Genomic DNA, 72,089 nt, shown 5'->3' with positions numbered 1-72,089 from the left:
GAGAACAACGGACTAACTTCTATATGGGGGCATGTTTGTATGATACTGTCTGATGGGCCCTATATCTAAGCCTACCACAAGGTATGCTTAGATGCAGGGCCCCAGCAGACTGTAATCTTATACTGTATAAGATTACTGTCTTCTGGGGCACTGTATCTAAGCCTACCTTGTGGTAGGCTTAGATACATGGTCTAACAGACAGTATCACATATTGGCCCTGTATCTAAGCTTACCATGTGGTTATGGTAAGATGCTTAGATACAGGGCCCCAGCAGACTGTAATCTTATACAGTATAAGATTACTGTCTTCTGGGACCCTGTATCTAAGCCTGCCACATGTGTTACTAAAAGGTTTTTTTGTGTGTGTTTTGTTACAGGTTCGGTTGTTGGACTACGTCGGATTCAAGGACTACTTCGATGACACCTTTTTTTATTTTCAATAAAATGGTTAATGAGTGTTGTGTGTTTTTTTTAATTTCAATAAAATATATTTTTCTCTGTCCTTGTATTTTCTTTTAAACTTTTATTTCTACCGCTTCAGTAATGGCCACTGGCTGATTGACAGTGTCCATTACTGAGTCGGGGCTTAGTGTTAGCCGGTGCAGAGGCTAACACTAACCCCCCATTATTATACCGGTACCCACCACCACCACCAGGGGTGCCGGGAAGAGCCGGGTACAATCCAGTACACGACCATGTGTTGCGACGGTCAGGCACTGGGGCGGACGTAGGCTGGTATTGTTAGGCTGGGAAAGGCAAGAAACAGTGTCCCTTCCCACCCTGGTAATGCTAGGCTGCTGCTGCTGTGTTGTGTCTGGCTGGTTATGAAAAATGGTGGGGACCCCACATAATTATTATTTTTTTTAAATGGAAAAAATGACCCCCCCCCATTTTTCATAACCAGCTAAACACAACACAGCAGCGGCAGGCGGCATTACCATGGTTGAAAGGGCCACTATTTCTGGCCTTTCCCAGTCTAATAATACCAGCCTGCGGCCGCCCCAGTGCCCTACCTTCAGCGCAGATGGTCGGGTGATGGATCGTACTCTGCTCTTCCCGTCATCCCTGGTGAAGGTGGATACCGGGGTAATAATGGGGGTTAGTGTTATCCTCTGCACTGGATAACACTAAGCCCCGCCTTAGTAATGGACGTTGTCAATCAGCCAGCGGCCATGACTAAGGCGGTAGTAATAAAGTTTAAAAAAATACAAGGACATAGAAAAAATATTTTATTGAAATAAAAAAAAAACACATCTCTCCTTAACCATTTTATTGAGAATAAAAAAAGCCATCATCGAAGTAGTCCTCGAATCCGAAGTAGTCCAACATCCGAACCTGTAAAAAACACAAACACAAAAAAAATTTGTAACACATTACAAAGCAAAATAATTACATACATACATACACACACACACACACACACACACACACACACACACACACACACACTTTTTTTTTGGGGGGTGGACGTATGCTAGTACAAGGATACTTACTGCTGGGGCCCAGTATCTAAGTATATCATGTGTGATACTGTCTACTGAGACAATACATCCAATTTTATCCAGCAGTGTGCCTATAGGAGCCCTAGTCTTTTATATATATATATATATATTTATATATATATATATATATATATATATATATATATATATGCTATCTTTGATACGTAGCACTACTGTATGGGAGCACATAGGGAGGTATTACTGTGTTTGTACTCCCTTACAAAGTTGGTACTAAAGCTGATCCATAACTGTTTTCTTAACCCCTTAAGGACACAGCCTGTTTTGGCCTTCAGGACACTGCCGATTTTTTCAAATCTGACGTGTTACTTTATGTGGTAATAACTTGGGAATGCTTTTACCTAGACAAGCGATTCTGAGATTGTTTTCTCGTGACATATTGTACTTGATGTTAGTAAAAGCATTTGGTCGATAAATTCAGTATTTATTTGTGAAAAACACTAAAATTTCGAGAAAATTTGTAAAAATGTGCATTTTTCTTAATTTAAATGTATTTGCTTGTAAGACAGATAGTAGTACCGCACAAAAAAGTTACTAGTTAACATTTTCCATATGTCTACTTTATGTTTGCATCGTTTTTGAGCATCCTTTTATTTTTCTAGGACGTTACAAGGCTTAGAAATTTAGCAGCAATTTCTCACATTTTCAAGAAAATTTCAAAAGGCGATTTTTACAGGGCCAGTTCAGTTGTGAAGTGGCTTTGAGGACCTTATATATTAGAAAGTCCCCATAAACCACCCCATTTTAAAAAATGCACCCTTAAAGTATTCAAAACAGCATTCAAAAAGTTTCTTAACCCTTTAGGCGTTTCACAGGAATTAAAGCAAAATAGATGTGAAATTTACTAATTAAATATTTTTTTGCCAAAATTAGTTTGTAATAAAAACATTTAGTACCACAGAAGGTTTTAGCCAAGAATTGCAACTCCATATTTATTACCCTGATTCTACAGTTTTTAGAAATATACAATATGTGGCCCTAGTGTCCTCTTGGACTGAAACACGGACCTCAGAAGCAAAGGAGCACCTAGAGGATTTTGGGGCATCCTTTTTTTAGAATATATTTTAGGCACCATGTCAGGTTTGAAGAGGTCTTGTGGTGCCAAAACAGTGGAAAGCCCCCATAAGTGACCCCATTTTGGAAACTACACCCCTCAGGTTTTTTGCTAAATTTATTGGAAATAGTATGTAAAATTAAAATTCCACCTTTTTTCTGAAAAAAACTTCGAATTTTTAAATTTTTACAAGAAATAAAGGAGAAAAATAACCACAATGTTTGTAAAGCAATTTCTCCTGATTACGGCAATACCCTATATGTGGTAATAAACTGCTGTTTGGACCCACGGCAGAGCTCAGAAGGGAAACAGCGCCATTTGGATTTTGGAGCACATGTTTTGCTGGAATGATTTTCGGTGCCATGTCGCGTTTGCAACGTCCTGGAGGGACCAAAACAGTGGAAACCCCCCAAAAGTGACCCCATTTTGGAAACTACACCCCTCAAGGAATTTTTCTAGGGGAATAGTTAGCATTTTGACCACACAGATTTTTTGCTGACTTTAATGGAATTAGGCTGTGAAAATGAAATTTTTCTAATTAAATGTTTACATTTTTTATTTTTACAAGGCATAAAGGAGAAAAAGCCCCCCCATCATTTCAAAAGCAGTTTTTACAGATTATGGCAATATCCCATAAATGGTCATAAACTGCTGCTTGGACACACGGCAGGGGTCAAAAGGGAAGGAGAACCATTTGGAGCTTAAATTTAGCTGGAATGGTTTTCGGGTGCCATGTCACATTTGCCTGCGGGTCCAAAACAGTAGGAACCCCCCAAAAGTGACCCTATTTTGGAAACTACACCCCTTAAGGAATCTATCTAGTGGTATGGTGAGCATTTAGACCCCACTGGTCTTTTGCAAAATGTATTAAAATTAGGCCGTAAAAATGAATATCAGCGATTTTTCCATTAAAAAGTTGAATTTTTTCATTTTCACAAGTGACCCCATTTTGGAAACTACACCCCTCAAGGCATTTATAATTTGCCTGGACATATGACAGGGCTCAGAAGTGAAGAGCAACATCCGCATATGAGGCGTATTTTGGTGATTTTCACAGCATTGGCCCACAATTGCAGGGCTCTGAGGTAAAATAGCAAAACAAACCCCCAAGTAGCGACCCCTATTTTGGAAACGACACCCCTTGAGGCATTATAAGGGGTGTAGTGAGCATTTTGCCCCCACAGGTGTTTTTCCATCAGTAATTAATGCGCAGTGGATGGTGCAAAGTGAAAATTGCAATTTTCCGCTGATATGCCATTTTAGTGCGCAATATGTTGTGCCCAGTTTGTGCCAGCGAAGAGAAATATCTCATAAACTGCTAAGCTGGTTCCCACGGGTATGGCGATGCCATATATGTGGATGTAAACTGCTGTTTGGGCGCGCTGTAGGGTTCAGAAGGGAGGGAGCGGCATTTGGTTTTTGGAGCGCAGATTTTGCTTGGCAGTTGTTCTGTTTGGGTATTTTTGGGTATTTCAGTTTATAATGTGGGGGCATACATAATCTCTGCGGAGTGCATCAGGGCATAATAAGAGGGTATAATAATGCGGTAAATAAATAATAATTCAGAGATATGTGGCCGATGTTGCACTGATAAATGGGGCCATACGTTATCCGCTTTTGGACACTGTACATTATGTGTCGCTATATTCTGAGAGCCAGAACTTTTTTATTTTTCAGTCCAAAAAGCTGTGTAAGGGCTTGTTTTTTGCGGGACGGGTTGTAGTTTTTATTGGTTCTATTTTGGGGTACATGCGACATTATGATCACTTTTTATTCCATGTTGTGTGAGGGATGGTGATAAAAAAAATAGCGTGGAAAAATAATATTATTGTTTTATAGTTTGGGTCGTTACGGACGCGGCGATACCAAATATGTGTACTGTTTTTAAAATTTTCACTTTTTCCAATAATAAAAGGCTTATTATAGGAAAAAAGGCAGTGTTTGTTTTTATTAACTTGAAACTTTTATTTTTACACTTTTATGAAACTTTTTTATTAACTTTTTTCAACTTTTTTTTTCTCCCACTAGGGGACTTGAGGTCCTGCACCTCTGATCTTTACTCTAATGCATTGCTCTACCCACATAATGCAATGTAATAGAGCTGTCAGTCATTCACTGACAGCAAGCCTATTAGGTCCCGTCTGTGGGTGGGGCCTAATAGGCTATCGTACATGGCAGACCAGGAGGCCATTATTAGGCCTCCGGTTGCCATAGCAGCGATCGGATTTGTCACGATAACGTCGTGTCGATCGCTACAAACGACTAAGATGCCGCGGCATCTGAGGGGTTAATGGCAGGGATCGGAGCTAGCTCCGTTCCCTGCCATTACAGCACAGTGTCGGCTGTAACATACAGCTGACACCAGCGGCTGATGTCGCAGGCTCAGCTTCTGAGCCTGCGCCATCTTGAAATTGCGGCCGGGCGCCTTTTAGGCCCCACCTCTGGGCGGGACCTAGCAGGCTTCCATACTTGGCAGACGGGAGGCCATTGTTAGGCTTCCGATCTGCCGGAGCAGTCATCGGAACCCCGCGATTTCATTGCAGGGTTCTGATCTGCTTGTAAACCCCATAGATGCAGCTCTTGGATTTGAGGGCTGTATCTAAGGGGTTAATTGGATGGATCGGAGGCTAGCTCCGGTCCTGGCCTTGAAGCAGTGATAGCATTAAGCTATCACTGCTTTAAAACTGTGTCTGCAAACGTGTCTGCCAACACAGTGCCCTGTTAATGCTGTGACGTAATAGTCCGTCAGTTTGCGTTAACAGGACAACTCCTGTGACGGATTATTACATCACATAGCGGGAAGGGGTTAAAGGTCGCCTTTTTTGGGGGGGGGGGGTTGGTGTCCTGTAAGGGAGAGTATAGGGGGTATTGGTAGAGGCAGTTTATCAACATCATGTTTACCTCTAATTCCCCCAGGTACTGAAATACTCAAGCCTACAGATACCAGGTCTTCCGGAAATCACAACCTGGTAACAGGTACATCAAGATTCACACATCGCGGAAACTGCACTATCTGGATTCATTGGCCCATGACTTACATGTAAATGGTAAGTGATCCACGGTTACATCCTGCTGTCATTGTTTGATAAATTCTGCCGTTGTATGTATCTTGTTCTAGGGTTTCTTTGCCATTGATCACTAAAATATTGTTTATCTTTTGGTATTTTAAGGTGTTTCATTTAAAGTTAAAGGGGTTAGCCATCTTTTCAAAATTGATGGCCTATCCTTAATTATAGGTCCATTTTCAATCTCTGGTCTCCCAGAAATGTTTACATGCCAGGAGCCAGCTGAACTGGGGGGCTCCAAACAGTTGTACCACCAGAGATTGAAAATGGATGGCTTATTCTAAGGATAGGCCATCAATTTTGAAAGGACGGATAACCCCTTAAAATCTTAGCGGGATTTTTGTCAATTATATTTTGTATTTTGGTAGTCCTATGTTATAGGGTTTTGTCAGTGGTATAAATTCATATTCACTGTCTAGTTTGTGCCTTTATACCACGGCCGTTCGAGTTGCAGCGCAAAGGGGCCCACTAAGGCTCTGTCGCCCAAGGGCCCCCCTAAAACTGGAGCCGGCCCTGGTCATCAGTATATTATCAGTGCGGGTCCGACATCCGAACCCTGCACCAATCAGTCGCTCCGGTGGACTGCGAGCACCGGATGTTATTGCCCATTATGCGATGTACGAAGCCGGAAGCAGTTGTCTCCGTACGTAGCATAGCGGCCGTGCTGCAAAACTGCAGCTCTGCTCCTATTCACTTGAATTGTACTGCAGCTCGACCGCTATTCCGCAGCCGGAGACAACTGCTTCCAGCATGTACTGCCGATGCACGGAGGCAGCCAGAGTGGCTTAACGGTGCGGGGTCCAGATGTCGGACCCCCACAAATCATGTACTGATGATCTATCCGGTGGATAGGTCATCAGTTGTCTGGTAGTGGACAATCCCTTTAACGGTGTGAGTGGCATTATCTACAGGGTCTTTATCTACAGGGGGCTCTATTGGGCAATATCTACAGTGTACAACCAATCTCTATAACTATAGTTCCAAATATCAAATGATAACAAAATAAGAAGTTCAATATCTTTATTAATAATCCATTAGAAACAAGAACAGCTGTAAACAGACAATTAAAATCAACAGAGTAGTAGCACAATGGGGGACACAGCAGGTTTGATATATATGAATACACAATGACAAAAAAAGGGCAATTAAAAAATACAAATCTGAGGGTACAGCTGTAGCCTTTGTAAATTATAAAGAGTGTAATAAAATCTGTAAAAATGTAATAAAATTAGCAAAAATACAAAATGAAAGGCAGGTGGCCAAGGATAGTAAAACAAATCCCCAAAAATTCTTCAAGCATATAAATGCAAAAAAGCCAAGGTCTGAACATGTGGGACCCCTAGATAGTTGTAATGGGGAGTTGGTCACATGGGATCAAGAGAAGGCAGAGTTACTAAATGGGTTCTTCAGCTCTGTATATACAACAGAAGAAAGAGCAGCTGATGTAGCTGGTGCCAGTGCTGTTAATATACTGAATTGGATGAATGTTGATATGGTCCAAGCTAAATTAAATTAAATAAATGTGCACAAGGCGCCGGGACCAGATGGGTTACACCCTAGAATTCTTAAAGAGCTTGGTTCAGTTATTTCTGTCCCCCTTTTCATAATATTCAGAGATTCTCTAGTGACTGGTATAGGGCCAAGGGACTGGCGCAGGGCAAATGTGGTGCCTATTTTCAAAAAGGGCTCTACGTCTTCCCCGGGTAATTATAGATCAGTAAGCTTAACATCCATCGTGGGGAAAATGTTTGAGGGGCTATTGAGGGACTATATACAGGATTATGTGACAAAAAATTGTATTATAAGTGACAGCCTGCACGGTTTTAATAAGGACAGAAGCTGTCAAACCAACCTGAAACACAGAAATATAGGGCATGTCGTGAGTTTTACGCAGCGGACAACCGCTGCGTAAAAATCACGGACTGTCTGCACGGCCCCATAGACTAATATAGGTCCGTGCGAGGCGCGTGAAAATCACGTGCGTTGCACGGACATATATCACGTTCGTGTAAATTCAGCCTTACTGTGAGAACTGTGAATCCATGGAATAGTCTACCGCAGGAGCTGGTCACAGCAGGGACAGTAGATGGCTTTAACCCCTTCCCGCTCCTTGACGTACTATTAGTCATGGCAGCTGTATCGTTCGCGCTCCATGACGTAATAGTACGTCTCGGGAGTAACGGCCGTTTCGGCCGTCCTCCCGACACATACAGGAGCTGTGACGCTGCTGTCTTGTTCAGCAGCTGTCACAGCTCCTACAGCGGGGACCGATCGCTGTGTCCCCGCTGATTAACCCCTTAAAAGCCGCGTTCTATAGAGATCGCAGCTTTTTAGGGGTTAAGCTGCCATCGCCGGCCTGCTACGCGATAGCGGCCGGCGATGGTGACTATGGCAACCGGACACCAAACAATGGCGTCCGGCTATGCCATAGACGGAAGCCTAGTAGGTCCTGACAACGTCAGGACCCACTATGCTTGCTGTCAGTGAGTAGCTGACAGTTCTAATACACTGCACTACGCATGTAGTGCAGTGTATTAGAATAGCGATCAGGGCCTCCTGCCCTCATGTCCCCTAGTGGGACAAAGTAATAAAGTTAAAAAAAAGTTAAAAAAAGATGTGTAAAAATAAGAAAATAAAAGATTTAAAAGTAATAAAAGTAAAAATCCCCACTTTTCCCTTATCAGTCCTTTATTATTAATAAAAATATATAAACAAACAAATAAACTATACATAATTAGTATCGCCGCGTCCGTAACGGCCTGAACTACAAAATTATTTCATTATTCATCCCGCACGGTGAACGCCGTAAAATAAAATAATAATAAACCGTACCACAATCACAATTGTTTGGTCACTTCACGTCCCAAAAAATGGAATAAAAAAGAGATCAAAAAGTCGCATGTACCGGAAAATGGTACTGATCGAAACTACAGTTCGTTACGCAAAAAAATAAGTCCTCGCACGGCTTTATTGATTGAAAAATAAAAACGTTATGGCTCTTAGAATAAGGTAACACAAAAAGTGAATGATTGTTTACAAAACGTATTTTATTGTCCAAACGCCATAAGACATAAAAAAAAAACTATAAACATCTGGTATCGACGTAATCGTATCGCCCCGCAGAATAAAGTGACTATGTCATTTATAGCGCACGGTGAACGCTGTAAAAAAAAAAGAAAAGAAAAACAATAGTAGAATTGCTGTTTTTTAGTCACCACGCCACCTAAAAATAGAATAAAAACTGATCAAAAAGCCGCATGCACCCCAAGAAAACTACAATGGATTCCTCAAGGGGTCTAGTTTCCTAATTGGGGTCACTTTTGGGGGGTTCCCAATGTTTTGGCACCTCAAGACCTCTTCAAACCGGACATGGTGCCTAATAAAAAAGAGGCCTCAAAATCCACTAGGTGCACCTTTGCTTCTGAGGCCGGTGTTTCAGTCCATTACCGCACTAGGGCCACATGTGGGATATTTCTAAAAACTGCAGAATCTGGGCAATACGTATTAATTCGCGTTTCTCTGATAAATCCTTTTGTGTTATAAAAAAAATGGTATAAAGAGGATTTTCTGACAAAAAAAAAAATGTACATTTCACCTCTACTTTGCTCTAAATTTTTGTGAAACACCTAAAGGGTTCATAAACTTTCTAAATGCTGTTGTGAATACTTTGAGGGGTCTAGTTTCTAAAATGGGGTATTTCATAGGGGTTTCTAATATATGGGCCCCTCAAAGCAACTTCAGAACTGAACTGGAACCTAAAAAAATAAATAAATGAGGCAATACTTCGCTTCTTACATTATACTGATAATGAGCCGTGCCCACCCCGAGATGACCCCAGTTTTGACCGTTTGTATAAACGGAGACCCCTATTAGACCGTTCCAGTGCCCGGTTTTCCCAAGCATACACCCCCGAGAAGTGTATTTCTATTGATGAGTCCCTGGTACATTTTAAAGGGAGGGTTCAATTTCGCGAGTACCTGCCGGGTAAGAGGGCAAGGTATGGCGTGAAGATGTATAAGCTGTGAGAGTGAATCAGGGTATACCTACAGGTTTAGGATATATGAAGGAAAGGCCACCCCCAAACCAGACTGCATCCTGGACTACAATAGGTACATGGGAGGGATGAACTTGTAAGATCAAGCCCTGAAGCCCTACAGCGCTATGCGGTGTGGTATAAGAAGCTGGCCGTGCACATCATACAGATGGCTTTGTACAATGCGTACGTGCTATGTCGATGTGCAGGCCAGACGGGAACTTTCCTGGAATTTCAAGAGGTGATTATCAAGAACCTAATCTTTAGGGACCAAGAAGGGGGGGCACCCAGTACTTCTGGAAGCGAGGCCACACGCATCGTACCAGGGCAACACTTTCCAGGAGAAGTCCCCCAAACTGGCAAGAAGGGAAAAAGTCAAAAGAGGTGCAAAGTCTGCTATAAGAGGGGGATAAGGGATGACACAATATATCAATGTGACACATGTCCCGAATAACCAGAGCTCTGTATGAAAGAGTGTTTTAAAATTTATCATACATCCCTTGGTTTATAATTTACCCCAATTTTACTTACCCTGATGCACTCCACACAGCTTATCCCCCCTCGTCTTTCCCCTCTGAGCCCTGCTGTGTGTCCAGGCAGCTGATAACAGCCACATGTAGGGTATTGCCATACCCGGGAGAACCCACATTACAGTTTATGGGGTGTAGGTCTCCGGTCAAAATGCTCACTACACCTCTAGATGAATGCCTTAAGGGTGTAGTTTTTAAAACGGGGTCACTTCTTGCGGGTTTCAACTGTACTGGTACCTCAGGGGCTTCTGCATACATGACTTCGCACTAGAAAATCCCCAGTAGGCCAAATGGTGGTCCTTTCCTTCTGAGCCCTCCCATGGGCCCAAACGGCAGTTTATCACAACAAATGGGGTATTGCGGCACTCAGAACAAATTGCGCAACAGAATGGGGTATTTTGTTTCTTGTGAAAATAAGAAATTTTCAGCCAAAACTACATATTATTTGAAAAAAATAATTTTGTTTTCATTCCCAGCCCAATTCAAATAAGTTCTGTGAAAAAACTATGGGGTCAAAATGGTCACAACACCCATAAATGAATTCCTTGAGGGGTGTAGTTTCCAAAATGGGGTCATTTGTGGTTGGTTTCTATTGCTTTGATACCTCTGGGGCTCTGCAAATGCGACATGGCACCCGAAAACCAAACCAGCAAAATCTGTACTCCAAAGAACACACAGCGCTCCTTCCCTTCTGAGGCCTCCCATGGGCCCAAACGGCAGTTTATTGCCACAAATGGGGTATTTATGCACTCAGGAGAAATTGGGCAACAAAATTGAGTATTTTGTTTCCTGTGAAAATAAGAAATTTTGGTAAAAAATTACATCTTATTGGAAAAAATGTCATTTTTTTAATGTCACAGCCCAATTGAAATAGGTGCTGTGAAAAAACTGTGTGGTCAAAATGCTAACAACAACCATAAATGAATTCCTTGAGGGGTGTAGTTTCCAAAATGGGGTCACTTTTGGTGGGTTTCCATTGCTTTGATACCTCTGAGGCTCTGCAAATGCGACATGGCACCCGAAAACCAATCCAACAAAATCTGGACTCCAACAAACATATAGCGCTCCTTTCCTTCTGAGCCCTCCCATCGGCCCAAACGGCAGTTTATCACCACAAATGGGGTATTGCCACACTAAGGACAAATTGGGCAACAAAATGGGGTATTTTGTTCCCTGTGAAAATAAGAAATTTTGATCACAAATGACATTTTATTGGAAAAAAGTACATTTTTTTCATTTCACAGCTCAATTCAAATACGTGCTGTGAAAAAACATGTGGGACATTTCTAAAAACTGCAGAATCTGGACAATACATATTTAGTAGCGTTTCTCTGGTAAAACCTTCTGTGTTACAGAAAAAAAAATGAATACAATTGAAATTCTGCAAGAAAAATGAAATTTGCAAATTTCACCTCCACTTTGCTTTAATTCCTGTGAAATACCTGAAGGGTTAAAAAAACTTTCTAAATGCTGTTTTGAATACTTTGAGGGGTCTAGTTTTTAAAATGGGGTGTTTTATCAGGGTTTCTAATACATAGGCCCCACAAAGCCACTTCAGAACTCAAGAGGTACCTTAAAAAAAAGGCTTTTGAAATTTTCTTAAAAATATGAGAAATTGCAGTTTATGTTCTAAGCCTTGTAACGTCCAAGAAAAATAAAAGAATGTTCAAAAAACGATGCCAATCTAAAGTAGACATATGGGAAATGTGAACTAGTAACTATTTTGGGTGGTATAACCATCTGTTTTATAAGCAGATGCATTTAAATTCTCTCTCTAAATTTTGCAATTTTTCACCAATAAACACTGAATATATTGACCAAATTTTACCACGAACATGAAGCCCAATGTGTCACGAGAAAACAATCTCAGAATCGCTTGGGTAGGTTTAACCATTCCGACGTTATTACCACATAAAGTGAAATATGTCAGATTTGAAAAATGGGCTCTGAGCCTTAAGGCCAAAACTAGGCTGCGTCCTTAAGGGGTTAAAAAAGGCTTAGATAATTTCCTAGAACAAAAAAATATTAGCTCCTAAGTGTAGAAATTTTTCCCCTCCCTTTTCCCGTCCCTTGGTTGAACTTGATGAACATGTGTCTTTTTTCAGCCGTATTAACGATGTAACAATGCCAGGGAGCAGTATATACTGACACAAATACAAAAAAATATATATATACCCCAAATATTATAGTACAAAAAAGAAGAGTCAGATTTCGGCTATACACGTGTATATAATAATACTCCAAAATTAATCATCACTCACAAATGTGTGAGTTTTTAGGTAGGTCATAATAGGGTATGCACAATTAGTGTCAAATTTCCCACACAATATATATATATAATATATATACTAACTATGATTTGAAACCCCTATCTATGTAAGGCGTCTTTAACACTAGCGTTAGTATCAGTTATATGTCTCTTCCGTCAGTGGAAGAGAGGATCAAAACATTAAACGGAAAGCAACGGTTCCGTTAGAATTACCATTGATTTCAATGGTAATTCTTTTGTTTCAGTTGCTTTCCGTTTGTCTCCGTTTACTAGGTTTTCGTTTTGTTTGACAGAAGCAAAAGTGTCTGCAGAACTTTTGTTTCCAGGAAAAAATTTATTGTGACATACCTAAAAACGTACACCTTTTTGAGTGATGATTCATTTTGGAGTATTATTATATACACGTGTATAGCCTAAATCCTACTCTTCTTCTTTGTACTATAATATTTGGGATATATATCTATTTTTGTATTTGTGTCAGTATATACTGCTCCCAGGCATTGTATTTATACATATCAAACCTGCTGTGTCCCGCATTGTCCTAGTACCCTATTGATTTTAATTGTCTGTGTACAACTGTTCTTGTTTTTAATGGATTATTAATAAAGATATTGATATTCTCATTTTGTTATCCTTTGATTTTTAGATTGGTTGTATATTGAAGTAGTACCTAGTATCCATATCACATGTTACTACCGGGTATGTACCTTCTGTTATTTATAGGTTGTCAATATCTAAAGGTGGCTCTATTTACAGGGGGCACTGTGTGTGTGCGTTTGTGGGACAGAGTGTTTTGGTGCTATTATATTCTTGGTGTAGTGTTTGGCAACATGAGAATTTTATCTTAATTTATGGGTGCGGAAATGTTTGAAAAGTGCCGCTCAGATTTCTTCAGCTTTTCAAACTGCAGAAATGGGCCGTGGCCAGGAGAAGTCATCATAGAGGTCTGGACCGGATGGAGAAGATAAGAGAAAACGGCTAGAATCTGAGACGTCGTCACCTGTGAGTCACTCAATGTAAATGTTTATTCTAACTTTAATCAGTACTGTAGTCACTGTTAAATCTGCAGCGAGATGATGTGTGGTAAGATTGTTTTTTGTGAAGCAGCATCTCCCAGGTTGTGTTGTATATATGTACTGAGCTTTGTTCTGCTGATGTATATATGTACTGAGCTTGGTTCTGGTGCTGTAGACAGTGAAGGAAATAAGTATTTGATCCCTTGCTGATTTTGTAAGTTTGCCCACTGTCAAAGACATGAACAGTCTAGCATTTTTAGGCTAGGTTAATTTTACCAGTGAGAGATAGATTATGTAAAAAAAAAAAAAGAAAATCACATTGTCAAAATTATATATATTTATTTGCATTGTGCACAGAGAAATAAGTATTTGATCCCTTTGGCAAACAAAAACAAACTTGGTGGCAAAACCCTTGTTGGCAAGCACAGCAGTCAGACGTTTTTTGTAGTTGATGATGAGGTTTGCACACATGTTAGATGGAATTTTGGCCCACTCCTCTTTGCAGATCATCTGTAAATCATTAAGATTTCGAGGCTGTCGCTTGGCAACTCGGATCTTCAGCTCCCTCCATAAGTTTTTGATGGGATTAAGGTCTGGAGACTGGCTAGGCCACTCCATGACCTAAATGTGCTTCTTTTTGAGCCACTCCTTTGTTGCCTTGGCTGTATGTTTCGGGTCATTGTCGTGCTGGAAGACCCAGCCACGAGCCATTTTTAATGTCCTGGTGGAGAGGAGGTTGTCACTCAGGATTTGACGGTACATGGCTCCATCCATTCTCCCATTGATGCGGTGAAGTAGTCCTGTGCCCTTAGCAGAGAAACACCCCCAAAACATAATGTTTCCACCTCCATGCTTGACAGTGGGGACGGTGTTCTTTGGGTCATAGGCAGCATTTCTCTTCCTCCAAACACGGCGAGTTGAGTTAATGCCAAATAGCTCAATTTTAGTCTCATCTGACCACAGCACCTTCTCCCAATCACTCTCAGAATCATCCAGATGTTCATTTGAAAACTTCAGACGGGCCTGTACATGTGCCTTCTTGAGCAGGGGGACCTTGCGGGCACTGCAGGATTTTAATCCATTACGGCGTAATGTGTTACCAATGTTTTTCTTGGTGACTGTGGTCCCAGCCGCCTTGAGATCATTAACAAGTTCCCCCCGTGTAGTTTTCGGCTGAGCTCTCACCTTCCTCAGGATCAAGGATACCCCACGAGGTGAGATTTTGCATGGAGCCCCGGATCGATGTCGATTGACAGTCATTTTGTATGTCTTCCATTTTCTTACTATTGCACCAACAGTTGTCTCTTTCTCACCCAGCGTCTTACTTATGGTTTTGTAGCCCATTCCAGCCCTGTGCAGGTCTATGATCTTGTCCCTGACATCCTTAGAAAGCTCTTTGGTCTTGCCCATGTTGTAGAGGTTAGAGTCAGACTGATTAATTGAGTCTGTGGACAGGAGTCTTTTATACAGGTGACCATTTAAGACAGCTGTCTTTAATGCAGGCACCAAGTTGATTTGGAGCGTGTAACTGGTCTGGAGGAGGCTGAACTCTTAATGGTTGGTAGGGGATCAAATACTTATTTCTCTGTGCACAATGCAAATAAATATATATAATTTTGACTATGTGATTTTTTTTTAAATATAATCTATCTCTCACTGGTTAAAGTAACCTAGCCTAAAAATTCTAGACTGTTCATGTCTTTGACAGTGGGCAAACTTACAAAATCAGCAAGCGATCAAATACTTATTTCCTTCACTGTATGTACGTACCTAATAAAAAAAAAATAACATAATTACTTACCTATCCCCGTTCCCACGACGGTGGGGGATGCTTCTCCTCCTCTGCACTATCCCGTGAGTGACTCGGTGCAGACAGGCGCGATGACGTCACTACATCGCGCCTGCCTGCGCCGAGCCGCTCACAGCATAGTGAATGCTGGAGCGAGGCTCCATCATGCAACCCAATTGAATCTGCATCCTGCGGATGCAGGTTCAGTTGGAAACAGGACCAGCGAGGTCCACAGCGGCAGTTTTAGCGCTAGAGCGCTATTTATGTGCGGTTCGGGCGGCCATGGGCCCCCTGGGAGCCTCGGGCCCGGGGCGGCCCCCCGAACCACCCATATGATAATCCGCCATTGGTTTGTACAGTACTGCAGAATATCTTGACGCCATATAAGCAACAGAAAATAAACATTTGTTAATGGTAATATCCTGTGTTACCTGCCTCCAGGTTTATATTTCCAACAAGCATAAGAAAAATTAGAGATCCAATGGGCACAATCACTGCATAGTAAACATTGCTAGCTGATAAAATATTTATTTGACAAATAAAAAAGCATACAAAGCTTTTCGAGATAGATCCAACCTCTTGTCCAGGTACATTTTTTTTTATCCCTGTTTCCATTTATGTGAGGTCTCTATAGGAAGAGCTCGGCAGGCGGGTGCAGCAATCACGGATATTTGAAATATATGCTTCTCGGCAGTGGCTTGGCAGCCGAGGGACATGGCCACTTGATTTCTGAGCTCCGCCACTGCAACAGCTATTTATACAGTACGGCCCTTCTTATCTCACCACTTGGATCTCTGAGGATGCTAACTTACCAGATAATGACTAGATGCAAGAGATGCCTTAAACAAACTGGAAAGGCAAACTGGAGTTTTACTTCGATAAAGACAGAAACGGAGATGGCGTGGACTCTAGTGCTACCTCCCGCTCACATGCCTCCAGCCCGGGAAATCCACCATCTCCGCACTCATCCTGCTCCTCTCCTGGAAGAGGCTGCAAAACAAAGAGGACTCACAGAATATCCATCCTGTCCTTGTCCCAGGCTCCAGATACAGCCCTCTTCGCCATCTTTACCGTCAGTGAGCCCTGCAAAGCAAAGACTCATCCAGAACCTGTCTCTTCCGGAGATGGAGGTAACAGACAATGATATTCCTACTCTCCCTAGCATACCGATATCGGTTACAAAGGCCTTTGACAATATACATACCTACCACTTATAAACCAGCATCAGGGACTCTATTAAAAGAAATGCTGATCGCGTTTAGTGTTTCTATGCATAAAGAGATTGCTACTAGATTGGCCCCCATATACCCTACATTACAAGACCTGGGGAACAGAGTACATCATGTGGAGAGAAAAATGGGTGACTTTGCTAACTCCCATAATCACCTTGTGGACACCCACAATGACTTATCTGAGGAGATTGATAATTTGAAAGCTAAATTTATTGAGATGGAATAATGTGAAATTCCGTGGCATATATCAAGATATCCAACCTAACGATCTAGAACAATATATACAAGGCCTCATGATGGCTTTAATGCCGACATATTCTACTCACAAAATAGTAATTGACAGGGCGCATGGAGTACCCCACCCCAGTCATCTCCCAGACACCTTGCCAAGAGATTTACTTGCCCGCATCCATTTTTATCATATTAAAGAATCCCTGATGGCTATGGCAAGGAAACAGAGTGATTTGTATATAGTGGTGATGTACAAGGGGTGATTTAATGTCCAAAGTTTCAGACAACGTTAATATCTTACAGAACTGTTCTTTATTTATACTTGGTAAGATTATTACTACATTCTAGTGAAATTACAGAATATCTATAACTTTATTGAGTGTATTTGTTCACATTAGTGCTTATATGTCTCGTTATTATTATTATTATTATTACTGTACTATACTATTAACCCATGTCTTTTCAGTTTCCTTGGTTACCACCTATGTAGATTGCTTTGATGCATTGCAGGGTTTATCCAATGCTCTCATTAAGATTCCATTGAGCAGATATGTACACTTTGTTGAGTATTTTATTAGATTATTTACCTTAGCTGTCTATATGTTTTTGTGTTCCCTTTCTGTGTGTTACGTGACGTGGCGGATCCAAACAATGTGTGCTACCCCTTATTTTTGTTTTAAAGAGGCTCTGTCACCACATTATAAGTGGCCTATATTGTACATGATATGATCGGCGCTGTAATGTAGATTACAGCTGTATTTTTATTTAGAAAAATGATAATTTTTGACGGAGTTATGACCTATATTAGCTTTATGCTAATGAGTTTCTCAATGGACAACTAGGCGTGTTTTACTTTTTGGCCAAGTGGGCGTTGTGGAGAGAAGTGTATGACTCTGATCAATCAGCGTCATACACTTCTCCCCATTAATTTACACAGCACAGAGTGATATAGCTATGTCGCTATGTGCAGCCACATAAACACACTATAACGTTACTGCAGTGTCCTGACAATGAATAGACATTACCTCTAGCCAGGACGTGATGTGTATTCAGAATCCTGACACTTTGCTAATACAACCCCGACACTACAGCACAGGAAGCGTAATCTTGCGACATTACACTGTAAACTGTCATTTCAAACGAGATTACGCTTGCTGTGCTTATAACCTATTACTTTTTATAACGAACCCTACTCGAGTCTTTCCGAAACTTCTAGACGTGTTTGAGGAATTTGGAAGAATATTTAATTTTAAGATTCATTTGGAAAAGTCAGAAGTCCTTAATATAACTATCCCTAAAAGAGCCATAACTAAACTTAAAGAGGCTCTGTCACCACATTATAAGTGCCCTATCTCCTACATAATGAGATCGGCACTGTAATGTAGATAGCAACAGTATTTTTTATTTAGAAAAACGATCTATTTTCACCAAGTTATGAGCGATTTTAACTTTATGCTAATTACTTTCTTAATGCCCAAATGGGCGTGTTTTTACCAAGTGGGTGTTGTGGAGAGAAGTGTATGATGCTGACCACTCAGCGTCATTCACTTCTCTCCATTCATTTATTCAGCACATAGTGATCTAGCGAGATCATGCTGAGCTGTCACATACACCCACATTAACTCTACTGAAGTGTCAGCCAGGACGGGATGTCTATTCACAATCCCGACACTTCAGTAACGTTTGTGTGGGACTTACAGCACACCACATCAAGATCACGTTGTGCTGTCATTTACAGCGTGATCTCGCGAGATTACGCTTGCTGTGCTGTAAGTCACACACAAACGTTAGTGAAGTGTCGGGATTGTGAATAGACATCCCGTCCTGGCTGCAGGTGATGTCTATTCACTGTCAAGACACCTCAGTAATGTTAATGTGGGTGTATGTGACAGGACATAGTGAACAACTCAGGATCACTATGTGCTGAATGCATGAATGGAGAGAAGTGTATGACGCTGATTGGACGCTGTGGTATAAAACCTCTTTAATTCTGTACAAGATCCCTTTATTCTCTGGAACGCTCACAAGGCATACATGAGGGGATTGTTTATAAGATGGCTTCATAGAGCTAAAAAAGAAAGGGAACGCCAGTTTGACGAGATAATAACACGGATCCACAGCTTGGAATCTATCAACAAATCTACTTTATCATTAGACAACACTGAAAAGCTACGGAACCTCCGCATACAACTTAAAGATTGCCTATTGTATAAATATGAAAAGTTCAATACTACTCACAAGACAATAAGGACAGTAAACTTTTAGCACATAGACTAAAATCACGAGCTTTAAAAAGTAAAATCCAATTTCTTATCAATTCCCCTCATTCTACGAAGCTATATGCTCCTAAAGATATAGCAAATAAATAGGAGTTCAGTGCTCTATCATACTATAAAATCAACATAGGAAAGTCCCAGGTCTTACCTTTAAATTGCGCACCTATGGAATTGCTGTAAATGCAATCCCGCTTCTCTCTGGATTGGCAACAAATTTAGATCAAGTACTTGGGCATTAACATCACTACCAATATCTCTCGCTACCTCTCTATGATGTCATTAATGGAATCTGATATGTCACACTAATCTATACCAATGAAGTCTCCTGGATAGGCAGAATAGCAGCATTTAAAATGTTGGTTCTCCCTAAGTTATTGTACCTATTCAGGACATTACCGATAAAACTACCTTTATCCTTCTTCAACAACACACATAAATTGCTAAATTCTTACATATTGAATAAGGGTAAACCACGCATATCTGCCAAAATACTGAATAGAGGGAAGAAATTTGGAGGCTTACGCCTACCTAACATATATCACTACTATCTGGCCACTTAGTTATCCCAATTAAAGCTGGTGGATAGGGTCTAAATCCTAACGCTGGGTTCATTTAGAATTGCCCCTAGCCCCTACACACAACTTAAAGGCTCTACTAATAGAAAATCTAAGTCCCTGGAATGTACCCTACAATATGAATCTGCCATAAAAACAATACTTAGATGGTATTATACACTGGATAGGCTTCAACATATGTTTCCTGGAGTATCTCATCATTGTTGGAGGAACTGTGGAGGATGGGAATGCCCTTACTCATGAATATTTGGATCTCTTCCTTTGATTTAATCTCACAATTAGTGAGAGTACCAATCATTCCCATCCCTGTCCTTAGTGTTATTATTTTTGAATATTAATTCTATACCAACTAACGGTAGGGTTATAGCGGCTCATATCCTCCTTGCAACTCCATTGGTTATTACTAGATACTGGAAAAGCCAGATAAATCCTCCCTTACAAGAAATTATAGGACATGTTAATAGTACTCGCAAATGTGTCCCCTTGTAACTTGCTCCCCTCTATATACTATAAGCCCTAATGTAACATCTGTGGCCGGGGGTCGTCGTTCAGACTTACCTCTTGACGATCCCGGCCATGGACAACCCTCTTCACGGCGTCAGCTCCCTCCAGGGAGACACCGGCACTGTCTTCCGGGTCCTCGGACTGATTCCCGCAGGGCGCGCGCGCCCGTGCGTTGCGCGGCCTTAAAGGACCAGTACACGTCCAGCTGTCACCCATCAATTATCAGCCCTGCTGGACTATAATTAGGGGCTCTGCCCACTGGTTCCTTGCCTGAGCGTTGTTGTATACCTAAGTTTGTCTTGCAAAAGGTCTCCCAATGTTTTCCAGTTCCCAGTGTTACCCGTTCCTGCTGCCTGTATCCTGTATCCCGTGCTACCGCATCTACAAGTGAAAGTCAAGTCGTGTCTTCCCGCTGCATCTGCGGTGTCAACTGCTGTGAAAGTCAAGTCGTGCCTTCCCGCTGCATCCGCGGTGTCACCTGCTGTGAAAGTCAAGTCGTGTTCCCGCTACCGTCTACATTGCCTCAGGTACCCGTTCAGAACTATAGACATTGTTTTGTACCTTGTTGGCCAGCTGCTACTGCCCAGTGGGTCCACACACCGCGCCGTGACACCTAAAACACACTTTGGTTCATAAGCTGTCTGGGATATCTCTGCATCTTATATCATTATTTCGTTCTTCTGATGTAGTATTACCCGGTTATTTCCTTCATCATTGATGGAACTGTACACTGGTCATCATCATTATTCCCAAATAAGGGAATCCCAGTTGGACAGTTCCTTCGAATTCGGAGAAACTGTACAAAACTTGGGGATTTCAAGCAAAAGGCCTCAGATTTATCTGAACGGTTTCAGATGAGGGGCTATTCAAACAAATCCATTAAATATGGCTATAACAAGGCCCTAAGAAACAATAGGGAAGATACCCTGCATAGATATGGCTCCCATTGGGATTTGTTACGCAACCTTATGTTAAGGAATTGGTCACATTGGGTCACATTGGGTCAATAGTAGGTGACTTCCCTAGTATGGTCCCAAAAAAAGCACCAACATTAAAAGATCTTTTAGTAAATTCGGAGTTCAAGAGGAAAACACAGGAACCTGAATCTTGGCTAAGTAGTCGCCCAAAGGGGATGTATAAATGTGGATCTTGCAATTTTTGTAAATATGTATCCAAAACAAACATATTCACTGATTCGGAACATAAAAAGGATCATTACAAGATTCTTACATTTATTAACTGTCGCTCCAGCATGGTAGTGTACTCTATTACATGTCCATGTGGAAAGATGTACATTGGCAAAACAAAGCGTGAATTACAAAAACGCATTAGCGAACACATCTCAGACATAAGAAGGGGTGAGATAAAGAATCCACTGGCAGTCCATTTTAAGACCCATCACCAACAATCTCCAAAGGGTTTGCAATTTATGGGGATATACCGGCTGCAGGAAGATTGTAGGGGAGGTGATAGAAATAAACTACTTCTCCAAAAAGAGACCATGTGGATCTAAACTCTAGGCACTCTATCTCCTAGAGGTTTAAATAATGAAATCAAGTTCAATAGGTTTCTTTAACTCCACTTGGGTCACTGTTTTATACAATAGACCCTTCCCTCCTCATCAAATGCGCTGGATTAATTCTGGATTTCTGCCATGGATGGTGGGGACCCGGTCAATGGCCATATTTGGCCCTTGACTGGCTCCCTGCCTTCTATGGCTGACCCTGGTAGTCATATTTGGTGCATTTTTACTTTTCCACCCCCCTTTTGGGGCAACCTTGGCATGTGTGTGGGTGGGTCCGATTTCCGCTGGGTTGGCTGTATACCAGCGATACAGTGGACTTGCATCCCCTCATTCCTTGCCATATTTGATAAATGATATTCTACCTCCTCCCTTACCCCTCATTGCCTTAGGGGGAAAATATGTTTCTCTATTTGTTTTATATTTTATAATATAAGGGAGGATGGGATTTGGTTAGACAAATGAATTCTATGGTAAAAGAATTCTATATATCTGGATTATACATATATATCTGTGTTTTCCTTTGTCTGTATTTAGCCAACCTTTCGCCACAATGAATACCGCATATATTTCCATACTATATGCCTTGGGATTTTATTCATTTTTATTTTACTTAATTTTTTATTTTTCTATTTGTTTTTAATATTTATTTATTATTTTTATTTTATTTTATTTTATTATTTTTTATTTTCATATTCATATTTATTTTTGTTTAGTTATTTTCTTTCATCCCTAGGGAGAGCCATACCTCACTCAGTGGAATACGATTACAGTGTATCCGCAATATTCTTTATATAAAGGAATAAGGGGTATTTAGTACCCTGCGAGTTATATAATTTTTGTTATATTTTGATTACAATGATCACCTTTTGCTGTGTAATGTACACTCACTTCAATTTTGATCAAATTATTATACCAAATAATGCCCTGTATGGAAATGATTGGAACGTTTAAATAGGCTGTGTACCTTTAAATGTCTACTATAAAAATAGGTGCCTCTGTGAACATGACTCACCGGCTCTGATGAAGTCCCAGCTGGGATGAAACGTGTTAGCCAAGCCAATATACTTTCAGCATGGTTGTTTGTAGCACCATGCCACAAACCATGCTTTTGACAACTACTACACTGGCCTCCTCTCACATCTCTGTACTTAAAACCGAAAAACCTCCGTCACAGACGAGGAACGGGATTCAATTCCCAAAAGAAATTGAGCCGCTGCTCTATATTGAAACACCTTATTTGAATGCGTGCATGCTGCTACTTACCTGTATTTGGGCCTGGGAGATAACCCACATCGTCACGGACAAGAAAGGAAGAGAGAGATCTATTCTTTGAATAAATTTGAGCTGCTGCTGAATCTGGAGAATTCTATCAAAAACTGATGCATATCGCTACCTACCCGTATTAAGCTCTGAGAGTGATAGTTCATGGGGTTCGGATTGGTGAACCAACAACAGATTAGTATAATGGAACTTACTCCCGATATCCTATACGCTCACTACTAATTCCACTCTGTAGAATGTAGTTGGGTTCACGTAATCTGCTTATCATCCATGCATCTCGGCCAGGTCCAGCATAGTTACAGTTCTCTTGTCGGAATGACAGTACATGTAGTTTGACCAATTTACATATCGTATGTTTTATATATATATGTGGATATATTTCTAATTGAAGATACTACTTTTCAGCCGTACGTAGTGGGGAATTTCTCTAATTTAATATTAGGTGATGTTGGCCCTTATTGTATATTTAGGGTTTTCTTTATACAATTAATTTGCTATGTTTCCACATATTGTTATCTCTCAATATATAACTGTACGCTATTTTGTGTCTGAATAGTCTTATTACCTGGCCAGGTCATTTTTAAATTGTATCTATTTCTATTGTTCAGGAATTCACCTATATGAAAAGGTTTGCCATTTTTTCCTTTTTTCTATAAATAAATAATTATATATTTCTATACTACAATTTTTACACCCTTATGAGTGCTTGATATGTCCTGGATAGCTTTTTTGTTTTTTGTTTTATACTTTGTATTACCATCATAACTCCTAGCATTGAATTTCCTTGCTTTATGATATTTACTGTCTTGTTAATTTTATCTGTATTGAATTGTAACAGTGTATTTGATATACGCAATTTCTTATGTTTTGTAAAAAAAAATAATTGTTCAATAAAAACTTATTGATTGAAATATACGCTTCTCAGAGTTGTGCCCTATTGCGCAAATCCATCTGGTTAGCAGATGTACTACTCTCCATTTATACTTTGATTGGGGTCGTTTTAAATTATGGAGCGCATCTTGTGTTTTTTTTTTTGTCCAGCTTTATAATCCTGTATTCAGGAGCGGATTAAGGGTACCATGGGCCCCGAGCACTTTTTCAGGCTTGGGCCCCCCACCCCGAACTCCAAAGACGCTGTACTGTATATATTTGCAGATTTCTGTTTAGGCAGACACAGATCTGGCACAGTTTTAATTTAGCTGTAAAAGCAGAATGAGCCATGTAGAAGAAAGAAAACAGAATACTTTGAGACACTGAAGTGGTCAGGAGCTTTATAACGTTTTATTTTTACGTCAATGGAGTGGTGTGTGAAGGATTATTTTTTGCGGGAGGAGTTATAGTTTTTATTGGCACCATGTAAAGTACCATATAATTGGTGAATAGGAAAAAACTGAGATCCCTCCATGGTTTTTTGGATTTAGTTTTTACTGTATATATTTACCTTCCCTTAAGGTAAAAGTAGATTTAACATATACTTTTACCTTAAGAGAAGGTAGATATATACAGACCCAGAACCAATCTCAGCACATATATACAGCACCAGAACAAAGCTCAGTACATATATACAACAGCAGAACCAAGCTCAGTACATATATACAGCACTAGAACAAAGCTCAGTACATAAATACAGCCCCAGAACCAAGCTCAGTACATATATATATAGCACCAGAACCAAGCTCAGTACATATATACATCCCCAGAACAAAGCTCAGTACATATATATATATATATATATATATATATATACACACACACACAGAACCAGAACCAAGCTCAATACATATATACAGCACCAGAACAAATATAGTTCAGTAAAGATATAATTTGCAAATTCAGTTTAACCCCTGCTGTATAAATTTGTACGACATAAAACGACAACTCCCGGTATAGCCTGAACAATGGTTAGGATATGCTGAGAGTTGCTGTTTAACAAAAAAGAATGATACCATCCACCATCCGTCATCTCGCTGCAGATCATACAGTGACTACAGTACTGATCAGTCACAGGGAGACTTTTCTCTTTTCTTCTCTATCCGGTCCAGACCTCTATGATACCTTCTCTCAGGCACATCCCATTTATGCAGTTCACAGCTCAGATGTCTTCGGCTCCTCACTTTCCAACATTTCCGCACCTGTAAACGAAGACAAAATTCTCATGATGCCACACTCTATGCTTCTAAATATAATAGTATCATACAATGAAAATAATAGTACTATACAATGTACTCCAGAATATAATAGTATTATACACTGCGCCCCTGAATATAATAGTACTATACACTGTGCCCCTGAATATAATAGTACTATACACTGCGCCCGTGAATATATATATGTGTGTGTGTGTGTGTGTGTGTGTGTTTGTGTATGTCTGTGTATATGTGTGTATAGGAGACAACATATCTATAGCACTACGACCCTCTTAACTATGGATAGGATTAGATACAGTGGCTGAGCACAGTATCACACATGATAGGATTAGATACAATAGCTCAACAGACAGTATCACACATTATAGGATTATTCGTCCAATAAGAGACAGCACTCCAATTTGTGATAGAAAAAACGGCTTTTTATTAGCCCCTGTGCGACGTTTCGGCTCTTTACATGGAGCCTTTCTCAAGCACACAAACAGTGTAAAAGCATGTGCTGTATATGGAGACCACACAACTGGTCTCATTAGGCAAGTGATTTAACATAAAACATAAATAAGTACAAAGATACAGTCATGTTGCATCAGTAAAAGTTATAAAATACAAAGAAGTGCCATTGTGTATATATGATGGTCCTCAGATCAATCCGGGCCATCCAGTTTACAGTAGAAAAAATGCTAATTAGTGAACAACTTTAAAAAAAGTGCAGGTGCACATAATATAACAATTTAAAAACATGAGCCTTGTGTTTACCTCGGATCCATTTGTTCGGGTTGTAGTTCCGGCGCCTGAAAAGTGGGGTGGCGACTATCTATGACAGAGTAGTCTCTTGCTACAGCGCACTTTCGTGCATGCGCAGTACCACCATGAGGCAGGCGGCGGCCATCTTAGTACAGCATACAAGGCCAGCAGCGGCCATGTTTGTATAATCTTATTGTCAAAATGAAAACGTTATTCTAGGAACCGTGCATATAGTCGGTTGCGTCCATGTACAGCATAAAGGGAACTTAGAAGATACCAAAAAAAAAAAAAATGCAATTTAATGGAGATGACAGGGAATACACCCAGCCACCAATCATAACTGCACTGTGAGATATAGACTAGTAACTTTAAGAGTCAAGAATATGTTGCGCTGAAGATGCGCATATAAATGAGATCAGTTGATAAAGAGACTTAAAGAGGCTCTGTCACCAGATTTTGCAACCCCTATCTGCTATTGCAGCAGATAGGCGCTGCAATGTAGATTACAGTAACGTTTTTATTTTTAAAAAACGAGCATTTTTGGCCAAGTTATGACCATTTTTGTAATTATGCAAATGAGGCTTGCAAAAGTCCAAGTGGGTGTGTTTAAAAGTAAAAGTCCAAGTGGGCGTGTATTATGTGCGTACATCGGGGCGTTTTTAATACTTTCACTAGCTGGGCGCTCTGAAGAGAAGTAACATCCTCTTCTCTTCAGAACGCCCAGCTTCTGACAGTGCAGATCTGTGACGTCACTCACAGGTCCTGCATCGTGACGGCCACATCGGCACCAGACGCTACAGTTGATTCTGCAGCAGCATCAGCGTTTGCAGGTAAGATCGACTTACCTGCAAACGCTGATGCTGCTGCAGAATCAACTGTAGCCTCTGGTGCCGATGTGGCCGTCACGATGCAGGACCTGTGAGTGACGTCACAGATCTGCACTGCCAGAAGCTGGGCGTTCTGAAGAGAAGAGGATGTTACTTCTCTTCAAAGCGCCCAGCTAGTAAAAGTATTAAAAACGCCCCGATGTACGCACATAATACACACCCACTTGGACTTTTACTTTTAAACACACCCACTTGGATTTTTGCAAGCCTCATTTGCATAACTACAAAAATGGTCATAACTTGGCCAAAAATGCTCGTTTTTTAAAAATAAAAACGTTACTGTAATCTACATTGCAGCGCCGATCTGCTGCAATAGCAGATAGGGGTTGCAAAATCTGGTGACAGAGCCTCTTTAAGGTAGCCATTTATAGATAAAAAACGGCAAAATAAAAGGGAAGACAGTCATCATACATATCCAGAAAGGATTATGATGATTATGATAATGTTACCCCTGGGAAAATAGCAAAAAAAACCAAAAGTTCTAAAAACGCATGAAAAACGCTGTACAAACGCATGGTGTGCACAATACCCTTGGGAAAAAAAAGACAAAATAAACATTTTAAAAAAAAATTCTATTTTTTTTCTCCTTCCCCTATCTTTTTATTTTTTTTATCTCCAAAAACCCTTTGGTAGATATATTCATATATAAAGTATTATTTAATGCAATTGAATAAGATCCCACAAGAGGCAAATCATAACAATGTGATAAAGATGGTCCGATACACCGAAATTGTGGATCCAAGGTAAAACACAAGTGATACTTGATATTTTCTGTTTATCAGAGATCTGGAAGAAATGAAATAGATAAGGTTACAAATTTGGTAGATTTTACACTGGTTCATATACAGGAAGACCTATGAACAATACATCCCCACGGAGTGTAAGCAGACCCCTAGACTACACCGTGCGTTATGAAGTCAACATTGAGACCCCTAGGTCTCAATGTTTGCAATCTCTCAATCCATTGAAGCTCTCTATATTTGAGAGATTTAATACGGTCTCCACCTCTACGTAACATTGGTACATGGTCTATCAAATATACTAGTATATATTTTTCCGTGTGTCCAGCTTCTATATAATGCTTGGACACAGGAAGGTCCATACGTTTTTTGCGGATCGTGTAGCGGTGTTGATTTAACCGTGTTTTGAATTCGAGCGAAGTTTCTCCAACATAGAGAAGGTGGCATGGACATTCTAGTACATATATGACATGGTCTGAGTTACAATTTAAGTAGAACCTAATATCATGTATCACACATGATAGGATTAGATACAGTAGCTCAACAGACAGTATCACACATTATAGGATTAGATACAGTAGCTCAACAGACAGTATCACACATGATAGGATTAGATACAGTGGCTCAGCAGACAGTATCACACATGATAGGATTAGATATAGGGATCAGCTCGCTGACATTGCGGTTCCAGCGCTGGACCCAGAAAAGGTAAGTATAAGAATTGTTTTGCTTTTTTATGTGTTACTAATTATTTTTGTGTGTTTGTGTTATTTTACAGGTTCGGCTGTTGGACTACGTCGGATTCGAGGACTACTTCAATGACTTTTATTCCTACATTTCCCGGAGGAATAACAAAGGAACGGCACAATACAAAAGTTCTAAGAAACGATGCTCTAGAATTGTTATATTATGGGGATTGCAAAAAGTTACTAAAATAGACCTGTCAGGAGACAGGTTCTCTTTAATTAGCGAAGGTTTCAGATAGGACTAGGTTGTCGATGGGTGCATAGATAGGGGCCCAACCCACCATAAACTGTGAAGATGTATAACACACACAAATTGGAGTAGACTGCAAAAAGAAAATTTTATTTTATGCCAGTGTGCAACGTTTCAGTCTGTACTCAGACTTTCATCAGGCACATGTACAGATTAACTCCATATGATACAAAATATAATGTCATCAACTGTATAATCACACATACATATGCATATATACATATATGTATACACTCCTGTATTCGTAAAGGGAATAGGGAAAGGAAAGGGCTGAATCAGGAATGAAAATGGGCTAGGTCATCGCAAGTAATATACAGTACATAGTACAGCATAGACATTTTTTACAGAATATCTGAACAGGTGGTATAGTATAAAAGTTTAATATAGTGATGTAATATCGACATCCTGTAATCCTACTAAGTGATTGTTGATAGGAATGGTGTGATCTCAATAGGTTCATATTTTAGTATGTAACGATCCATCTATGTATAATGTAAAAGGGAACCTGTCACCAGCATTTCACCTATTGAACTTTACTTATCCCTCGCTGGCCGCTGCTATCAAAGGTGCATTGCTATTATCCCCTCTCTTAAACTCCTCCTCCGACTGAAAATAACGGTCTGCAAACATTTTGTGCCTTTTATCGTAATAATATCGTAATCATATATTACGTATATTTATATATACGTATATATACGTATATATATATACGTGTATATATATATATATATATATATATCTCGTAATAATCTGGTGTCCCTTTGTGCGCACACACCAGAAGAGGACATCAATGCACAAATGCAGGATTTTGTGTGCTGGGGGAAGGCGAGGAGCTGTCAATCAAAAGTAAGGAGGCGGGGTAAACTCAGAAAGACTTGAGGAATGAAGATATGACTCTTTTCAAACGAAGATTTGGCTCTTTTCAAACGAAAATATGACTCTTTTGTGCTCATTAGCATACGGTGTGGGAACATAAAAAAACTGAATACTAAAGTTATAGAGCCGACTAAGACAACAATTATAGGTTATATAGAAATTATTTTTCACCCACTACCACCTGGTATTGTTGGTGTAATAGGTGAAATGCTGGTGACAGGTTCCCTTTAAGGACCAGTTGGAATCCTCTAGATTTGTAAAGTCACTAGTATGAAAAAAGTCAACACCTAGGCAATATCGGAGAATAATATGGTATTGTAGATAGAGTAATAAACACTACACATCATAAAGGGGAAATGTAAATCAGTCGCCAACAGCACATATAGTGACAACATACAGAGTCAAGTTCTGTGGATTACAGCATATACAAAGGGATAATTTCCATATTTTACATATACTTACCTATAGTATACTGGGCGAACGGATTGATGGCGCAGAGTATTGCGGGTTCCCGCTATGGATACGGTCACTGAGTGGTAACAGCGTCCTCCATTTATGGACCGCCGCAAAAATCCTGGCATATCACCTAGAGTGAAAGACGAGAGAGCATATAGTGTGAGTTCACATCAAAGGGAGGAGATATCAGTCGCTGATGACTGGTAAGTAATTTAACTATGGCAACTGTGTGATAGTAATGGGGGGATCTCTAGCCTGCATATAATATATACTAAGGGAGAAGGGTCTCTAGCCTGCATTTAATGTATAGTTAGGGTAGCATCTCTAGCCTGCATATAATATATAGTAGGGGGGGTTCTCTAGCCTGCATGTAATATATAATAAGGGTGGGAGAGGGGTCTCTATCCTGGATGTAATATATACTAATAAGGGTGAGGGTCTCTAGCCTGCATGTAAAATATGGTAAGGGAGAGAGGGGTTAATAGCCTGCATGTAATATATAGTAAGGGGGGGGGTTCTGTAGCCTGCATATATAGTAAGGGGAGAGAGGGGCCTCTAGCCTGCATGTAATAAATAGCATGGGGAGAGAGGGATGTCTAACCTGCATGTAATACATAATAAGGGGGAGAGGGACCTCTAGCCTGCATGTAATACATAATAAGGGGGAAGAAGGGTCTCTAGCCTACATATATATATATATATATATATATATATATATATATATATAATAGTTGCCAAATTTAGAATTTTTTTCCCAGGGACACTTAGGTTGTGACATCTTTGGTGGGTTTGTCTTATGGTGTGTGGCTTATCAGGTGGGTGTGGCTAGTGGGGCATGGCTTTCTTCACAGAATTTCTGCATACAAATAAACAAAAAATGCTGCACTACTTTGGCTGACAACTACTATGGTGGCCAGTATCTCTCTCTGGTTATCCAGTTCTTTATAGGCAAGTGATGTCTCACTTTCTCACTAGGGCTAAGGATATGTGCTAACCACTACTGGCAGCGTAAAAACCAGTGTAGATAGTGCCTGTGTAGCGCCCATGGCCGCGGGCCGTCGGGTTTACTCACCTCCCGACGCCCGCAGCCATGGATCTGTGAGCGCTGGCCACCTTCTCCCTCCTAGGAGATGCCAGCGCTCATTTTCGCTCCGTTCGGCTGGATCCCGTAGGGTGCGCGCGCACTCTCGCGCCCGACCTTAAAGGCGCAATTAGGAAATCGTCATCACCATCAACTGCCACGATTTCCTGGTCTATAAGAAGGCCCCTGGCCTTCTAATCCTTGCCTGAGCGTTGTTAGTCTTTCCCAGTCTGTCTCGCAAATGGTTCCTTAGTGTCTCCCGTTCCAGCTGTTACCCGTGCCCTGTTACCGTTCCTGTACTCCGTATTGTTCCTGTGCCTACCCGCGTTCAAGTGTCTTCTGCCACGTCAAGTGCCATCTGCCACATCAAGTGCCATCTGCCACGTCAAGTGTCTTCTGCCACGTCAAGTGCCATCTGCCACGTCAAGTGCCATCTGCCATGTCAAGTGCCATCTGCCACATCAAGTGTCTTCTGCCACGTCAAGTGCCATCTGCCACGTCAAGTGCCATCGGATACTGCCCGCCACGTCTGGCGCCACTTGCCGCACCGGCCTCCATCCGTGCTGAAGCCACAGCCACTGCCCGGACTATTTCATGTACCCAAGCATACTGTCTACCATTTACTTCTGCTTAGACTGTGACCTGGTCAGCTGCCTCCCCGCTACGGCGGAGCGGCCTTGTGGGTCCACATACCCTGTGCCCGTGACAGCCTGTCACGAGGCGGGGTGTGGACCCACTGGGCCGTACCGCGTAGCGGGATGGCATCTGGCCAAACAGGTATGGTACAAAGTCTATAGTTCAGAAAAGGGTACCTGAGGCTATGTAGACAGCAGCAAGGCAGGCTCGGCTTGGACCAGGCGGCAGGTAGACGTCAGGCGTGCAGCAGCAGAACCGGCGTGGAGATGAAGCACAACACGACAACAGCTCAGCACGGAAGTAGACCAGGATGGTACAAATAGCACGGGAAACAGTATACAGGTACGTTGATCACTGAGAAGCTGGAAGACACTTAGGAGGCCTTTCGCAACACAGACTAAGGGAAACAAAAACACTCAGGCATAGAAGCAGGGGGCTGGACCCCTCTTATAGTCCAGGGTACTCACGGGTCAAAGTTCATCACAAGTTTCGGTGCGCGCGCTGCCCCTTTAAGAGCGGGTTCCGGCTGAGGTGAGTGGACGCGAGCGCTGGCATCTCCTGAGGAGGAGGCTGGGACCAGTGCTTGCCTACTCGTGACTGCGGCTGTCAGGGGGAGGTTAGTGCTGACGGCCCGCAGCCACGGACATTACTGTATCCCCCTCTTACGCCCTCTCTTCTTGGGACCAGAGCGATAGAGAAACTTTTTCAGAAGAGTGGGGGCATTCAGAAATCCCCTGCACGTACTTGCGTCTCCATGGAACCGAGAAGGTAATGGCAGCGAGAACCAGGAATCCGAACTGGAACCGCCAGAAGAATAGCAGGAGGGTCGGTCGGGGGAGCTTGTATAGACGAAATAGAAGCAGTTAGCGCCCCTAGCTGCTGCGCCATGGAGTCCACCGCCACAAGAAGTTGATCCTGTCCTGTTCGGAGATCCTGCAGGTCCGCCTGCATGGCTTGGGAGGGTGACATGCCCTTAAATTGACCAGCAGGTTCCATGGCCTGAGTGTACTGTCACAAGGCGGGGTGTGGACCCACTAGGCCGTACCACGTAGCGGGAGGGCAGCTGGCCAAACAGGTATGGTACAAAGTCTATAGTCCAGAAAAGGGTACCTGAGGCAATGTAGACAGCAGCAAGGCAGGTTGGCTGGGACCAGGTGGCAGGTAGACGTCAGGTGTGGAGCACCAGAACAGGCGTGGAGATGAAGCACAACACGACAACAGCTCAGCACGGCAGTAGACCAGGATACAGGTACGGGGAACACTGGCAAACTGGAAGACAGTTAGGAGACTTTTCGCAAGACAGACTAAGGGAAACAACAATACTCAGGTATAGAAGCAGGGGGCTGGACCCCTCTTATAGTCAAGGGTACTCACGGATCAAAGTTCATCACAAGTTCCTGTGCGCGCTTCCCCTTTAAGAGCGGGCATGCGCACCCTACGGGATCCGGCTGAGGTGAGTGGACGCGAGAGCTTCTCATCTCCTGAGGAGGAGGCTGGGGCCAGCGCTTGCCGACTCGAGGCTGCGGCTGTCAGAGGGAGGTTGGAGCTGACGGCCCGCAGCCACGGACATTACAGTGCCACACTCAGTGCCCCTTGTAGATGGTGCTCCACACTGCCCCCTTTTTACATAGTGCCGCACAACCCCCCTGTAGATAGAGCCACACAGCTCCCCTGTACATAGAGCCACAGTCCCCCTGTAGATAGAGCCACACAGCCCCCTTGTAGATGATGCCACATTGTCTCCCTGTAGATAATGCCACACACACACAAACATCCCTATGTAGATAATGCCACACACACCTACCTGTAGCAAGTGCCACATACTCCCCCTGTAGATAGTGCCACACACTCCCCCTGTAGAAAGCGCCACACCCTACTCCCTGTAGATAAAGCCATTGTGGCTCCCTCTAGGAGGGGAATCGCCAGCCAGACCATTTCCGATGGTCTTGTCAGGAATTCCTCACCTAGAGGAGTTTCCCCAGGGCTATTCCCCAAGGCTATTCCCCGGGCGACGTATCCCACTGTATGACCTACAGTGGGATACGTTTTGGCTAAATAGATCAAAATCCATGGCATTAACTGGTCTCTGCCTGCTCCATGGTTTCATTCACTGCAATTGACATCAGCACTAAAATCAGTTAATGCGTATAACGTACAAATGTGAGCGCACCACTTTCCGTTGCCCACCCCAGGTAACGGAGGGGGGGGGGCAGACATCTTAGCTGTATGGGTACCAGAAATTGCCTGCCATATATCCAGGTAGTAGACTAGGGTCACTTTTTGGGTATTTCTTAACTCAGGAGAAATTGCCCGATAAATTGTAAGGTGTCTTTCTCTGCTTTCATGTTCTCTGTCTGAAAAAATGTCCTATAAATGACATATTTGTGAAAAAAGTTGAAAATCTAATTTTTCACTTCTGTTTTGCACTAATTCCTGCAAAAACAAACAAACATTGGGCCAAAAAATCGATTACATCCCTAGATAAATCCTGCTAGGGATGTAGTTCTCAAAATGGGGTCACTTCTGGGGATTTTTCATTGTTCTGGCAGCATAGAGACTCTTCAAACATCAAATAGGTCCATTGAACCATTCATGCAAAAATTGGGCTTCAAAAGCCTTATGGGGCTCCTTCGCTTACAGGCCCTGACGTGTACAGACAGCAGAGTTAGGCCACTTTGGGGATGTTTTTGAACTTAGGAGAAATAGTCCAACAAATGTTAAGGTATCTTTCTCTGCTTTCATGCTCTGTGTAAGGGAAAAATATGACCTATAAATGACACATTTGTGAAAAAATAGAACATTTAAATATATTACTCCTTATTTGCACTAATTCCTGCCAAAAACCATGGTGCAAAAATACTGATCACACCCTTAAAGGCAATGTGTTGCCAGAAAAACATGTTTTTTTAAAAAAAATTAAACATGTAGTGTGTGGGTGATTAAACATTGTTCAAATTTTTTTTATTTTTTTCACTAGTCAGGAAATATTATAAATTAATTCTAATTTATAATATTACCCATTTCTGGTCACTAGATGGAGCTATTCCCAAAATTGCAGCATTGCAACATTGGGTGAAAAGCCCTCGCTCTAGTGAGCTCTCAGCATCCCCCCCTCCTTTATCCTGGCTAGTGCCGGGATAAACGAGGGGTTTGAACGGTGTAACCTCCTACACTGTGTGTCGCCATTTTATGAGCTAACACACAGTGTAGTAGGTTTACATACAGTAGTAAACACACACAAACACGGAACATACATTTAAATCTCTTACCTGCTCCTGCCGCCGCGGCTCCCTCCGGCCCGTCCGCTCCGTCTGCTGCCGCTGGTGCAAGTGCACAAGTCCGGAAGCCGCGACCGGAAGTAGTAATATTATTGTCCGGCCGCGACTTCCGGTCCACAGGAAAATGGCGCCGGACGGCGCCAATTTCAAATTGGACTGTGTGGGAGCGGCGCATGCGCAGTTCCCACACAGACGCCGTACACACAAGTGAATGGGACGGGAGCCGTTCGCAGTCCCTATGGGACTGTGGCTGCTGTATTCCATGTCTGTATGTGTCGTTAATCGACACATACAGAAATGGAACAAAAAATGGCAGCCCCCATAGGGAAGAAAAAGTGTAAAAATAAGAAAAAGTAAAACACAAACACACAAATAAATATAAACGTTTTTAATAAAGCACTAACATCTTTAACATATAAAAAAATTATTTGTGATGACACTGTTCCTTTAAATAAATTACTTGACAGGTGTTACTTTCAAAATGGGGTCACTTTTCCGGGGTTGCCAGTATACTAGTACCTTAGGGGTTCTGCACATACAACAGGGTACCCCGAAAACTTTTTGAGCAAAATCTGCACTTCAAAAGCCAAATGACTCTCCTTCCCTTCTGAGCCATGTACCCAAACAGCAGTTTACAACCTCCTATGCGGTATTGTGTACAAATTGCTTAACAAATTGTGTGGTTCTTTGCATCCTATAGTCCTTGTTACAATGAAAAAATTTGCGCCAAATCTACATATTATTGGCAAAAGTAGAATTTTTAATTTTCAAGGTCCAATATTAAAAAATACATTAAAACACCTGTAAGGTCAAAACGCTGGCCACACTTCTATATGAATTATTTGAGGGTGCAGTTTCCAGAACTGGGTCAGTTTTCAAAGGTTTTAAGGGTATGTTCACACAGAAACTCAAAAACGTCTCAAAATACTGAGCTGTTTTCAAGGGAAAACAGCTCCTGATTTTCAGGCGTTTTTGAAGCCACTCGCGATTTTTCGCTGCGTTTTTTACGGCCGTTTTTGGAGCTTGTTTCGATAGAGTCAATGAAAAATGGCTCCAAAAACGTCCCAAGAAGTGACCTGCACTTTTTTTCGCAGCCGTTTTTTTACGCGGCCGTTTTTCAAAAAACATAAAAAAAACGCTGCTAAAAACGCTCCGTCGGAACAGAACGCCGTTTTCTGCTTCTGATTTTTCGCCCGTTTTTCGGGCGTTAACGGCCCGAAAAATGGCCGAAAATAGGCCGTGTGAACATATCCTAACTGTACTGGTACCTCAGGAGCTCTACAAACAACATATTGTCATACACGGGAAGAATTGCGTAACAAATTGTGGTGTGCTTTTCTCCTATGGTCCTTGAAAGGTGTTTGTTTTTTAATGTTTTAGCACTTGAAGACTTCAGTGCAGTATTATATATGGTCCTGGATTACTACAAAAATACAAATGAGTAATACAGACTGTTTAATCCAGTATGTTCTGAAATGTAAATTATATAGACAAGTCACCTCCAACATGTAGTTCTCAAGCTGTTGCAAGATTACAACTTGGCTGCCAGGGCATTATGGGGTTTATAGTTTTCCAACAGCTGGAGGCATACTACTTTTGTTGAAAACCTATATTGTACCTATAAAAATTACATTATTGTAGACGTATATAATAAGTATATAACCTAAAAAAGAAGATGCCAATGAACTAGAAATATGAGAAAATAGAAAAATACTTTATTGAAGATAACACATGAATATACAATGATTAAAAAAGAATCCATAAACCAACAGGTTAAAAGAGACATACAAGCCATGCAACTTACAGGGTAAATAAGCCATGTAAATATAAATACTAAATGCCTGGTGGCATAACCTGGCACTGGATACGTCTGCAAGCTATAGCTGCCCTAATGGTTACAAGTGATGGAAGTGTGTGCCATATAAAATGGTCTAAGAATGAGTAATCAAGTGCGTATAAATAACACATCAGGGAAATAGACAGTGCTGATGTATAAAAAATGTTCACAACAAGTGATGACAATTGAACATACCCATATTAAGTCCAGGCTAAAATGCACAGCGAGATGTCTGCCCCAACGCACGTTTCGGCGCAACTGCCTTCGTCTGGGGGTGGCATTGGACAGTGCATGTACCACTTTTAAGGGAGGAGCCGACCAATCATGGAGTATCCAAATCAGGGATCCCAGATGTAAAGGTATAATTGTATATCGCCACATAATTACCGGTCGCTGCCTCGAGGTGAAACAAGATGGCCGCGCCTACCGGAAACGTCGAACACGAGGGGCCGGAGCCGGATACACGTCACCGTGTCACCTGAAGCGGTCACGTGAGTCCGAGGTCCGGCGCGTCATGAGCGGCGGAACGGAGGCCGGCCATTCGTCCACCAATCAGGGGAGCGACGCAGCGAGGAGACAGGTAACCTTTGTAAACACGGCCATGGTCCCAAATGAGACTTTGGAAACCAGTGAGAGACATTGTGACATAAATGTATATAAATTATGAAAAAGCAGACATGAGTAAGGCATCATTTTGAAATATCACAAAAACATTACAAACAACATAAGCACAATAATCATAAGTTATCAGACCTATAATTGTAAAAATGAATAAAATGAATAAATAAGTGCAACGTGCGTGGAAGTGAGGGGATTGGTGTGTGTGAGAGTGAAAATATAGATTATAATACAGAAGGCAGTGAATAAAGTGAAAAAATGAGTAGGAAGTGTGAAAACGAAAGTGATATGAAGGAACAAAATAAATGTTGAAGATGTGATAAGAAGAATTCTTGATTGGATAAAAAATCCACTATACGATAAAAGAAAATGTGAGACCATATGGAAAGTGCATGATAATGCATCAAAAAGTGCAAAGTGAATAAGATAAAATATTTATTCATATACAAATATCATTATAGGACATTTTATATGGATGAACAATAATAATACACTGGTTATTGTATTAAGAACAAGATGACCATGACAGCAAACATAAAAACGATCTCCATGATGACGTATATAATAAGTAATCTAGAATTATTTTCTGTTCTGCATTATACATCCTAAAAAGTGGAACTAATATTTGCATAACTTTAGTGTCTACCATTGAAAAAATAAATAAATCTATATTTACCTCTAGCGGATTGTGCACGGTTTTAATGGTAGAGGGCAGCTGACCTGATTAATGTGGCCAAGTAGATGTGTCTGTTTTAAAATTTGGGTTACATCAGAACAAATGACAAAGCTTATCTCCTTTAACACAATGTGGTGTTATATTTTAAACCCAGACATTATGAATCAGCATTCTGCCTTCTTCATGTTCATTTACCTAAGAAGATAAATTACAATGATATACAATGTGAGTTCCAGTACTTTGACAGTAAACTATGAATATTAGGGTTGTGAAGTATGTGTGTCAGTGCCTTTCTGGAGTAATGTGACACGCTCTGGATCTATTTCCAGGAATAATAAAGAAGCCAGCCTTCATAATTAGTAGCAGAAAGCCAGTTCTTTTTTTGCCAATATTTATTTTTTCAAAGATTCAGCAAGATTAATAATTTTAAGGGATTGTTTTACTTATTATTTCAAGCTAAAGTAAAAAGCTTCCTCTAACCACACCTTAAACTTAAATTAAGTAATTAAGTCTTCTCGTATAATGAGAATTCAGTCTTAAAGCGACTCTCCGGTCTTAAGACAAAATTATAAATGTGAAGGGGTATATGGAGTAATATTATCTGGTGCCCCGCAGTTGTCCCCCTATGCTCTGGATCCGTCGTTTTAGGGTCCTTTCTGTGCTGTCCCAAAAAAGTTGCAGCACTTCTTAGACTACGAGTCTGAGACACTCCCACTGTTCTCGGATTGGCTTAAGCTGATCATGTGAGCAGATCTGTCCAATCCGTGAACAGAGGGAGTGTCTTAGTCTGTGAAACGCTGAGGACATTTGGGACAACACAGATGGGACTCTAAAATGGCGGATCCATGGCATAGGGGGAAAACTGTAAGACACCAGGTAATATTACTCCTTATACCCCATCAAATTTATAATTTTAACCGGAGGGAGGGTCGCTACAAATGTAATGCTTTTCCGTATTATATAATGTCTTCTTTATTAGTATTATTTATAGTTGCTTATATAGCACCAACATACAGTATTCTTCAGCAACGTACAGAGATTTTCATTATTCACATGAGTCCCTGTCAGTTCTTGTCCTGACTGGGGCTCACAATATAATTTCCCTGTCACTAAGGGTCCTTTTACATGGCCCGACATGGGCCGTGTAAACGAGTGCTGATCAATGAGACAGCTTGTTGATCGGCGCTTGTTTGCTCCTTTCACAAGGAGCAATGCATGGGGATGAGTGAATGTTACTATTATCGCTCGTCCCCATACATTTCTATCACATCAGCAGCACGTCTCCCCGCTTATACAGGGAGATGTGCTGCCGACAACGATAATATTTTTTGCAGCATAAACAAAACAATCAGCCGATGAATGAGTGTTTGCTTGTTCATCGGCTCATCGTTGCCCTGTTTACACACAGCAATGATTGGGAATAAGCGTTCTGTGAACACTTGTTTGCCCGATAATTCTCCCCTGTAAAAGGGCCTTAACCCACACATGCACACATACACTAAGGACAATTTTAAAAGACACCAACTAGAGTACCTGGACGAAACGCTCACAAACACAGATAGAAGATATAAACTCCATACCTTCCCCCTTTTGGCAGAGGGGACGTAGTAATTAAATTTATGCTGTGGAAATTTTTCAGTTTGTGGCCTTCTTAAAGCTAAGCCCCTGGATACATTGACAGTCCATAATAATTCTATTCATTTAGAGATCTGCTGCTTACATGCCCACCCATATCAACTGTGTAAAAATGCCCCCTTCAAATTAATAGCTAGATGCGCCACATTTAACATTTAAAGTTGCAACCAAATTGTCAATTTGACATTCCTGGAATTTTCACCCATAGTACTTTGCAGAACATCTTTATTTCAGACGCATTGATCTTGACTAAGGTCATTCCAAAATGTCAATTTTGTTTCTCCCATGCCATTTAGATGTAGATTTCCTTTTTGTGTTTTGGATAATTTTGCAGCACAATTACACTTAATTCTCCTTAAAACTATTCTAATGTAGTACATAATAGCAGTAGTTTCTCTCATGACTCCCTCCTTATTATTGTGGTGTCACTGACCTTAATTGAGGTTAGAGATGTCTGCAGGTCTTTGGATTTTGTTCTGGGATGTCCTGTTACCTCTTAGATGAGTAGTCAATAAGAGCCTTGGAATAATGTGGGCAGGCCAACCAAGTCTTGTTCAGTTGGAGATCATCGCTTTTTCTGTGGTTCAACAGAATCCCAGAGCTTTGTTACCTTTTTCAGAATTATATACATTCCTCAACATTGAAATTGCAACACCTAGAAGAAAAATTTTTTTGAATTGTGGAAATCACAGAATCGATAGACATGTTAATGATATGCAAATGTAAAAAAAAAGCACAAGCAACATGTGGCCTGGCGTTGTCCTGTTAAAAAAAACGGCTTCTGGAATGCTTTGGAGAAATGACTATACCACTGGTCCATGACCAAATCAATGTAACGCCGAGCTCTTTGTGCACCTGAAATGAAGACTTGAGGGGTCCGACTACGGTACATTATGCCACTCCACACCATAATCCCGGGAGTAGGACTGGCGTAACGTTCCCTCTTCATGGCATTGCCCACGTTAGTCTCCAGACTAATCTCTGGCTATCATTGCATCCAAGACAAAAGCAGGACTCATCGCTGAAGAGGATCGACAACCATTCCAGCCTCCATTGCTGTCTTGCTGTGTATCGAGAGAGTTTTTGAGAGCGGTGGCATGTAGTCAATGGAATACCTGTAGCTGAACGTCTGGCTCATAGCCCAATATCGTGCAAACACCTTCTTTTGCCGCACTATGCTTTTCACTCCAATTTCACTCGAAGTACAGAATCACTACGCGCCCGTCTTCTAATCAGGTGATCTGTCCGTCTCAGTTTGCAACAAGTGGTGATAGCTGGCATGTCGACAAACAGGAGGTATCGCACAATCATCCCAGACCACTTGATCTGATTTTAGAGGTTTCATGCGGATTAAAGACTTTGCTTTCAATCTGGCTTTTATCCCCTTCCCACAAGCCACAGATTGGAGCTATGTGTTTGAAAATGTGATCATTTACAGATCTTAACGACACCTGCTAGTTCCTCGATTTGCATAACCTTACAGCTTGCCCTTCTTGGTGTTGCAATTTCAATGTTTAGGAGTGTATCGAAACCACTTTTTCTCAACTATTTTGAATATAATTTGTTCATAACTTAGTGTTCTTATAGAAAGTCTGTGCTAAGTACTGTAATACAAATCTATTTACTATTGCATACAGATTTCCAGTAATTTTCTGAATCAGGTCAAAAACTTTAACAATGGATGTTTTATATATATATATATATACATATATATATATATATATATATATATATATATATATATATATATATATATATATATATACATACAGTGAAGGAAATAAGTATTTGATCCCTTGCTGATTTTGTAAGTTTGCCCACTGTCAAAGTCAGGAACAGTCTAGAATTTTTAGGCTAGGTTAATTTTACCAGTGAGAGATAGATTATATATATATAAAAAAAAAAAAAGAAAATCACATAGTCAAAATGATATATATTTATTTGCATTGTGCACAGAGAAATAAGTATTTGATCCCCTACCAACCATTAAGAGTTCAGCCTCCTCCAGACCCGTTACACGCTCCAAATCAACTTGGTGCCTGCATTACAGACAGCTGTCTTAAATGGTCACCTGTATAAAAGACTCCTGTCCACAGACTCAATTAATCAGTCTGACTCTAACCTCTACAACATGGGCAAGACCAAAGAGCTTTCTAAGGATGTCAGGGACAAGATCATAGACCTGCACAAGGCTGGAATGGGCTACAAAACCATAAGTAAGACGTTGGGTGAGAAGGAGACAACTGTTGGTGCAATAGTAAGAAAATGGAAGACATACAAAATGACTGTCAATCGACATCGATCTGGGGCTCCATGCAAAATCTCACCTCGTGGGGTATCCTTGATCCTGAGGAAGGTGAGAGCTCTGCCGAAAACTACACGGGGGAACTTGTTAATGATCTCAAGGCAGCTGGGACCACAGTCACCAAGAAAACCATTGGTAACACATTACGCCGTAATGGATTAAAATCCTGCAGTGCCCGCAAGGTCCCCCTGCTCAAGAAGGCACATGTACAGGCCCGTCTGAAGTTTGCAAATGAACATCTGGATGATTCTGAGAGTGATTGGGAGAAGGTGCTGTGGTCAGATGAGACTAAAATTGAGCTCTTTGGCATTAACTCAACTCGCCGTGTTTGGAGGAAGAGAAATGCTGCCTATGACCCAAAGAACACCGTCCCCACTGTCAAGCATGGAGGTGGAAACATTATGTTTTGGGGGTGTTTCTCTGCTAATGGCACAGGACTACTTCACCGCATCAATGGGAGAATGGATGGAGCCATGTACCGTCAAATCCTGAGTGTCAACCTCCTTCCCTCCACCAGAACATTAAAAATGGCTCGTGGCTGAGTCTTCCAGCACGACAATGACCCGAAACATACACCCAAGGTAACAAAGCAGTGACTCGAAAAGAAGCACATTAAGGTCATGGAGTGGCCTAGCCAGTCTCCAGACCTTAATCCCATCGAAAACATATGGAGGGAGCTGAATATCTGAGTTGACAAGCGACAGCCTCGAAATCGTAATGATTTACAGATGATCTGCAAAGAGGAGTGGGCCAAAATTCCATCTAACATGTGTGCAAACCTCATCATCAACTTCTAAAAACGTCTGACTGCTGTGCTTGCCAACAAGGGTTTTGCCACCAAGTATTAAGTCTTGTTTGCCAAAGGGATCAAATACTTATTTCTCTGTGCAAAATGCAAATAAATATATATAATTTTGACAATGTGATTTTCTTTTTTTTTTTTATATAATCTATCTCTCACTGGTAAAATTAACCTAGCCAAAAAATTCTAGACTGTTCATGTCTTTGACAGTGGGCAAACTTACAAAATCAGCAAGGGATCAAATACTTATTTCCTTCACTGTATATATATATATATATATATATATATATATATATATATATATATACTACATGGCCACAAGTATTGGCCAGACCTCCTAATTAATGAATTCCGGTGTCGCATTGCCACAGGTGTATAAAATCACGCTCCTAGCCATGCAGTCGCCTTTACAAATATTTATGAAAGAATGGGTTGTTCCAAAGAGCTTACTGAATTCGCGCATGATCCTGTAACAGGATGCTGCCTTTGCAACAAGTTAGTTCTTCAGATTTCTTACCGTCTAGATATTCCACGATCATCTGTGAGTGGTATTATTGCAAAGTGGTAGCGTGTAGGAGCCACAGCAACTCAGCTACAATGTGGCAGATCGCGTAAAGTTACAGATGGGGTCGCCGAGTGCTGAGGCGCATAGTGCATCAAATTTGCCAACGCTCTGCTGACTCTGACATCTGCTGAGTTCCATACCTCCTCTGACATTAACATCCACACAAAAACTGTGTGCCAGGAACTTCATGGCATGGGTTTCCATGGCTGAGCAGCTGCATGCAAGCCTTACATCACCAAGCACAATACCAAGCGTAAGATGGACTGGTGTAAATCATCCCACCACTGGTCTCTGGAGCAGTGGAAATATGATTTACAATGCGATGTCATAAAAGCTCCTTTAGCTGTAATGTGTAGGTGCTCCAATACTTTGTCCATATAGATTGTGTGTATATATAAGAAAAGAATCCGACTTCCCTAAATGTAACCATGATACTAAGAAATAAAACGTATAGCATAAAAGGTTTCTATCTTAAAGTCTAAAGTCTCCAATGTTTTCCATTAAGGAATTAATATAAGGAATTTTATACCTGTTCCTCTTCTGCTGCTTCTTTCACTAGATATCTTGGCAAGAGTCTAAAGTTGATATGACACAGACCCACGTGGGCCGTGTACCCGAGTGGCGATTAACGAGACAGCTGATTGATCACCGCTCCTTTGTTCCTTTCACAAAGGAGCTAGTATGGGGACGAGCGCTCATTACTCCAATCACTTGTTCCCATACGTTTCTATTATGTCGGCAGCACTTCTTCCTGTTTACACAGGAAGATGTGCTGCCGACAATGATAATAATTTAGGCATTTAAAACGATGCAATCAGCCGATGAACGAGCATTTGCTGATTGCCATGCTGACTTCCATTTAAAAAGAGGTAGTCTCTACAAAGGTCACGTCAGGGTTAGAAAACTCTGTTCCTTAAAGGGATGCTGTCACCACTTGGCACAGATTAGTGTGATTTAATCGGCGCATTCGCAGTAGAGCCGATTCGACCCGTAAAAACTTCAGTGGCCCAGTCAATCGGAGAAGGAAGAGAGGGAGGGATAGACTAGGGAGAGAATGAAGAGATGTTTGGAGCAAAGGTGACGCCCTTATTGCTCCAAAATGCTCATTTGCATATTACAAATAAACCTGTGTTTCTGCAATAGAGCCATTCATCTGAAAAAGAAAAACAGCATTATATGAGACTACCCTATCTTACTGTGCTGCTGCTTTTATCTCGCAATTTCTGGTGACTGAATCACTTTAAATAACTGCAGTAATAATAAAAAAAAGTTATGAACAGACTCATTTCTCTCATATTAACATTTCGATTGGCAATCAGAAACAATTTAGTGTGACAAATATGCAGTAATATTAGTAAATACTTTTTCACATTACTGCTTTGAAAGTAAGACTCCCGAGTTGCCGCAATCATTCACTGATATTACTATGCAGCTTACTTCATGATCAGATTGGCTCCAATTAAGAACCCAGCAGAGAATAAGACCCTGGCACCATCCAGGTCCCACGACGCCACTTGGTCACAGTCCCAACATGGTGTAAATGTAAGGGTATGTTCACACGAGGTCATTACGTCCGTAATTGACGGACGTATTTCGGCCGCAAGTACCGGACCGAACACAGTGCAGGGAGCCGGGCTCCTAGCTTCATAGTTATGTACGATGCTAGGAGTCCCTGCCTCGCTGCCGGACAACTGTCCCGTACTGTAATCATGTTTTCAGTACGGGACAGTTGTCCGGCAGCGAGGCAGGGACTCCTAGCATCGTACATAACTATGATGCTAGGAGCCCGTCTCGCTGCACTGTGTTCGGTCCGGTACTTGCGGCCGAAATACGTCCGTCAATTACGGACGTAATGACCTCGTGTGAACATACCCTAAGAATTAAGGGCAAAGGATTTTGCCAGGAGCTTCCTCTGGTGATAACAACTGATTTCCGAGGCTCAGCTCATCGTCAGGGGAATTCTGACAACCGGATACCGGATTTAATAGAAAAAGAAAGCTATTATTAAATTTATAATAATTCTATGATATCATGGAACAAGTTACAATACTTTTATTTATTTATTTATTCATTTATTTATAATTTACAATTTTAAAATCTTTAAAAAGTGTCATGAAATAATAGAGTTAGATCCATGCAAACAGCATTGGTGTGATATTTTAAAACGGCAGAAATGTTTTGCTTGAGATTATTTCCTGTATCCTTTGATATTTTATCACCCTCTTCACTAACATATCTTTAACTTTATTATTTCCATCACTGTGGTCAGCAGATATGTAATTTACAGTTTTTTTTGCTTAGTAAAAATACTTGAAGATTTTGTAGGAATGGAAAAATATATGATGAAAAGTAAAATGGAAACATTTTCTCCCTTTCATGTAAAAGTGAAATTTTATATTATTTGGTTTTGCAACATTCCCATTACTCCATCCTTAGAAAATCTTTGGACAATGTTAATATCATAGCAGATAACTTTGTAAAATACAGTCGTACTGCAGTATATATATATTTTACCCTGTGTCGCCAAGGAAGCAAAAAACTTTGGACCTATTTAGGTTAAATAAACGAATTTTTTTGTGTCACAAGTGACATACCCTTTTGTGTTAGAAAAGGTCACACTCCATGCAACTGATAAAGTTTTGACCACTTTTCTGTACAGTAGGTTAGTAGTGGCTTTGTTCAGTAGCTACAACATATTCCCCAATGTCTGTGCAGTGTGTTAGGTAAAACAGCACACATAGAATACCACACCAGTCTTAGTTAACATGCTGTTTTGAGCCTGTAGGATAAATATGGTAAGCTCCTACGGTTTTGTGGCTAAAACCCCTATGCAGACCTATGTGTCTCCATAGTTACAGACTACTAACAAACTCAGTGTAGTCTGACCCTACAGTGATACTCTCTTCCCTCTGTCCCCTACTTTTTGTTAATCTACCCAATAGTATTCACACAAAAGCGTTTGTAAAATTTTTACTGCAGCCAATTTTGATGTCCAACAAAAGTTAGTTTGCGTTTTGTTTTTTGCTATAGTAGTAAAGTCCCCAACTACAGCAATCTGGCCTGTGATTTTATAATGGCTTACACGGATATACAGTTAGGTCCAGAATCTTCATGATTTGGGCTCTGCATGCCATCACGTTGGATTTGAAATGAAACAACTGAGATGCAATTGAAGTGTAGACTTTCAGGTTTAATTCAAGGGGTTGAACAAAAATATCCTGTGAAACATTTAGGAATTGCAACAATTTTTCTACCCAGCCATTTCAGGAGCTCAAAAGTAATTGGACAAATTAACATTACCATAAATAAAATGTGTTTTTTTTTAATACTTTGTAGAGAATTCTTTGCAGGCAATGACTGCATGAAGTCTGGAACCCATGGACATCACCAAACACTGGGTTTCCTCCTTTGTGATGCTTTCCCAGGCCTTTACTGCAGCTGTCTTCAGTTGTTTCTTTTTTGTGGGTCTTTCTGCCTTAAGTTTTGTCTTAAGCAAGTGAAATGCCTGCTCGACTGGGTTGAGATCTGGCGATCCTTGGCCATTGCAAAATACTCCACTTCTTTGCCTTAAAAAACCTCTGGGCTGCTTTCACAGTATGTTTTGGGTCATTGTCCATCTGTACTGTGAAGCGACGTCCAATCAACCTTGCTGCATTTGGTTGAATGTGAGCAGAAAGTATATCCCTGAACACTTCAGAATTAATCCGGCTGCTTCTGTCTTCAGTCACATCATCAATAAACACTAATGACCCAGTGCCTTTGGCAGCCATGCAGGCCCATGCCATCACACTGCCTCCACCATGTTTTACAGAGGATGTGGTGTGCTTTGGATCATGAACCGTTCCAGGCCTTCTCCATACTTTCTTCCTCCCATCATTCTGGTACAGGTTGATCTTAGTTCCATCTGTCCAAAGAATGCTGTTCCAGAACTGGGCTGGCTTCTTTAGATGTTGTTTGGCAAAGTGTAATCTGGCCTTTGTATTTTTGAGGCTGATTAATGGTTTGCACCTTGTGGTGAACCCTCTGTATTTGCTCTCCTGAAGACTTCTTTTTATAGTAGACTTAGATACTGATACACCTACTTCCAGGAGAGTGTTCTTCACTTGGGTAGATGTTGTGAAGGGGTTTTCCTTAACCATGAAAAGGATTCTGCGATCATCCACCAATGTTGTCTTCCATGGACGTCCAGGCCTTTTGGAGTTCACAAGATCACCTGTGCACTCTTTATTTTCAAGAATGTACCAAACTGTTGATTTGGCCACTCCTAACATTTGTGCTATCTCTCTGATGGATTTCTTAATTTTTTTCAGCCTAAAGATGGTTTGTTTCACTTGCATTGAGAACTCCTTTGACCTCATGTTGTGGATTCACAGCAACAGCTTACAAATGCAAATGCCACATCTGGAATCAACTCAAGACCTTTTACCTGCTTAATTTATGATGGATTAACAAGGGAATAGCCCATGCAGCCCATTAAATAGCTTTTGAGATAATTGTCCAATTACCTTTGGTCCCTTGAAAAAGAGGCAGCTACGTATTAAAGAGCTGGAATTCCTAAACCCTTCCTCAAATTAGGATGTGAATACCCACAAATTAAAGATGAGAGTCTGCACTTTAAAGAGGCTCTGTCACCAGATTTTGCAACCCCTATCTCCTATTGCAGCAGATCGGCGCTGCAATGTAGATAAGAGTAACGTGTTTTTTTTTTTTAAAACGAGCATTTTTGGCCAAGTTATGACCATTTTTATATTTATGCAAATGAGGCTTTCTAAAGTACAACTGGGCGTGTTTAAAGTTAAAGTACAACTGGGCGTGTATTTTGTATGTACATCTGGGCGTTTTTACTTCTTTTACTAGCTGGGTGTTGTGAATAGAAGTGTATGATGCTGACGAATCAGCATCATCCACTTCTCTTCGTTACCACCCAGCTTCTGGCAGTGCACAGACACAAAGCGTGTTCTCGAGAGATCACGCTGTGACGTCACTCACTTCCTGCCCCAGGTCCTGCATCGTGTCGGACGAGCGAGGACACATCGGCACCAGAGGCTACAGTTGATTCTGCAGCAGCATCAGCGTTTGCAGGTAAGTAGCTACATCGACTTACCTGCAAACGCCGATGCTGCTGCAGAATCAAATGTAGCCTCTGGTGCCGATGTGTCCTCGCTCGTCCGACACGATGCAGGACCTGGGGCAGGAAGTGAGTGACGTCACAGCGTGATCTCTCGAGAACACGCTGTGTGTCTGTGCACTGCCAGAAGCTGGGTGGTAACGAAGAGAAGTGGATGATGCTGATTCGTCAGCATCATACACTTCTATTCACAACACCCAGCTAGTAAAAGAAGTAAAAACGCCCAGATGTACATACACAATACACGCCCAGTTGTACTTTAACTTTAAACACGCCCAAAAACACCGAAAAAGGCCATACTTACAAATGGACACAGCCAGGTCTGAAACGCTGATGAAGGCGAGTGAGCAGGTGCTTTAAATAATAATAGCCACTCCCACTTGTCTTGAGGGGAGTGGTATGTGGTGCATGGGATGTGTAGTAAGAAATAATAAATGAATAGTGTATGTGCAAGTGTAATAATGTGAGTGAAATATAGGGGGCAGTAATGAGTGAAGTGCCTAAAAAATAAATGAATAATGGGATGCAAGTGTGTGAAACATGGAGGAATAGTGTGTAAGTCGTGAGGCGCAACGTGACTAGCCAGGTAGAAGCCTATTTGTGACGCCTTGATAATTCATAGAGCGGGCTACCCTGCTTGCTAGGCCAAACAACAACACACCATGCTCTCCCAGCATCAAAGACCTGGCTGTGTCCAAAAGAAGCGAATATAAGTAATAATGAAAAATATTTCATTATTACTTATATTCGCTTCTTTTGGACACAGCCAGGTCTTTGATGCTGGGAGAGCATGGTGTGTTGTTGTTTGGCCTAGCAAGCAGGGTAGCCCGCTCTATGAATTATCAAGGCGTCACAAATAGGCTTCTACCTGGCTAGTCACGTTGCGCCTCATGACTTACACACTATTCCTCCATGTTTCACACACTTGCATCCCATTATTCATTTATTTTTTAGGCACTTCACTCATTACTGCCCCCTATATTTCACTCACATTATTACACTTGCACATACACTATTCATTTATTATTTCTTACTACACATCCCATGCACCACATACCACTCCCCTCAAGACAAGTGGGAGTGGCTATTATTATTTAAAGCACCTGCTCACTCGCCTTCATCAGCGTTTCAGACCTGGCTGTGTCCATTTGTAAGTATGGCCTTTTTCGGTGTTTTTGAATAAATGTCCTTGTTTTTATCTGTTTTGTTTAAACACGCCCAGTTGTACTTTAGAAAGCCTCATTTGCATAAATATAAAAATGGTCATAACTTGGGCAAAAATGCTCATTTAAAAAAAAACAACAACGTTACTCTTATCTACATTGCAGCGCCGATCTGCTGCAATAGGAGATAGGGGTTGTAAAATCTGGTGACAGAGCCTCTTTAAGCCCATATTGATTATTTAACTGTATATTCAATATGTTTTGGTAAATAGCTAAAATGCCAAAACTTGTGTGCAAGAGGGTGCATCCAAGGTAATTCTTTGAGTAAGGGCTCATGTACATGAGGCACATCTCTGGCTGTGAGTGCACCACAAAAGTCAAATTTATGCCAGCTATAAACCGATGTGGATTTGCACTATAATTTACAACAGTTTCTGTCTTTTATCCCTTAACGACATGTCACGTACTGGTTCGTGTCAGCTGTTAAGGGGAAGTATGGAGCGAGCTCACGGGCTGAGCTCACTCCATGCACAGCAGGTGACGGCTGTTTTACACAACCAACACCTCACTGCAGGGCCGCCATCAGGAAATTCAGGGCCCCCTACAGCTAAATTTTCTGGGCCCCCCTACCGTGGCACCGCCTGTTAACGGTACTCCGTCCAGCACTATATCATGGTACCCAGGGCCGCCATCAGGGGGGGTATTATGGGTACTGATGTGAGAGGCCCGGCCAAACCTAATTGAAGGGGGGGCCCGGCAACTGCCGCGACTTGCCTTTGGTAGAAAAAAAACAGGCCCCTGCAATGGGGCCCGTTTTTTTCAACAAAAGAATGTCGTGAGCTGCGGGCCCCCCTTTCAATTAGGTTTGGCCGGGCCTCTCACATCAGTACCCATAATACCCCCCCTGATGGCGACCCTGGGTAGCATGGGGGTCGTCAAACACTGCCGCCAGTGCGACCGATCGCGCGCACCCGCAAACTCCCGCGCACCCGCGACCGCCTGGAACCGCGCACCGAATTTTGAGGCAGATTTTGACCTGCCCACACTATTTTGCCGTGTTTTTTGCCCGCGCGATTGAGGACAGCAGACAAAAAACGCAGCGAAAAATGCATTTTCTGCCTCCCATTGATTTCGATGGGAGGTCAGAGGCGGAACCGCGTCAAGAAAGGACGTGCTGCTTTTTCTTTTTTCCGTGACTGGCTCCCATTGATTTCAGATTAAATCAATGGGAGGCAGTTTTGGAAGTTGTTTGGTGCTGATTCTGACGCAGTGTCCGAGTCAATATCAAGGCCCAAAAACTCTGTGAACTGGGCCTTATTGTTAGGGCTTATTCAGACGAACGTGTAATACGTCCGTGCAACGTGCGTGATTTTCACGCGCCTCGCACGGACCTATGTTACTCTATGGAGCCGTTCAGACTATCAGTGATTTTCATGCAGCGTGTGTCCGTGTGTCCGCTGCGTAAAACTCACAACATGTCCGATATTTGTGCATTGTTCGCGCATCACGCACCCATTGAAGTCAATGGGTGCGTGAAAATCACGCCCAGCACTTCCGCAGCAGTATAAACTATGAATGAAAACAGAAAAGCATCACGTGCTACAAACATACAAACAGAGTGTCATCATGATGGAGGCTGCGCAAAAATCACGCAGCCGCGCATCATACGCTGCTGACACACGGAGCTGTTATGGACCTTTTACATGCGCAAAACGCCACGTTTTTGCGCACACAAAAAGCACACGCTCGTGTAAATCCGGCCTTAGGGTAGGAACACACTAGGCATGAACACTGCGGATTTTATGCAACACATTTTATTGTGGAAAATCCGCAGCGTATTACAGTCGCAGCCGAGTGGATGAGATTTGAACAAATCTCATCCACACGCTGCAAAAAAAATTGACCTGCAGTGTGACTTTTTAAGCCGCAGCATGTCAATGTATTCTGTGGGATCGCTGCTCCTCTGTTGCGGAAATGCTGCGGTTCTGCCGCAAAAAGCACACGAGAAAAAAAAAAAAAGGCACTTTTTTAAATTTATAAAAAAGTTTAGACTTGCCCCGGCCGTAGTCCTGGTGACGCGATCCTCTATTCTTAGCGCAGCCCGGCCTCCTGTCATGACGTTTCATACCATGTGACTGCTGCAGCGGTCACATGGTCTACAGCATCATCCCAGGAGGCGGGGCTACGTTCAGAAGAGAGACATGCGTCACCTAAACTACGGCCGGGGCAAGTCGAAACTTTTTTTTCCCTGCAGGATTCCCGCAGTGGACACGCCTCACGAAACCTGCGCCACTATTTGGTGCGGTTTTGCTGGCGGAATTCCCTGCGGCTACCGGGGGCGGATAAGCTGTGTAGTTTTACGCAGCGTATCCGCCTAGTGTGTTCCTACCCTTATGATGTCGCTCCTGGAGCTGCTGCCGGTCTCTAAATAGGCAGTTGGTCCAGTAGAATTTGGATTTTTTTTTTTTTGTGAACCAGCTTAAAAAAATACAAAACTTTTGTGTTAGGGCCTGTTCACATCACCGTTCGCTTCCGTTCCGTCTGAGGTTTCCGTCGGGTGAACCCCGCAACGGAAAGTGAAAGTGACAGCTTCCGTTTCCGTCACCATTAGCGCAGTCGACTACGCTATTGATTCCGTCCGAAAACCTGCCGGAATGGTGACTGAAACGGAAGCTGTGCTGTCACTTTCACTTTCCGTTGCGGGGTTCACCCGACAGAAACCTCAGACGGAACCCCGGAGCGGAAGCGAACGGTGATGTGAACAGGCCCTAACACAAAAGTTTTGTATTTTTTTAAGCTGGTTCACAAAAAAAAATAATTCCAAATTCTACTGAACCAACTGCCTATTTAGAGACCGGCAGCAGCTCCAGAAGCGACATCATAAGGGACACACTAGGCGGATATGCTGAGTAAAACTCCACAGCTTATCCGCCCCGGTAGCCGCAGGGAATTCCGCCAGCAAAACCGCACCAAATAGTGGCGCAGGTTTCGTGAGGCGTGTCCGCTGCGGGAATCCTGCAGGGAAAAAAAAGTTTAGACTTGCCCCGGCCGTAGTTTAGATGACGCATCTCTCTCTTCTGAACGTAGCTCCGCCTCCTGGGATGACGCTGTAGACCATGTGACCGCTGCAGCAGTCACATGGGATGAAACGTCATGACAGGAGGCCGGGCTGCGCTAAGAATAGAGGATCGCGTCACCAGGACTACGGCCGGGGCAAGTCTAAACTTTTTTATAAATGTAAAAAAGTACCTTTTTTTTTTCTCATGTGTGATTTTTGCGGCAGAACCGCAGCATTTCCGCAACAGAGGAGCAGCGATCCCACAGAATACATTGACACGCTGCGGCTTAAAAAGCCAAAAGTCACACTGCAGGTCCATTTTTTTTGCAGCGTGTGGATGAGATTTGTTTAAATCTCATCCCCTCTGCTGCGACTGTAATACGCTGCGGATTTTCCACAATAAAATGTGTTGCATAAAATCCACAGTGTTCATGCGTAGTGTGTTCCTACCCTAAGGCTGGATTCACACAAGCGTGTGCTTTTTGTGTGCGCAAAAACATGGCGTTTAGCGCATGCAAAAGGTCATAACCGCTCCGTGTGTCAGCAGCGTATGATGCGCGGTTGCGTGAGTTTCGCGCAGCCGCCATCATTATGACACTCTGTTTGTATGTTTGTAGCACGTGATGCTTTTCTGTTTTCATTCATAGTTTATACTGTTGCAGAAGCGCTGGGCGTGATTTTCACGCACCCATTGACTTCAATGAGTGCGTGATGCGCGAACAATGCACAAATATCGGACATGTCGTGAGTTTTACGCAGCGGACACACGCTGCGTGAAAATCACTGACAGTCTGAACGGCCCCATAGAGTAACATAGGTCCGTGCGAGGCGCGAGAAAATCACGCGCGTTGCACGGATGTATTACACGTTCGTCTGAATAAGCCCTAACAATAAGGCCCAGTTCACAGAGTTTTTGGGCCTTGATATTGACTCGGACACTGCGTCAGAATCAGCACCAAAAAACTTCCAAAACCGCGTCCCATTGATTTAATCTGAAATCAATGGGAGCCAGTCGCGGAAAAAAGAAAAAGCAGCACGTCCTTTCTTGCCGCGGTTCCGCCTCTGACCTCCCATCGAAATCAAAGGCAGAAAATGCATTTTTCGCTGCGTTTTTTGTCTGCTGTCCTCAATCGCAGCGGGCAAAAAACGCAGCAAAAAACGCGGCAAGATAGTGTGGGCAGGTCAAAATCTGCCTCAAAATTCTTTAAGGAATTTTGAGGCAGATTTTTTCGGCCTGCAAAATACTCTGTGTGAACAGGGCCATACATAAACAGCACTTTGAGATACTTTACTCACTGTGTCAGAAGAGCTGCTCCCACTCCAGTCCTCTTCAGGCGATGTCGTCAGTCCAGATGTCGTCCTTCACCTCCAGGCTCCAGGCTACAGAAAATGGCGGGGATCGTAGAACTGCCGCCGCGCAACAACTAGACTCCTCCCCCTCTCCTTACGCAGCCACGCTCTGGAGAAGGAGGAGGAGGCGGAGTCGGACGAGGAGGTGGAGTCGGACGAGGAGGACGAGTCGGAGGCGGGCCAGCAGGTAAGTAGACTGCGCCGCTGTCCAGTGTGGCTGTCCTTCCCCCTAGATCTTGTGTTGCGGGCGCACCGCCTCCCTCTCGGCGGCGCGCCTTGTAGTTCGCGAGCGGGCGCGCGCGCTTGCGGTCGTTCGCGCGGGGTCGCGCGCTCGCTCGTACGCGCGCAAGCGGGCGGTGTTTTGTGGCGGTGATAAGAGGGGGGCCCGCAGCTCACGCCGGTGTTTCACGAGAGGGGGGCCCGCAGCTCACGACATTGTTTTGGTGAAAAAAACAGGCCCCATTGCAGGGGCCTGTTTTTTTCTACCAAAGGCAAGTCGCGGCAGTTGCCGGGCCCCCCTTTCAATTAAGTTTGGCCGGGCCCCCTACACTACTACCCCTAATAGCCCCCTGATGGCGGCCCTGCCTCACTGCATCGGGATCGGCCATTTACAGTGGTTACAGTGGTTGTTATGGCAGCCTAGGGGCCTGATAAAGGCCCCCAGATCTGTCATCTTTGTACTCCTTTGAAGTCCTGCCTCCGGACTGTCAGGCTGTCAGAATCACGATATACTGCAATACATTAGTATAAATGATATACTGCAATACATTAGTATAAATTAAACCAACAGGCACATATAAATGTGGATCGTGCAAAGCATGTAAATACGTAACCAAAGGTAACACCTTTCAGAGTGCAGCTACAGGACAATCTTTCAAGAACAGGGAATTTGGTAACTGCAAATCCAAGGGGCTAGTGTACATGGCCACATGCACCTGCCCACAAAACTACGTGGAAAAGACCATCCGGGAGTTTAGGCGAAGAATTCTGGAGCACATGGGAAATATCCGTAGAGAAGAATATACATGTCTAGCGAGACACATGCTAGAGAAACATAATAACAACACTGAGGAAATTACTTTTCAAGTAATAGAGGTAATGAGATCGTCAGTACGTGGAGGGAATTTAGATAGACTCTTCCTCCAAAAGAAATGTAGATGGATCTACCGATTAAAAACAACAAATTCTGAGGCTATTAATGACTGCATATCCTATACTAGCTTTATTTAACAGTATACATCACCCAGTCTGTTCATCTTCATCTCTGATCCACCCATTGATCTGAGCTACTGCTAGGATTTTTGTAACATGATTTTGTTATTTGCGCCTATCATTATAAATCTCGAGCATCATAGCCTTTATTTTATGATCTAGCTGCTCACACCTTATGTTACCCCCTTACCAATGTTCATAATGTGGACACAGCGCATATATACTTAGAGAAAGCATTGCCTGTCACATTCCCCTGACGTGGAGGGGTTTTTGGAACAGTGTTTCAGCCCACTGCTGCTGGGGATGCTCCATGCGCTGATTGACAGCGCATAGACTCCAATCACAGCCCCACACGTCATCTCAGGGGAGGCGGCACTATGCTGCGCTATGATTGGCTGACCTGGACGCGCCCCCACCTACGTGGGTGTGACTGGCATTACGCGCTGGGCCCTTTCCATTGGTTTAATATGCACATGTGGGGGGAGTGTCCTCCAGTGGCTAGCTTACTATGTCCACGTGGTGGCACGATTTGTTGCATTCAGTTCATTGTACACTTAGACTTCTAGAATGGTAGAAGATCTAATTGATTGATTGCTGTAGGCCCCTGAAGATTTGAGGCAGAAGTAGATAGCAAAGAAATGCGTAGGGCGAATAGTGGGTTGTATAGGAAATAAGGGTCTTAGCACTTGAACAATATTCCTTGCACCTAACTTGGATGTGCTGGACTTGGATTGAATCTATCTAACTTGTGCAGATCTCTATAGGTGTGGCTATTGGGCCCCACCTATATCTCTGATATTCTATGTCCAGTTTACAATCATATATAAAAACAAATAAAAATAGATAGTAACTAAGGTACAAACTGGACATAAATATATGTGATATGTTATTTTTTTAGCATTATTACCTACCACACTAGATTTATTTATTTGGTGTCAATGCAAAGTGCGAAAGCACTAGACACATATTCTTGATAAATAGTATAATTTATCTTGTATAAGCTGACATACTTATGATACAAACATTTGCAGTGAAGCGTTGACTACCAATTTATATATCCCTTAAAGAGGCTCTGTCACCAGATTTTCAAAACCCTATCTCCTATTGCAGCAGATCGGCGCTGCAATGTAGATAACAGTAACGTTTTTTTTTTCAAAAACGAGCATTTTTGGCCATGTTATGACCATTTTTATATTTATGCAAATGAGCCTTTCTTATGTCCAACTGGGCGTGTAGTGTGTGTGTACATCTGGGCGTTTTTACTTGTTTTACTAGCTGGGCGTTGTGAATAGAAGTGTATGATGCTGACGAATCAGCATCATCCACTTCTCTTCATTACCACCCAGCTTCTGGCAGTTCACAGACACACATCGTGTCCTCGCTCATCCGACGCGATGAAGTTCCTGTGGGAGGAAGTGAGTGACGTCACAGCGTGATCTCGCGAGGACACGCTGTGTGTCTGTGCACTGCCAGAAGCTGGGTGGTAACGAAGGGAAGTGGATGATGCTGATTCGTCAGCATCATACACTTTTATTCACAACGCCCAGCTAGTAAAACAAGTAAAAACGCCCAGATGTACACACACAATACACGCCCACTTGGACATAACTTTAAACACGCCCAGTTGTACTTAAGAAAGGTTCATTTGCATAAATATAAAATTGGTCATAACTTGGCCAAAAATGCTCGTTTTTGAAAAAAACCAAAACGTTACTGTAATCTACATTGCAGCGCCGATCTGCTGCAATAGGAGATAGGGGTTTGAAAATCTGGTGACAGAGCCTCTTTAAACAGGTCAGAGACTCAGTGAAAATAATCTTAACTACACATGTTGGGGAAAACTAACGGAAATTGAGAATTACTGACAGTGATTTAATACATTAGTATTGCAGTATATCATGCAAGCGATCCAATGATCGCTGATTCAAGTACCCTAGGGGGACTAATAAAAAAAACTTAAAAAAAACTGTTAAATAAAGATTTTTATAATGTTCCATAAAAAAAATATATTAAAAGTTCAAAAAACCCCCCTTTTACCATATTTTCCATAAAGCAATGTTAAAATAACTGGTATAACTGCGTCCGTAAAAATGTTGGAACTATCACAATATTGCGTTATTTAACCCGCTCGGTGAATGACGGAAAAAATAAATATATAAAACATGCAAATTACTGTTTTTTGGTCACCTTAGATCTGAAAAAAAAAAAAGAATAAAAAGTGATCGAAAATTCACATCTACCCCAAAATGGTATCGGTAAAAACTAGAGCTTGTCAGGCAAATTTATTTTTTTAGCAAATAGTTTTATTTTTTTTAAAGTGGTAAAACATAAAGCAAAATATATAAATTTGGTATTGCCGTAATAATATCAACCTGTATAATAAGGTAAATATATAGTTTTTACCACCTGATTGACGCCGTAAAAACAAAACCCCCCAAAATATGGTGTAATCGCTGTTTTTTACCTATTTCACCCCACAAATATTTTTTTTTCAGATTCCCAATACATTTTGCGGTACAATAAATGGTGTCATGAAAAACTACAACTTGTCCCGCAAAAAAACAAGACATCATATGGCTATGTCGACGAAGAAATAGAAAAGTTATGGCTTTTGGAAGGCGGGTCGGAAAAAACAAAAATGAAAAACTCAAATTGGCCTGGTTTTATTCATTTTAGTTTTTCACTCCCCGTCTTCCAAGAGCCATCATTTTTTTATTTTTCCATCAATAGAGTGTTGTGAGGGCTTATTTTTTGTGGTGGGAGTTGTAGTTATTGGCACCATTTAAAGTACCATATAATGTACTGGAAAATGGAAAAACAAATTCTTTGTAGGAGGCAAGTGGAAAAAAACTCAATTCCTCCATTGCTTTTTGGGTTTAATTTTTACAGCTTTCACTGTGCATTATAAACAACAACTTAACTTTATGCTTTGGCACAATACACTTACGGGGATATCAAATTTATAGGTTTTTTTATATTTTACTACTTTTACAAAGAAAAAACAATTTGTTAAAAATAAAATTGTTCTGTTCCACCACATTCAGAGAACCATAACTTTTTTATTTTTTGCTTGATTGAGCTGTGCGAAGGATTATTTTTTGCAGAACAAGCTGTAGTTTTTATTTGTACCATTTTTTGGTGTATATGATATTTTTAATCACTTTTTTAGCGCTAAGGTGCGTGTGGTGGTTAAAGGCATGTAAACCTTTGATGGGCATTTTTTAATAAACAGGTTAGTCAGTGTGTAACTTTTTAATTAGCCTATAATATTTTTTTTTAAACTTTTTTAGATGGAGCTGCTCTGTATTCTGCACTAAGTCCTGCACCCATTAGGTCTGCGGGACTGACAGGTTCAGGTTCAGTATATAACTTAGATGTGATAGATTACAGGTGGATCCTGCGTGTCAGTGACATGAAAAATCCGCTGACACTGAACCCGTCAGGTCCTCGGGACTGACGGATTCAGGACAAAGGTTAAACAAAGGCTAATTATACAATTACACCAAATACACTGACTGACCTGTTTATAAAAAATAAATAAAATGCCAGTCAAAGGTTTACATAGCCTTTAACATGACTGACGCCATGTTTAGTGGTCATATTCAGTCAGCCCATAGATGCTTTGCACAGGACTAATCTGTGGGCTATATAATTCTTCTGTAAAGAGACAGGGTCCTACTACGCTGGTATAAGGCTTTGTTCACATATCCGTTAGGGCTCTATTCTGCGTTCACATCTGCGTTAGGGCTCCGTTCTCAGCTTTTCGTCAGAATGGAGCCCTGACTGACACAAACGGAAACCATAGGTTTCCGTTTTCATCACCATTGATTTCAATGGTGACGGATCCGGTTCCAATGATTTCCGTTTGTCTCCGTTGTGCAAGAGTTCCGTCATTTTGACGGAATCAATACCGTAGTCGACTGTTCCATTTGTGTCAGGTCTTCGTTCCGACGGAAAGCTCAGACGGAACGTCCGAATGGAGCCCTGACGCAGATGTGAACACAGCCTAAGAAAGGTATGTGAGTAGAATTTCTAATACATGTACTGTGTATATATATATATATATATATATATATATATATATATATATATATATATATATATATATATATATATATAAAATTTCCTATTCTATAAATAAACAAATATGTTAATATCAAAAACCTAATTTAAGTAATGTGTAATTTTATGATGCTACATTCACTTCAAAACTGAGAAATATATAAATAATGCTTTATGTGTGCTAGGATATTAGCTATTTCGCCCTCCTTCTCCTTACAATCCTATGTCTTGCTGTAATACAACTGGATGCCATATATCCCATCACTATTTTATCTGCAATTGGACACAAACATTAAGCCACGCACTTCAGTTGTTTACCTGTTAAAAATGGAGAAAGCACAGCAGGAAATTAACTCTGTGCAAAAATTTTTGTTTCAGGAGCATGCAGAATCCTCCAGAACTGAGAACCAGTGTGGGAAAGTTTATATCCTGTTTACTTTTATCTTTTATTTGTAGGCTTGTTGTTCCCATAAAAACACATGAAAAAAAAAACACATCTGAAAAAACACACACACATACACACACAGTATTTTATAAAATGAATGAAAAACATAGAGGTACAAATATGCAATTAGAATGGAGATACATCATTCCAATTTAGTAGCGTTACACAATGAAGACAAGGAGTCAGCTAATTATTCAGAATTATATTTTTTTATTGATACTTCACTGCTGGTAGGGACCAAAATGCTTCCTAGGTCAAAAATCTAATTTGTTAACCACATAGTAGATACATGATATACACTGAATGGGTTAATAAAGGTGTAGCCTGTTTTTAAAGTCTTAAACTATACACAGCTTGCCAAGAGCCTTTATTATTTCCAGCTTTGGTGAGCCTTGCCAACAATTCAGGAATATTTCACAGGCAGAATTCTTTGTATTGCAATTTTCTCCCAATGCGTTAAGGTGTAACAATTACTATTTGTTTAACCAGGTAAAAATATATACAGAGTCATGATGTAATTTTCAAGAGACACATGGCATTGAAATGCAAAAAACACATTTGAAAGACGTGGCCAAGTCTGAATAAAGCCACCTTTAGATTGGACCCTTTTGACAAAACACAAATTTACCTAGGTCCTTTCTACATCCCACAACTTATTTTGATCAAGTAATTTTGTTATTGCAAGTGTTCATAGAAAAGTGCATTTTGCTTAGTAATAGAAGGTATTCTTCATAAAATACCCATTACCTTTAAGTATGCTCCCCCCTTCTTGTCTTCACTGTGCTCCCTCTTTGATACAAGTTTTAAGTAGGAACTTACAGGATCTATAACAGGCACTGAGTGACATTGGAGCAGGTAGGAGATAAGTAAACAATGTTATGTTCGACGATGTTGGGACACAAAGTGGGGGAGCATGACCGAGTATACCAGGAGAAGCAGGGGCGTAACTAGGAAAGACTGGGCCCCATCGCAAACTCTTGATCAAGGTCCCCCCTGGATGCCACAATCAGCCTCTTATAAATAGTGCCCCCTGTAGAATGTGCCATACAGGCCCCCTGTAGACAGTGCTATATAGCCCCAACTATAGACAGTGTCACACCCCATTTGTAGATAGTGCTCCACCTCCCTTTGTAGATAGTGCCATACAGCCCCCTGCAGATATCGCCTTAAAGCCCCACTGTATATAGCGCTATACAGCTCCCACTGTATATAGTGCCACACAGCCCCCCTCCCTTGTATATAGTGCCACAAAGCCCCCCTTAGTAGATAGTGCAGCACAGCCCCCCCTTAGTAGATAGTGCCACACAGACTCCTGTAGATTGCGCCACACTCAGCCCCCTGTAGATAGAACCACAGCCCTCCCCCTTGTAAATAGTGCCATACAGTTCCGCCAAGTGTATAGTGCCATGCAGTTCCCCCAAGTGTATAGTGCCATACAGTTCCCCCAAGTGTATAGTGCCACAGCTCCCCCTTGTGTATAGTGCCACATACTCCCCCTTGTGTATAGTGCCACACTCAGCTCCCTGTAGATAGAGCCACAGCCACCCCCCTTGTAAATAGTGCCATACAGTTCTCCCATGTGTATAGTGCCACAGATCCCCCTTGTGTAGTGCCACACAGCTCCCCCTTGTCTATAGTGCCACACAGCTCCCCCTTGTCTATAGTGCCACACAGCTCCCCCTTGTCTATAGTGGCACACAGCTCCCCCTTGTCTATAGTGCCACACAGCTCCCCCATATCTATAGTGCCACACAGCTCCCCCTTGTCTATAGTGCCACACTCAGCCCCCTGTAGTGCCACAGCCCTCCCCTTGTAAATAGTGCCTTTTGTATAGTGCCACAAGGCAATGGCGCATCCGAGAAAGTTGTATCAGCCAGGGAGATGTCACTCAAACATGGAAAGGTGGGTTTGGATGCCGGACTATGTGACTCTTCATGATAGCGGCACCGCCCCATTACACTTTAATAAGTAATTAGCATGTAGTGTTCGCCGTTTTAAAAGTGGATTTTAAAGATTTTGCTGCATCTGAAAAAAACATAGAAGGGGAAATATTGTCGGGTCATGTATTTCTGCATGGTGGCGGTTCAAGGGGTTAAACCTACCAAACACGTTCCCATGAACTACACAATGAATTGAGAATAATTCCATCCGCCCTGCAATTTTGTTATTATAAATATATTCTATATAATTACAGATCCAGAACCAAGATCTGACATATATACAGCACCACAACCAAGCTCAGTACATATATACAGTACCAGAACCAAGCTCATACATATATACAGCACCATGCCTATATGGAGAACACCAAAAGGGCAGAGCCAACCAACCCACAATCCCCAAAAATTAGTAATAAATAGATAAATATCCTTATTAATAATATATAATGTCTGGAAGGGGAAAAAAGAAAGGAGGGGGACAGGGCTTACAAGCCCATCATAAGCATGGTGGTAGCGGTGAAGATACCCTCTTAATGCATTATTAATCTAAAAGACGGAGTCTGACACACCGAAAGTTGATTAAAAGATGAAAATTTTATTAAAACAAATAACAAAAGACACATTAAAAGTTAAAGATGATTGCCACAGTGTGAGAAGATACCAGACAATGATGCGTGCAAATTTAAAGCACAGGAAATGAAAAAAAGATGACGCTATATAAGTATTGGAAGGGTAAAAGTGGAGCTGTGATGCATAATATCTTGCATCCAGACTATTTAGTAAAGACCACAAATAAGTGACACATTTTGATCATAACTAAATGCAAGGGTTCAGACACAGCAACCAATTACACCCATATTAAAGTAAACTGATGGGTGTATATATTAAGACAATAACAAGGGTGGCAAATAAAGCCTAAATATAAATGGCTCTAAAATAGAGCACCTTACCCATGTCAGAGTCCACACTGTCTGGCATCAACCAGCACCAGAACAAAGCTCAGTACATAAATACAGCACCAGAACTAAGATCAGTACATAAATACAACACCAGAACAAATACAGCTCAATTTAGTGCAACCCCTGCCGTATAGGTTTGTACGGCGTAAAACTACAGCTCCCAGCATGGCCCGAACAATGGTAAGGATATGCTGGGAGATGCTGTTTCACAAAAAAAAAATCATACCACCGATCATCTCGCTGCAGTGACTACAGTGCTGATTAGAGGCAGAATAAACATTTACGTTAAGTGACTCACCGGTGACGTCTCAGATTCTAGTTCTTTTCTTCTCCCTCCGGTCCAGACATCTATGATGGATTTCTCCCGGCCTTGACCCATTTCTGCAGTTTTCCCGCTCAGATGTCTTCAGCATTTCACTTTTAAAACATTTCTGCACCTATAAAAGAAGTTAAAATTCTCAACACCTCTAAATATAATAAAGCACCATATACTGCACCTCTAACTATAATAGCGCCATACACTGTGTCCCCGATTATAATAGTACGGAGACCCCTGACGAGTTACTGACCCGGTTATTAAGAGAAAATTCGACGAGGGGAATGAAGGAGACCCAATCATATTGACAGTCGGAGATAAAACACCTTAAAAATTGTTCTAGAGACTGATGAGTCCTCTCAGTTTGGCCATTAGTTTCAGGATGGAAGGCCGAGGAGAAGGACAGATCAATCTCCAACTTTTTACAGAAAGCTCTCCAAAACAATGAAACAAATTGTACCCCTCTCTCAGAAAAAATATTGACAGGAACCCCATGGAGACGCAGGATGTGTTTGACAAACAAGGTAGCTAACGTCTTGGCAATGGGTAGTTTCTGGAGGGGCACAAAGTGGCACATCTTACTGAAGGTGTAATGATGGGGGTAAGGAAACAGACAAGTGAGCCCTAATCTACCCGCCACTCAGTCCTTGCCTACCTGCAACGACCCGCCCTAGGCGACGGGGCACAACTGGGCGATGGTCACTACGCTCAATAAGTGTACGACAGACAAACAGACAAGGGCACACAAAAGCAAGGGAAAAGGGGCAGTTGCCCACGGCAACACCGCGAGCAACACGAGCGGTGAACGAGCCGAGCCAAAATAGGAGTGTACGAGGTACCAAACGCAGAGTAGGAGAGTAGTGAACAAGCCGAATCAAACCAGGAGTGTACGAGGTACCAAACGCAGAGCAGGAGAGTAGTCAGTAAGCCAGGGTCAATATGAAGCAGGGTCAAATGGATCAAGAAGCTGCAGCAGGGCCAGGAAACAAAACGAGAAGAATCACAAGCAAGGAGGAACAGGAAAGGCAGGTATAAATAGACAGAAGGCGGGAGCTAGCTCCGTCTGGCCAGGCTGTGATAGACTCTCCCACTCCTAAGCCTGCCATCCTGAGTGGTGGAAGATGGAGTCAGTCTCACAGACATAGAAGCAGGTGCAGACTGATTACCTATGGGCGTGGATACAGAAGCTGTGCCTGGCAGATCCTTAACAGTACCCCCCCTTTTATGAGGGGCCACCGGACCCTTTCTAGATGGACATGGTTTATTGGGGAAACGAAGGTGGAACCTTCTGACCAATACCCCAGCGTGAACATCCCGGGCGGGTACCCAAGTCCTCTCCTCAGGCCCGTATCCTCTCCAATGGACCTGGTACTGGAGGGAGCCTTGGACCATCTTGCTGTCCACAATCTTGGCCACCTCGAATTCTACCCCCTCAAGGGGTGAGAATGGGGACAGGAGGTTTCCTCGAGGGAGCCAAGGACGGGGAGCAGCGTTTAAGGAGGGAGGCATGAAACACGTTGTGTACTCGAAAAGATGGGGGCAACTCCAGTCGGAAGGAGACAGGATTGAGGACTTCAATGACCTAGTACGGCCCTATAAACCGGGGAGCAAACTTCTTGGACGGGACCTTAAGGCGCAAGTTCTTTGACGATAGCCACACCAGATCCCCGACCATAAACAAGGGGTTAGCAGAACGTCTTCTATCTGCCTGAGTTTTTTGTATGCTCTGGGATGCCTCTAGGTTCTTCTGAACCTGGGCCCAGACTGTGCACAGTTCCCGATGAACGACCTCTAACTGGATGGAAGGCAGAGGAGAATGACAGATCAATCTCCAACTTTTTACAGAAGGCTCTCCAAAACAAAGAAACAAATTGTACCCCTCTGTCAGAAACAATATTGACAGGGACCCCATGGAGACGCAGGATGTGTTTGACAAACAAGGTAGCTAACGTCTTAGCATTGGGTAGTTTTTTGAGGGGCACAAAGTGGCACATCTTACTGAAGCGGTCTACTACAACCCACTCCACCGACTTGCCTTGAGATGGAGGCAAATCGGTGATAAAATCCATAGAGATATGGGTCCAAGGTCTCTGGGGAATGGGCAAAGAACGTAGTAAGCCCGCTGGTCGGGACCTGGGAGTCTTGGACCTAGCACAAACCTCACAAGCGGCGACGTAGGCCTTAACGTCTTTAGGCAACCCAGGCCACCAATAGTTTCTGGCAATGAGGTGCTTGGTACCCAGGATGCCTGGATGACTAGATAGTGCGGAGTCATGATTTTCCCTAAGTACCCTTAGCCGGAATTGTAGGGGAACAAACAGCTTGTTCTCAGGAAGGTTCCCGGGAGCTGAACCTTGATCAGCAGCAATTTCAGAGACTAAATCAGAATCAATAGGCGAAATGATTATACCTGGAGGCAAAATACAAGCAGGATCTTCCTCCGAAGGAGGGCTGGCCATGAAGCTACGCGACAGTGCATCAGCCTTAATATTTTTAGACCCAGCCCTATAGGTAACCAAAAAATTGTATCTGGTAAAAAATAACGCCCATCGAGCTTGTCTCGGGTTTAGCCTCCGGGCAGATTCTAGGAAAACCAGATTCTTGTGGTCGGTAAGGACCGTTACCTGGTGCATAGCCCCCTCCAGGAAGTGGCGCCACTCTTCAAATGCCCATTTAATGGCTAAGAGTTCGCGGTTGCCAATATCATAGTTACTCTCAGTGGGCGAAAACTTCCTGGAGAAGTAGGCACAGGGACGGAGATGGATGAGGGACCTGGTACCCTGGGACAAGACAGCCCCCACTCCCACCTCGGACGCGTCAACCTCCATGATAAATGGCTCCATTTGTTTGGGCTGAACCAACACCGGGGCCGAGATAAAGCACTTCTTAAGGACCTCAAAAGCCTGGACAGCCTCAGGAGGCCAGCGGAGGAGATCAGCACCCTTGCGAGTGAGGTCCGAAAGAGGCTTAGCGATGACCGAGAAGTTAGCAATAAATCTCCTGTAATAATTAGCGAACTCCAAGAAGCACTGTAATGCCTTCAGGGAGGCAGGTTGGACCCATTCTGCCATAGCCTGGACCTTGGCGGGGTCCAATGCGGAAGTCATGAGGAGTGAGGATTTGACCCAAAAATGGTATCTCCTGCACCCCAAACACACATTTTTCGGTCTTCGCAAACAGTTTGTTTTCCCGAAGGACCTGGAGCACCTTCCTGACATGCTCAATGTGGGAGGACCAGTCCTTGGAAAACACAAGTATGTCATCAAGGTACACTACAAAAAATACCCCCAGGTAATCTCTTAAAATGTCATTTATGAAATTCTGGAAGACCGCGGGAGCATTACACAACCCAAAGGGCATGACGAGGTATTCGAAATGACCTTCGGGTGTGTTAAACGCAGTCTTCCACTCATCCCCCTCTTTGATGTGGATAAGGTTATACACCCCCCGTAGATCAAACTTAGAGAACCATTGGGCCCCCTGAACCTGATTAAAGAGATCAGGAATCAAAGGAAAGGGATACTGGATCCTTACAGTGACCTTATTCAAGTTACGGTAGTCAATGCATGGCCTAAGACCACCATCCTTCTTCCCTACGAAGAAGAAGCCAGCACCTACCGGAGAAGTAGAGGGGCGAATGTAACCATTGGCCAGGCATTCCTGGATATACTCTCTCATGGCTTCACGTTCGGGACAAGAGAGATTAAATATCCTACCCTTAGGGAGCTTAGCTCCTGGTACCAAATTGATAGCGCAATCGTATTCTCTATGAGGAGGTAACACTTCGGAGGCCTCCTTAGAGAAAACATCAGCGAAGTCCTGAACAAACTCAGGTAGCGTGTTCACCTCCTCAGGGGGAGAAATAGAATTAACAGAAAAACATGACGTCAAGCATTCATTACCCCATTTGGTAAGATCCCCAGTATTCCAGTCAAACGTGGGATTATGCAACTGCAACCAGGGAAGGCCTAAAACCAAATCGGACGATAATCCCTGCATCAACAGTACAGAGCACTGCTCCAAATGCATGGAGCCAACAAGGAGTTCAAAAACAGGGGTATGCTGTGTAAAATAACCATTAGCAAGAGGAGTGGAGTCGATACCCACTACCGGGACAGGTTTAGGCAAATCAATCAAAGGCATAGCTAGAGATATAGCAAATTCCACAGACATGATATTAGCAGACGACTCCTGAATCCACGAAGGCACTGCCGGTAGCAGACCTACCACCAAAAGAGACCTGAAAGGGAAGCAAGATTTTATTACGTTTCATATTTACGGGAAATACCTGTGCGCCCAAGTGACCTCCCCGATGATCACTTAGGCGCGGGAGTTTTCCGGATGCTTATTCTTACGCCTAGGACAGGTGTTCACTTGATGCTTGTCATCCCCACAATAGTAGCAGAGACCATTCTTCCTGCGGAACTCTCTACGTTGTTGGGGGGACACGGAGGCCCCGAGTTGCATAGGTACCTCCGAGTCTTCCGTGGAAGAACGAAGCAACGGAACCTCGGGAGGCATCATGGGGGAGTCAGAGGAGAAAACACAAAAACGTTCACGTTGTCGTTCCCTGAGACGTCGGTCAAGTCGTACCGCTAAAGCCATAACCTGGTCTAGGGAGTCAGAAGAGGGATAGCTAACTAGCAGGTCTTTCAGGGCGTTCGACAGACCCAACCTAAACTGGCACCTTAAGGCAGGGTCATTCCACCGAGAAGCTACGCACCACTTCCTAAAGTCAGAGCAATACTCCTCAACAGGTCTCTTACCCTGACGTAAGGTCACCAGCTGACTCTCGGCAAAGGCAGACCTGTCAGTCTCGTCATAAATGAGCCCGAGAGCAGAAAAGAAAAGATCAACGGAGGAAAGTTCAGGGGCGTCAGGAGCCAAGGAGAAGGCCCATTCTTGGGGCCCTTCCTGGAGCCGGGACATAATTATACCCACCCGCTGGCTCTCAGAACCTGAGGAGTGGGGCTTTAAACGAAAATAGAGCCTACAACTCTCCCGAAAGGAGAGAAAAGTCTTCCGGTCCCTTGAGAACCGGTCAGGCAACTTGAGGTGGGGTTCAAGAGGTGAGGTGAGGGGCACTACCATGGTAGCATCAGGCTGGTTGACCCTCTGAGCCAGGGCCTGGACCTGTAGGGAGAGACCCTGCATTTGCTGAACCAGGGTCTCAAGGGGGTCCATAGTAGTGTGAGGGACCAGGGTAGAGTAGGTATATGGGCTTGTGATTATGTAATGATGGGGGTAAGGAAACAAACAAGTGAGCCCTAATCTACCCGCCACTCAGTCCCTGCCTACCTGCAAAGACCCGCCCTAGGCGACAGGGCACAACTGGGCGACGGTCCCTACGCTCAATAAGTGCACGACAGACAAACAGACAAGGGCACACAGAAGCAAGGGAAAAGGGGCAGTTGCCCACGGCAACACCGCGAGCAACAAGAGCAGTGAACGAGCCGAGCCAAACCAGGAGTGTACGAGGTACCAAACGCAGAGCAGGAGAGTAGTGAACAAGCCGAGTCAAACCAGGAGTGTACGAGGTACCAAACGCAGAGCAGGAGAGTAGTCAGTAAGCCAGGGTCAATATGAAGCAGGGTCAAATGGATCAAGAAGCTGCAGCAGGGCCAGGAAACCAAACGAGAAGAATCACAAGGAAGGAGGAACAGGAAAGGCAGGTATAAATAGACAGAGGGCGGGAGCTAGCTCCGTCTGGCCAGGCTGTGATAGGCTCTCCCACTCCTAAGCCTGCCATCCTGAGTGGGGGAAGATGGAGTCAGTCTCACAGACATAGAAGCAGATGCAGACTGATTACCTATGCGCGTGGATACAGAAGCTGTGCCTGGCAGATCCTTAACAGAAGGGGTCTACTACAACCCACACGACCGACTTGCCTTGAGATGGAGGCAGATCGGTGATAAAATCCATGGAGATATGGGTCCAAGGTCTCTGGGGAATGGGCAAAGAACATAGTAAGCCCGCTGGTCGGGACCTGGGAGTCTTGGACCTAGCACAAATTTCACAAGCGGCGACGTTGACCTTAACGTCTTTAGGCAACCCAGGCCACCAATAGTTTCTAGCAATGAGGTGCTTGGTACCCAGGATGCCTGGGTGGCCAGATAGTGCAGAGTCATGATTTTCCCTGAGTACCCTTAGCCGGAATTGCAGGGGAACAAACAGCTTGTTCTCAGGAAGGTTCCCGGGAGCTGAACCTTGATCAGCCGCAATTTCGGAGACTAAGTCAGAATCAACAGAGGATATGATTATACCTGGGGGCAAAACACAAGCAGGATCTTCCTCCGAAGGAGGGCTGGCCATGAAGCTATGCGACAGTGCATCAGCTTTAATGTTTTTAGACCCAGCCCTATAGGTGACCAAAAAGTTGAATCCAGTAAAAAATAACACCCATCGAGCTTGTCTCGGGTTTAGCCTCCGGGCAGATTCTAGGAAAACCAGATTCTTGTTGTTGGTAAGGACAGTTACCTGGTGCCTAGCCCCTCCAAGAAGTGGCGCCACTCTTCAAATGCCCATTTGATGGCCAAGATTTCGCGGTTGCCCACGTCATAGTTACTCTCAGTGGGCGAGAACTTCCTGGAGAAGTAGGCACAGGGACGTAGATGGGTGAGGGACCTGGTACCCTGGAACAAGACAGCACCCACTCCCACCTCGGAGGCGTCAACCACCACGATGAATGGCTCCATTTGGTTAGGCTGAATCAGCACTGGGGCAGAGATAAAGCACTTCTTAAGGATCTCAAAAGCCTGGACCGCCTCCGGAGGCCAGTGGAGGAGATCAGCACCCTTACGAGTAAGATCCGTAAGAGGCTTAGCGATGACCGAGAAGTTAGCAATAAATCTCCTGTAATAATTAGCAAACCCCAGGAAGCACTGTAACGCCTTCAGGGAGGCAGGTTGGACCCATTCAGCCACAGCCTGAACCTTGGCAGGGTCCATGCGGAATTCATTAGGAGTGAGGATTTGACCCAAAAATGGTATCTCCTGCACCCCAAACACACATTTTTCGGATTTAGCAAACAGTTTGTTTTCCCGAAGGGCCTGGAACACCTTCCTGACATGCTCAATGTGGGAGGACCAGTCCTTGGAAAACACAAGTATGTCATCAAGGTACACTACAAGAAATAACCCCAGGTAGTCTCTTAAAATCCCATTTATGAAATTCTGGAAGACCGCGGGAGCATTACACAACCCAAAGGGCATGACGAGGTATTCGAAATGACCTTCGGGCGTGTTAAACGCAGTCTTCCACTAATCCCCTTCTCTGATTCGGATAAGGTTATAAGCCCCCCGAAGATCAAACTTAGAGAACCATTGGGCCCCCTGAACCTGATTGAAGAGATCAGGAATCAAAGGAAGGGGATACTGGTTCCTTACAGTGACCTTATTCAAGTTTCGGTAATCGATGCTCGGCCTAAGACCACCATCCTTCTTCCCTACGAAGAAAAAGCCAGCACCTACCGGAGAAGTAGAGGGGCGAATGTAACCCTTGGCCTGGCTTTCCTGGATATATTCTCTCATGGCCTCACGTTCTGGACAAGAGAGATTAAAGATCCTACCCTTAGGGAGCTTAGCTCCTGGTACCAAATCGATTGCGCAATCGTATTCTCTATGAGGAGGTAACACTTCAGAGGCCTTTTTAGAAAAAACATCAGCGAAGTCCTGAATAAACTCAGGTAGAGTGTTCACCTCCTCAGGGAGAGAAATAAAATTAACAGAAAAACAGGACGTCATGCATTCATTACCCCATTTGGTAAGATCCCCAGTATTCAAGTTAAACGTGGGATTATGCATCTGCAACCAGGGAAGGCCTAAAACCAAATCGGACGATAATCCCTGCATCACCAGTACAGAGCACTGCTCCAAATGAATGGAGCCAACAATGAGTTCAAAAACAGGGCTATGCTGTGTAAAATAACCATTAGCAAGTGGAGTGGAGTCGATACCCACTACCGGGACAGGTTTAGGCAAATCAATCAATGGCATAGCTAGAGACATAGCAAATTCCACAGACATAATATTAGCAGAAGACCCTGAATCCACGAAGGCACTGACCTACCCTCAAAAGAGACATGAAAGGGAAGCAAGATCTTATTAATTTTCATATTTACGGGAAATACTTGTGCGCCCAAGCGACCTCCCCAACGGTCACTTAGGCGCGGGAGTTTTCCGGATGCTTATTCTTACGCCTAGGACAGGTGTTCACTTGATGCTTGTCATCCCCACAATAGTAGCAGAGACCATTCTTCCTGCGGAACTCTCTACGTTGTTGGGGGGACACGGAGGCCCCGAGTTGCATAGGTACCTCCGAGTCTTCCGTGGAAGAACGAAGCAACGGAACCTCGGGAGGCATCATGGGGGAGTCAGAGGAGAAAACACAAAAACGTTCACGTTGTCGTTCCCTGAGACGTCGGTCAAGTCGTACCGCTAAAGCCATAACCTGGTCTAGGGAGTCAGAAGAGGGATAGCTAACTAGCAGGTCTTTCAGGGCGTTCGACAGACCCAACCTAAACTGGCACCTTAAGGCAGGGTCATTCCACCGAGAAGCTACGCACCACTTCCTAAAGTCAGAGCAATACTCCTCAACAGGTCTCTTACCCTGACGTAAGGTCACCAGCTGACTCTCGGCAAAGGCAGACCTGTCAGTCTCGTCATAAATGAGCCCGAGAGCAGAAAAGAAAAGATCAACGGAGGAAAGTTCAGGGGCGTCAGGAGCCAAGGAGAAGGCCCATTCTTGGGGCCCTTCCTGGAGCCGGGACATAATTATACCCACCCGCTGGCTCTCAGAACCTGAGGAGTGGGGCTTTAAACGAAAATAGAGCCTACAACTCTCCCGAAAGGAGAGAAAAGTCTTCCGGTCCCTTGAGAACCGGTCAGGCAACTTGAGGTGGGGTTCAAGAGGTGAGGTGAGGGGCACTACCATGGTAGCATCAGGCTGGTTGACCCTCTGAGCCAGGGCCTGGACCTGTAGGGAGAGACCCTGCATTTGCTGAACCAGGGTCTCAAGGGGGTCCATAGTAGTGTGAGGGACCAGGGTAGAGTAGGTATATGGGCTTGTGATTATGTAATGATGGGGGTAAGGAAACAAACAAGTGAGCCCTAATCTACCCGCCACTCAGTCCCTGCCTACCTGCAAAGACCCGCCCTAGGCGACAGGGCACAACTGGGCGACGGTCCCTACGCTCAATAAGTGCACGACAGACAAACAGACAAGGGCACACAGAAGCAAGGGAAAAGGGGCAGTTGCCCACGGCAACACCGCGAGCAAC

The sequence above is a fragment of the Rhinoderma darwinii genome, chromosome 4 (assembly GCF_050947455.1).
Source record: "Rhinoderma darwinii isolate aRhiDar2 chromosome 4, aRhiDar2.hap1, whole genome shotgun sequence".
Taxonomy (NCBI): Eukaryota; Metazoa; Chordata; class Amphibia; order Anura; family Rhinodermatidae; genus Rhinoderma; species Rhinoderma darwinii.
This window is presented reverse-complemented; position numbering follows the sequence as displayed.